At 36.1% G+C, this 72,089-nt stretch overlaps 4 protein-coding genes across 4 annotated transcripts; 3 read left to right on the top strand and 1 right to left on the bottom strand.

Annotated features, from left to right (window-relative positions):
- Positions 1-903: 903 nt before the first annotated feature.
- LOC144452543 (neuronal acetylcholine receptor subunit alpha-10-like) lies at positions 904-9,216 on the bottom strand. The gene is made up of 6 exons (XM_078143645.1): positions 9,213-9,216; positions 8,508-8,650; positions 7,590-7,634; positions 6,439-6,548; positions 2,527-3,059; positions 904-1,526 (listed from the first exon to the last, which is right to left on the bottom strand). Exons 1-6 carry the CDS (start codon positions 9,214-9,216, stop codon positions 904-906), a joined length of 1,458 nt encoding a protein of 485 aa, XP_077999771.1.
- Positions 9,217-32,111: 22,895 nt separating this feature from the next.
- LOC144452542 (uncharacterized) lies at positions 32,112-32,789 on the top strand. Its single transcript, XM_078143643.1, has one exon. It carries the CDS (start codon positions 32,112-32,114, stop codon positions 32,787-32,789), a length of 678 nt encoding a protein of 225 aa, XP_077999769.1.
- Positions 32,790-36,037: 3,248 nt separating this feature from the next.
- Positions 36,038-48,285, top strand: LOC144452541 (RAC-gamma serine/threonine-protein kinase-like). Its single transcript, XM_078143642.1, has 11 exons — positions 36,038-36,086; positions 37,059-37,184; positions 37,680-37,791; positions 38,543-38,645; positions 40,407-40,538; positions 40,776-40,841; positions 42,684-42,875; positions 43,835-43,963; positions 45,646-45,860; positions 46,333-46,420; positions 48,178-48,285. Exons 1-11 carry the CDS (start codon positions 36,038-36,040, stop codon positions 48,283-48,285), a joined length of 1,320 nt encoding a protein of 439 aa, XP_077999768.1.
- A 10,551-nt stretch (positions 48,286-58,836) lies between these two features.
- LOC144452540 (dehydrogenase/reductase SDR family member 11-like) lies at positions 58,837-69,077 on the top strand. The gene is made up of 7 exons (XM_078143641.1): positions 58,837-58,968; positions 65,947-66,162; positions 66,754-66,848; positions 67,387-67,519; positions 67,802-67,894; positions 68,189-68,254; positions 69,042-69,077. Exons 1-7 carry the CDS (start codon positions 58,837-58,839, stop codon positions 69,075-69,077), a joined length of 771 nt encoding a protein of 256 aa, XP_077999767.1.
- The last annotated feature ends 3,012 nt before the right edge of the window (positions 69,078-72,089 follow it).

The raw sequence follows: 72,089 nt of genomic DNA, 5'->3' as shown, positions 1-72,089 counted from the left end.
TGATGTTGGTGTGATCCCACCACTGCCATCGGTTCAATGGCTACCACATCTCAACACTGTAAAGTAATATGATATCATAACACATCAGTGAAATGCAGTGAATTGTTAGTTGTGGTGTGAGCAGAGGAGCGGGTTTCACAGAAAGTAAAGGAAGAACAGCCTGGTAAGATACTGGGGATAATGTGGTCGAGTGGAGATGTTGACCTTGAATGGTTCAATTCCGAAAGATGGTATATATAATACACATACACTAACACAGTAACAATAAATCATGTTAGAGAATCTAACATTGACTTATTTTATAAATCTACTATAAAGGTTTTAATCGTTCATTATTTTGACAACCCATCCTAAAAAGAGATAGTCTTCCTTCTAATGCAACTTTTCCCCTGTTGCAGTTATTTCTGATTACCCAGACTCCACTGGGACTGTTACGCGGGGGGGGGGGGGGTGAACCCCTATGGAATCTGGGTAATCGAGACTGTTGTTGTACGTATATTATTTGACACAATGTACATGACCGTAATTAATGTTACTTGACAAGTTAAATGTGTAGCGAATTCGTGTGTATGATACGATGGCCTGATAGAACAAATTATTCTTGAACGATTTGGTACGATCTGGCCATGGTTGTATAGTGATCAACAGGTGCTATAATATGAGATGAAGTTAGTTGAATTACATTTTGTGTGTACTGTTGTTTTTTGTTTTGTTTTGTTTTGTTTTGTTTTGTTTTGTTTTGTTTTGTTTTGTTTTGTTTTGTTTTTTCTTGTTTTAGTTTTTTCATGTAGTTTATTTGTATTTTTGTTTGAATAGCGTTAACATTTCTCTGCAAATATTGAAATGGGAAAACATAAAACACGAGAGGTACAACTTGTACAATGATTATAAAAAAATGTTTTATCAAATGAATTCCTGCGCCTGCAGAAACATGATTGCTGTTATGGCTGCAGTGTACAGAAGACAAATCCACATCAAAGTTCTGTCGATGACATGAGCTACATCCTGCCATTCTCGTGATAATTTGTGTCGTTGATCTTTTTCTTTCATCCTTCGGGACAGAAATTCTACACATTGTAAAATTTTCTCCAATCGGTCTTCAGGTACGCGTCTGCGGGTTGCATTTCCTCGTGCAAGGTTTGGTCCCGTGTTCCGTCTCTTCTGAAGATCTTGCATCATGGTACTATTTTCGATAACAAAACCACCATTGTCCATTATACAGCAAATAGTTTCTTGCTCTTGTGTACCATTCATCCCCACATCTGAATGATCGATAGGGCTGCTGTCAACATGTTTTCGCGTAGTTTCACGTTTGTCATCAATGATGATATTTTTATTCCGTGGGCCTGACCTGGAATGGACAGTTTTCTTATTTGAGAGGCAGACCAGTGGTGCTAAGAAATCAAATATGACTGTCCTCACTCCATCTGGAATCTGTCGTGCTTCACGATGATAGACATTGAGTACAATTACCGTCACGAACACCGAGAACGCTACCATGATTATCATACCAATAAAGTATTGACCTGGGGAAATACAAAAAAGGTTCGTGTTTAAATCCCAAGATCCGCTATATAAAGGGAATTATGGGTAATCTATGCATATGCGGGAAATTAAAACTGCCATAAGGAGCACTGATTTTGAGCTCCTGTTTTTAATACTGCACTTTCATGTTACTATCTGTTTGCTACAATCACACAGAAAACAATAGGAAACTGCACATTCTAGATTTTATCGCAATTTCTTACTACATTTTGTCTGAATGAAATAAACCATTTAAAGGTACTGCAACTAGGTAACATTGTATATACATTTTACAGTGTAACTATAAGCGACATAGCATAGACATTTTACAGTGTAACCTAAGTAATATAGCATAATGATACATTTACAGTGTAACTAAGGCGACATAGCTTATATATTTTACAGACAACTAGGGGGACATAAATGTTTACTTTGTAACTTGATGGTCGACATGGGATGTATTTTTAGCTTTATACATGTAACATAGGATATATATATATATTGATTGTCACAGCATATTCATGGGTATTGAATTAGGATCCAAACACCATGTTATCGTACATCGTTTGCATAATTGATAAAGGTTGTTCACTGTTAAAACAATAACAGTATCATCATCATCATCATCATCATCATCATCATCATCATCATCATCATCATCATCATCATCATCATCATCATTATCATCATCAACATCATCATCACCACCACCACCACCATCACCATCATCATCATTATCTACCACAAAAAAGAGCAACTGCAGAAGCAGCGATACGCCTCAAGCTTCTCATTTTAGATCTCATGGGGGGGGGGATACTTGTCTAGAGGTCCTATAGTGGCTAAGCCAAAGTAGAATTTTATCCTGACAATATAATGAATTATTGTCATATTTCATTTTTGTGTAGCAGACCAATATTAGTCTCTCATATTAGATATAAATATATATGTATATAGCACTGGCCTAGTAATGCTGGTATCAACTCAAATAAGAGTCCTACGTACCTAATATAGGAGTGTCTGACGTTGGAGGCATCGTCGTGTTAACCAGTTGCTGAAATACAATTAAGGACAACAAATTGGTCATCATTAGGGTAACCTTTTCACCAGACTCGGGTGGAAGGTAAAATCCAACGAGCGTCAGCATAGCTATGAAGGTATTCGGTATCATAATATTGATAACGTAAAACAACGGACGTCGCTTCATGACTATAGTAAATGTCATGTCTGGGTAGGGCTCCGGGCAACAGTTGTAATAGATGACATTCCGCTTAGCTGGTGCACGTAGTAAATCCCACTCTCCATTGGTCACATAACCAGAGAGATCCGCTTCTCCAAAATCGCTCTCTAAGTCTATAGCAAAACCATCATACGTCCACGACCCGAACTTCATTATACAAGTTTGTGTGTCAAATGGAAAGGTGTGTAAATTGACGGTGCAAGAACCTTTGAAGATAGCCGGAGCGTTCCAAACTATTTTTCCGGTATTTGATATCATTACGTTCGTTTTTTCGATCCTGGAAAATTCCTCATCAACACTGTAATAAATAAAACGAGATAGGTGATACACATTATATGATTCTATTTGAGAGAACATTATATATACTTGTGTTTACAACTCTTAACACCCAACTAAAGCAATTCCATCACTTGCCACACTCATTTATAGCATCCATATCAAGTGTAAAATAACACTGGTTTAATTAGAAGACTAGCATGTAGCATTTCCAACTGTAGTCAATTTATACACAAAGTTGTCAGCCAACAAACAGCAAACTAACACAGTGTAATGAGAGTGTCACAACTGTACATGTGATGATCTATTGCTCTAAGCGAGGCGTAGACACCTGATGATATTTATGTTTACTCTCTAGTCGTTTTATGACTAACATTAATTGTTTCCTGATCGATGCCATTAAGATGCACCCCATACTGAGCGGACAATTAAACAACTGTAACAGTACACTTTTACACTTGATATGGATGATATAAACGACTGTGGCATACTGGGAAAACGCTGGGTGTTATGAGTTGTAATACAGCCCATTTCATGTTACCGTTCACTAGCTCTGTTTGATACAACCACACATACACCAATAAGAAACTGCACATGCTATACTCTAAGATAGCAAGATTGAATAAATACAGTTTCTTGCTACATTTTGTCTAAATTAAATCAAATACTGCCACCATACACAGACATCAAATGAACACTGCAAACATTGTATGTGTCTCGTTGCAGTATGTTTGTCATTTTATAACAGACATAATGTAGCAAGAAATTACGATCTTGCTATTTTAGAGTAGAAATATCAGTTTCTTACTGGTTTCTACGTGATTGTATAAAACAGATCCCGTGAACGGTAACTTTTAACAATGGGTTGTATGAATGTGTCAGCAGCACGTAATTGAAATAGAAATTATCTCGAAAATATCATAGTTATGCTGATATTGGATATGATTACGTAACGTTTGTTGTAATAGCGTAAAGTAATACGATTAAAAATCGACGATTTCAATCTCAATTTCCAATCTCCTGGAGTAATTATGTGTGTGGAAGGGTGTCTGAATATGTACGTTTCGACAAAAAAGCCAAAAAGCCAAATAAACTAAAACATGTTTTTTTTCCGATAACATGTCTCTGGAAAATAGGGTAGGTAGGTCGGAATTTTATTTATTTACTTGAGAAATTGCTTCTTCGACCCCTAAGGCAAGACAGTCGTTGGTCACAATGCTTCTGTGACAGTTTGATGAAGTGTAAAACAAGCAATGAAGACAATTGTATGTGAAGTAGACGAACAAAGTATACAGATTGTCCTGTATAAATTCAACTTGAAGATTTGTTTGTTTGGAAGGGATTCAAAAAATGACTAAAGATGGTTAAGCATGAAAACTTACACGGAGATAGAAGTAAACTCTCACCATTTGAATGTGCTAACAAAATTCAAGGTCAAGGTCGGCTGCTTTAACTAGGGGTCGGTCAGGTTATTTGGCCTTAAGAACGTTAATGGATGAAAGCATATAATCTCTCTCAAGGAGACGTAACGGGCGTACCATCTTTTCAAAGGAAAATTTATAACCATATTGTCGTATATTTCAAAGCGCAACTCGAACATCAAAATTATAATTGGTAATTCTTGTTTAGCAAATAGCCTAGTTTGTGAAACTGCATAAATAATTTATGGAATTCATGGAAGGAAATTGTTTTCGTTTAATAATTAAATATCCTTGTTGATGGTGTATTGTTCTGACGAGTCTGGTGTTGCTGATGTGTGCATTCTTTAATTATTGTAGGAATGCAATAAAAAATTATTTTTCTCCTGAGATATTATATATAATTCTTCGCTTTCATGTTTGACAGTATGACGTTTATTAATTTTCATTTACTAATGGGTGTGGCAACAGTCGCTTTGTCAACTACAGCTAGTTTAGTCGATATAAATACATGTTCAAATGACATACGAATGAGTTATACTATCATTTTGAGAAAAAGGTTTATCAGTGTTTGCATAGTTTTAAATTTCACACACAGACAGGTTAAAAATAAACTCAATATAAAACATATCTAACAGAGACTGCGCAATAACATAACCTTATCGAATGCCCAAAACTGATAAATCGTGTTCAATACACATGCAGTATACAGCGTTATTACGGGTGATAAATGGGTATCGATTTTAGATTTTGAATATTCAACAAAACAAATTAACCATTTTAGTCCCTTTTATTAAAAACAAAACTGGCAGTGACAGACGCAGAAATAAGCCATTGTTACTGCCATCCTTCAAACTGTGTGAAATAACGTGATCCTCAACAGATGCGATATCTTTCTAGGTACCACTGACTATCAATTTGGGTTTAAAGAAATTAATTCTACTGATATTGATGTATTTTTATTGAAAGAGTTATTGATTTTTACAACGGTCATAATAATCCTGTATTTTGCAGATTCCACAAACGTTTGATATAGTAAATCACTGGATTCTATTTTGTAAATTGGTTGATAAAGATTTGCGTATCATTTGTATCAGCACCAACTGTTTTGTGTCAGATGGGGCTCTGTTTTATCTGAGCGATTTTCTTCCTGGTAATGGCGTTAGGTAGCTATTCTATCACCCCCGTCTTTTTGCTGTGTATATCGATAATCTAATTAAGTAATCTGCTAATTGAGATGAAGATTGGTTGTCAGCTTCGAGGTAAAATGCACCAATCATCTTTTGTAAGGAAATGACATCACGTTGATATGTCCGTCATTAAGTGTCTCAATATTCTTCTAAAAAGCACGTCGTGAATATGCTCGGCATCATGATATTATTTTCAATCCACAGAAGAATAAACGGCTTTCTATTCTAATTATTCTACCTACATTTGATGTTTCAAATTTTCTTCATGTCTTTTGCAATGAAGTGTTCATATATCTAGGAGTTATTTTGAATTGAGCGGGTAACGATAATAACAATATTAAGTGTCAAATGAGATCTATTCTATGCTAAAGTAATTCACTTACTAGTATCTGTAATTTTTGGAGCTGTACTTATATATTATATATATTACCCAAATGTTGCCATGAAAGTAAATATTCCCTTGCCAACTAACAGAAGTAAACCTCCGTACGGAATAGTTTAGTCCTACCATCTTGTTCCGCAATATATACACAAACATTTACGTGTGCATATCGACTTTGTCAATCCCAGTCGTCTGATGATCGCTGATGAAGCGTGAAACTCCCAGGACATCCTTATTCTTTTGAATTAAGTCTGTACATGCACATATATATGCCAACAACTGATAACCCGTGTTCAATACACAGTGTACAATGATATTTATGGATTTAGATTTTGGATTACTAAGTTATGTCCAATTTGCTTACATTTATTGAAATGTCACCATATACAAATAATACGTATTGCTACTTACTTGTTGTAAAGAATGATGTCAGGTCGCCATACGATGTCAGAAGGCAGTCGTATCAGTGTGACGTCACCATAATCAGACGCATTCCATGTAAGAAATTCGTCCACCCAACGCTGTATATAAAACAGACAAATCATTATATTAATATTCATACCGCTCCATGTAAAGGACAAGTTGTGAAATCACGGTGTGAAAAATAGTGTCTGGCAAAGCTATTCAAAAAGTTGTTCCACATCCTATAAGATCTTTATGGCTACACTGGTAACATGTGGTAACATACCACAAAAGCAAGAACCTGGGATCGAAACCGTGGACTCCCGGAGTAGGCCTTCCCAAGCTTTAATTCTAATGAAACATTTTGCATAACTCATTTTACCTGAGCACTTAACAATAAATCATACACCATGTTTATGCAATAAAGTGGAATAATGGTAACATTGTATATATGCCTTACAGTACAAGCATATGAAGTGTTTGTCACTCTATCAGTCTATGATCTAACTACCCGTTAATGTTTGATAACGAGCGATATTTTTAGATTAATTTATTTACATGGAATGCTGTACATATTATAAAGGGCATCATTGAATTACCATCAATTCAAAATATTTAGAATGCATTCGTATAATCTAATTTAACCTTTCACATATGGTTTATAGGATATGAGGAAAGAACCTTGTTGTTTAGACAAGTATAAATTAAGGTTTGTTCACCAGCGTTGTCGAAAATATCCTCAGGCCGTAGTCATCATCATCGTCGTCGTCATTCATCTTTGTCATCATCATCATCATCATCATCATCATCATCATCATCACCACCACCACCACCACCACCACCACCACCATCACCAGCAGCAGCACCATCAACAACAAAAACAACAACAGCACCAGCAGCAACATCACCACCACCGCCAACGCTATCAACACCACCACCACCACCACCACTACTACCACCACCACCACCATCACCACCATCACCACCATCACTACCATCGTTTTGAATATCATCAATTTAAGTATTAAACTCGTATAAAACAACATAATATCAAATCATTTCGAATGATATTTTATGATGAAAGTTTGCAGTTTTCAGGTAAGATTGAGTCCTGCAATCCATGCAAGATATAAAATCATACAAAAATAAGTCTTATTTACCTGTCGAAGCCAAACGTTCATGGTAAACTTTTGATTAACTTCATCCTGAAAAAAATCCAACATCATTCAAAGTTACAATCAACAAATATGATATTAGGAGTAAACAATAACATATCTACTATTCCAAGATATTTATGTTTATTTGTGATCGCGAATAATACAAATTAACCTACCATTCTGCCAAAACTGATACACCAAGGACAAGATATATTTAGGTATTTAGGGACATACTTTGAAAAACAATGATGGGTGAACGGAAAGACACATACACAGATGGACATATATATCCATATTGACATGGACCTAGTTAGCCAGATATCTAGATAGCGGAATACCTGCCAGCCAATATACATACATACATACATACATACATACATACATACATACATACATACATACATACATACACGTATATTATATGTGGGTAAATAATACGTTGGTACTATTAATAAATACTAAGTTGCAACAAATGGGTAAACAATACAAAATATTCAAATGGTAATAACATATTACTGCTCCATGCAATATGGGTGTTTGCATATGAGAATTGGACGACAACTGCTACGACAACAGATGCAAACTCCTGCTTTGGGGTTGTAATATTTACATTATCTTTATATGTTGGAAAACGTATCAGCTTTATTGATTTTTGTAATGAAGATTTTTATGCGATTGGATAGCGAAAATTGGAAAGCATCTCGTAAAATATGTAACTTAGACGAGGGATTATATATTTCTTGTTAATAGCTCAAGGGCAACAGAAACTTGACATGCCTGGCATGTATTCTAATGTTCTTATCTGAAACAATGACAAAACTAATTACATGTGAATATTGAGACATGTTATACAAACTACCAAAGAATATTAAAAGAACGATAGTGTATATGATATAGTTCTAATTATATCATTAAACTTACCATCTCTATTATCTGTGAAATTAAAATACCAAATGTTACCATAGTAACGTCTGAGTCGTTCAGGACAGGTCGCAAATATTTGCTATAATTTTCCATCAAATCCTTTACAAGTCGTACTCTTGGGTGTAATCCTCTGTGGTCGCCTAAAACAATTAATTTATTACAATATTAAAAGAAAAGCTGACATGTCAGTATTGAAGGCATGATTAGAATATTCAATAGATACATTCAACATTCAATATAAGTTCACTTTTTTCTCTGTTATGTTTGTGTACAACTTATACATACACGTTCATATATATATCGTATATCGCTTTGCTGTCAGCGAGAGTAAAACCGTACGTCTACAATTGAACCAGCTTACATAGCTGTTTTCATTATATATACATATAATTCATATAATATAAATATGTATATACATATTATTTGTCTCAGTTAATTAATTAATTAACATGAAAAGATAGACGCATTTATGATTGTGACACGTCGGTCTGTTTTTGTATGTATGTATGTATGTATGTATGTATGTATGTATGTATGTATGTATGTATGTATGTATGTATGTATGTATGTGTATGTATGTATGTATGTATGTATGTATGTATGTATGTATGTATGTATGTATGTATGCATGCATGCATGCATGCATGTATGTATGTATGTATGTATGTATGTATGTATGTATGTATGTATGTATGTATGTACCCATACCGACCACCGATCTATGTGCATTCTGAACTTTGCAGATGTTTTTAATATCTACTGAACATTTTGTCTTGTAATATACGAGTTTTAGGTCTTTTTTAATAGATCAATTCATTATTAAACATGAACCACAAATTTAAGCTTTGTTCTTCTTGTATGTACACTATTACTACACATTACGTATATTTAGTAATGTCATATGGCGCAATATGATAAAAGGAACACGTAACAGCTGTCGTGTTACTTATTATTTGGTGTCCCACACAGATTTGTGGTGTAGTACTGGGTGTTTATATATTTAAAAAAACAACCATAAATTCAAGAATAAAATATTCTTATATGAAGGTGCGAGAGGCTGTGAGACGCCTTGAAGTATAACTATCATTAATTAGACATCGTTCGTCTTGAAAACGTTCAACTTAAAGAGATGAGAACAATTATCTTTGGAATATAAAAGGGGAATCGAATTCTCAGATACCTGAAGAACATTCTTAATGAATTACAAATTACAGTCTTAACAGGTTACACCATCTTTAATTGACCTTGCATTACTCACACCCGTGTATCAACAAAATGTCACGAACAGATAACAACAGAGCGTATCATTTTCTAACGAGATATGGTTATAATAATATTTTATATTATGAAGTAATAAATTATATGTTCACTCACTTGTTACTTGTGCCTCGATATCTTGCACGCAGGCAAAAAGCAGCAAAATACACAATAGGCGTGTAGCGACCATACTTATTCTGTAACTCTTCACCACTGTGACAATGGACGATGTAGTGGAATGACCCGCAAAAATTATAATGAACTGTGCTATTTATAATAATATGCATGCCATACAAATATGTATATGTATTATGTTGATGCTTAATTTCGCCTTGTTATTGCTCATCAGGAACAAAAACACAAAGTTATCTATTTATCATATGAGATTTATTTAATAGTAGTATTAATGTTCGGATTATTTTTGTTTTAATTTGTATGTTATGTAAAATAATTGCTTATAGGCAGCACAATATATTTCAGTTAAGTTTGCTTAGAATAAAATACTTGAGGACATACGTGAATTTGTGCAGATACACGATAAATTGTGACCGGGGAATAATAAAAAGACAAAATAAATGAAATCGTTGTAGGCAAACTCGACTGTAGGTAATATTATAAGCCGTCGTTATTTCACACCAGGTCAATGGTTCAGCGTGCCATGACTCGTTGCTTAATAAATTAATCATGCATACCTAATTTGTTTGCGAAATTCATGACGAATTTGAATTAATGTACATTCAGAAACATTATGAAGGTCACCTGTTGCACAATTGAGTCTAAATCTATTAACATTCAAATAGAAATCGTATATCATTATTAAACACTTATTGCCTGGCTATGAGGGCACTTGGGGCAGAACGCCAAAGGAAATAATTTCTACAAAAAACACGAGAACAGGAAATACGTGTTTTAAAACACATCACATTCTTAGGCACATATTCATTCAATAGTCAAAACAAATTCCCGATAACACTTCCGTGCTATGTGAATATTTACCTAGGGAAAATAAAACGCACATCGTGCCTCTATGTGCAAATTGAGGTCACTAAGAGCCAATAGTCCCTACCACGTGATATGATCTAAGCCAATGACTGAAGGCTATATGAATACAATGTGCAATATAATGCATTACATTCTTTGTCAGTGCTAATTTCCCGCCCCTTAACTGCAATACACACATCGACGAACCTTTTCTAGGCCTAGACTACGTATAAAAGTATAAACCATGCATGATAATTATGACATCCCAAACAAACCATACCTAAAATAAGTAAACGTTCCAAATGAAGAAGCACTTCCGTTGAAAATGCACTGAAATGACGCAAGCTAAGTGAGGCGCTGTCCAACAGCTGATCTTTTTTTATGTCTGCAAAATTTTTAATACTAATTTCACGAGACGGTAATCAGACCATCACTCCCCAGCATCTCCTCAATGATTGACAAATGTAATTGTACAATCCACGGTAATTATTTCTATTCATCTTTGTGGCTGTCATGCGTCATTGCATACATTGTATGAGAAAGTTTTCATTAAATTATTCGTATTGCTTCATCTATATATCAATTATGATGACAAACGTAGTGTAATTCCCAAACGGACAAGCTATCTCGGCGGCAATACAGTAAATCAACATTACGTTAGATTTTCAGAAATTTTACAAGTATGATTTACGTTGAGTCAAAGTAATGCAGAAATTAAAAATCGCTGGCAAAAGTTAAAGATGCAAAGCACGGTATTTGGTAAATAACATCTACTTTATGTCACGTCTACTTTGCATGCAATACGACTACCAGTAGAACTGAAGTTATATACAAATTATTCACGACAGACAACAATGTCATTGTTCGTAGTTTGACCTCCATACATAAAGAAATTTGTCCTTAAAAAGGAAAATGGTATTGGTTGTAGTTATAAGTAAACTGTGCGACAAAATTATTGTCCATCAATAAAACTTTGGGATTAGGCCAAAAAAAGATAAAAATTGTTCCTGGTCAGCACGCGCATCACTTAAATACCCCCGCGTCGGTCTCTTTGTGTGTGTTTGTGCAGCCCATGCAGTCTGCAGATCCGGGGAAACGCAAAAATAACCCTCCCAACTAGTGAAGACAACTGCAGAGACAACATTGACAACAAGCAAATGATATCTGCCCCACATACACACTTGCTCTAAAGAACTAAATAAAAAGAACTGTTACAGTAGCTGTCATAAATAGTAGATTGAGTGACTAGTTTGTTGAGAATAAAATAAAATCGCGTCTTCGCACCATTTTAGACAAACTACCCTGACCAGAAACAATTTTATTTGTGGCCTGATATACCCTGGTCGTTCTACGTCACAGCAAACTCTGTCTGCGCTCGCGATATGAGTCAAAACGTATCAAGCTGTTCCCCCCGATTGTTAATAAATTATGCTTGACGAGGTACAGCTCCATTCTTTAATATTAAGTTTTCATTCTCATGATACTCGTGACCTAAGGCTTTGTCACTACTCGTCTCGCGACACGTGGTGACAATGCCCCTTGGGTAGCTCGTATTTTCCTTGGATAAACGAAGAAAAATAATACTGGAGAATAAGATCTAAGTATGTTTCATGCGCTTTGAATTAAGATATCAAAGCAGGACAATGTGCTTGTTTTACGGTAAGAAAATGGACAAAAATATTAATTTTGAATAAATAAAGGGGGGTGAGTCGTTTACACATCAACATATCAGATATATTGATTGAAAATTTTATATATTCTTAGAGAGTCTCCGATGCTATGACAACCGTTTAAGTCATTCTTTTAAGTCATAGCTACCTTTAAGGAGCATACACACGGCCTTTGAAAAAATAGTTACTGTAAGGTTGAACTAGATTTTTTTAAAGTAATACAATACTTTGTTAGAGTTCGATATAAAATGACAAGAACTAGTGCCTAAAACTTAAAAACCCTTATTTCAGAGTCTACGTTTCGGCCCTACACCAAGGACCTTCCTCAGGAATCTAAAAAAACGACTAAAATAACAATGGATAATAAATGAAATTTAATACAACTCTGTGTAAAATAGCACACCGTCACACGTACACAAACAAAAAACTAAGTTAAAAACACGTTCGAAACGTTGGAATGGGTTGACAAAAAGCACATGGTGGAAGAGATTACATATCAGTGAACATTTTTATCCACGCCTAACACGGCGTCGTCAGGGTTCGACAATACTTTCTGTCGATAGTGTATGTAAATCCAAACTCAACGACGTGAAAGTAATACACATTGCGGGGTTACGGTTCTGTAAAAAAGTAACTCCGCAAAAGAGAAGATAAAATGTAAAAGCCAATAATCTGGTGTCAAAACTTACAGGTAGATAGACGTTCTGTTCTTCTGGCCGAGCTGAACAATAGTAGAACACGTAACAACGTGGACAATTGGTAGGGAGGAGGTCCACTATACTATACTTGGCCTCTTTTCTGGCCTCTTCTACTGCAGCACTAATTGGTTTTCATGGTTAAAAATTGAACAATCCAGTGTAGTTTGTCAGTTGAACAGGGTATAGGGGAGGGTGTCACAGGTCAGAAAGGCTGGAACTGTCATATATTACTAATAAATTACAGCTGCTACGGTGTATTATCTTGAGTCGGGATTTGCATGCGGTATGGAAGCTTATTGGTAAATCTCTCATTGGTAACTCTAGATGTGATGCTTTCATCTCCTATGCATTACTCATGTGACCACATTTTTCAATATAGCGATAGGAATTATATTATGTTATAGCCATGGCAACTCTACACTATTTAATAACTATGTAATCTACTGTGTCTCGCATGCACATAGGTTTGTTGTATTAGGGCAAGAGATAGAATGTTAGTCAGATGCATAACTGTTAACATTGTCGTTTTTATGCAGTATGTATTATACTCGTTTATTTTGGTGCCTTTGCGGACTTGGGATTCTCATGTTAATGCTGAAAATGATCATGATAACTCACTTGAAGACATATAAAAAGCCACGACCGAGATTTCGAGATCATTTGAATGAAATATCAGCCACAGAACAAATTACAGTTTACATGAACGATGGTCCTATTACTACCCCAGTCATGAAAGATGCGAATCGTACAGATGCGGAGGAATTGAAAACGATCATCGGACAAAGGGTAAGTTATATCAATTTGTACATAAATCTGACCCCCCCCCCCATGGATGTGAGCAGAATGGTTTGCCAACCTTCATATACTTATAAATAATACTACACAATAATAATAACAATGTTGGTTTTTTATATAGTGCTTTCCCACTCTGTGCTCAAAGCACTTTACAATTATTACCCCTGGCACAGATCTATAGTGGCACAACGGCCCTTTATACTTCCTAATCTCCCTGGGGAGCATACGATCCATTTTATAAACGCGTAGGATTAAAGCATTCCCATTGCAACCTCTATCCTACCAGGTCCCCAATTATACAGCCGGGTGGACTTAGGCACAGTCGTGGTTCAAATCTTGCCTAAGGACTTTAGCCACTCAGAAACAAACGGCAACGACGGGGGCTCGAACCTGCAACCTGCAGATTCCAAGCCAGCCACGCTAACCATCATGATTCCACAATGTACTCGCCAATCTGATATGTATGGGTGGGTGATTCTTTGAGTGCAAATCTGTCGAAAATTTAGTAGCTAATTGGTACAATTCTTCTCTACAGGTCTCAAATAGGTCAATGCTAAATGAACTGAGTGTTGATGAACGAAGCATTCCCAAAGTAGGCAAAATAAATCCAACAGTATCTTCTACTAATGCATCACCTGTAAGTTTAAAGGTACAAACGGAGACTGTCGGGCAAAGATACCTGTTACCGTTAATGCCATATGCTGATGGCCCAAGTGGACAGTACATTCACATACGAAATGCACTCGTAGCAGCTATACACCAGAAGAGGGCTATAGTTATATCGAATCTCCACAGACACCACACACAAGTAACAGGACCAAGAGGAAGAAATGCAAACGAAACATTTGACCTTGATCATCTGCGTGAAATTGTTCAGCTTGCCTCTTTAGACGACTTCAAGCGGGACTGTGGAACCGTATTTACATCGAAAAACCTATCCCGTGGCACTTCTCGTACCCGAAAGCCTGGGTCGTTAGAAGAATATACAAACATTCGTACTCAAGCCAAACATTTTTTGAATGTCGAAATGCCGGAATTTATAGAAGTACAAAAAGTTCTGAATAATTCTGTGCCAATCTTTGAGGATAACTCTCCAGTACAATGTTTGGGATATGTAACTCCAAGATTTCAACTCATTGAAAATGGAACGATAGAGCAACTGATCAGCGAGAATTTTCTGAGGGCGCCCTATATTCGCAAGATGGCGGAAGATATCATAAGTGACATATGTGACGGTTCTTTGGCTTTGTTGCATTGGAGAAATAAAACTGGAGAATTGTGAGTTGTGAAAACACATCTTTTAAATCATCAGCAGAAAGAAAAGAAATAGTTTGTGAAATATAATATATATATTTCTAACTTACTATTATTGTACTCAAATATGTTATATGCTTTTTAACGGGAACAAAACGAAAGTTATTTTCACCAGCCATGCATCGCGCGTCCTCTCTCAAGTAGAGTTTAATATAAACATTGGCAAACCTGGCTATGGAAAAACCTCAGTACAGTGGAGCGAGGCATTATGGGAAATAAACAAAGTTAGGAGCTTCACACCTTTTGAAGCAATTGCATTACATGTCATTATAATAATAACATGATGAGCATCATCCAAAATACTTATGAACATGAAACAGATATGTGTTCCCTTGGAATACGTCGTTTTCATACTTATGAATCTTAACTAATTACATATGTAAATTATTGTATGTATGTTCACATATAGACTGTATCGTTCTTTATAGTTGTAGGAGTGATGAAGTGATTTTGTCAGATGGCACAGGATGTTCGGAGACAGTCAAAGAAGGCTTGTTTTTGCTGTCTAAAGAAGTAGACACAATTATTGACATCGTTGAAAAGACAGTGAAAGATCATAACCTGAGATGTCTGTACGTTGCCGCAGCTCCATATCAACAGGTGAGTTCATGTATTACCTTTCACATTGAAATCCATCAATATATTTGAGAATATTGTCTTCATGTCAAATGGGAACTAAGGCGTGGCTAATGTATCTTACCTACGATCTTCGTCATGAGGAAATCCAGAAAGTTATTAGCAAACTAATTAACTCACGGTTTATTATCATCAATTGATGTACCATTAATTATGCAAATAAAACATTAAAGATAATAGGTACGCCAACAACCCTTTAACGATATGTGTTCCTATGGTTGATGTATGTACCAATTTGAAATTAAATGGAATTTGAAATGTGCATTCTTAAGATATGCCCTATTACTGATCATGAAAATTACTCACTAGTGTTAACGACTATACTAACACGCTTAGTAGGACACGTGTGCTCTGTTAACATTAATGTTTTTACAAAATTACACGAAATTTAATGGATAAAATGATACACTATTAAGATATGGCTTAATTACACATGTCTACATACATACATACATACATACATACATACATACATACATACATACATACACACATACACATACATACATACATACATACATACATACATACATACATACATGTACATACATACATACATACATACATATATACATAACTAAAGCATCACCTTCCCTTATGGTAGGCAAAAATTTTAATCAACCTCGCCTTTGTTTTGTGTGTGAATATGTGTTTCTCATTTTGTCCCCTAACACATAATATTCAAACGATGCTCTCCCCAGGAAATGGTGTATCGTATGAAAGGAAGAATGAAAAACTTGTACACAATAGATACCGTTATTGATCTATCGAAAGACCTATACAAGTATAGAGATGATAACTGGGTGTTATCTCTCGTGGAACAGCAAATGGCAGAAAGTAGGTGAAGAGTACATTAATTTGACATCAAGATATGTTTTTCTTGTAAGGGAGCCTTTAGTATATTAAACTACAAGTGAAGTTTTCGGTTACAGTAGTAACATCCCACCACATTGAAAGTTTTTAACGGCAACAATATCCCATTATAACAACCACAGTGCATTTGTGCTTGTATTAAATCGATTGGCTGAGCTGAAGGCAAGAATTCTCAAAGGCTAGATGAGCACACAACTGACAACCTCAGGACTGAGGTCAACATCTCCACCCCCACCTCATTATCTGCAATATCTTGCCACGCTGTATCCCCTTTATTTATTGTGAGACCAGCTCCGAATATTAAATAACAGTTAATTCACTGCATTTTACTAACTTTACAATGGTGGCAGTGGTGGAATGTGGTATGAGTAGGATTTGAAACTGATGACAGTGGTTGGATCATGCCAAAATCACGAAATAATGTAAAATTAGATAAAAAAATGAGTCCAATGTAAAATGTGACCCTTTTTAAATCTCCATTTTCTAAAATGTGACCCTCCACTGAGGACCAATTTTTTAAAAAAAGTGCCTAGTGACTACCCTAAGTCCCCGGGCTCTCCCCCTTGTAATTACTGAGCCAGAACATGTGCATGGCTTCAGGTTACCCATAGACCCTCCACCAAGGGAGGAGGGTCTATGGGTTACCTGACTGTAATTGTATATATATTCATAGAGAAAAGTAGCTACCGTTATTTAATGTTCAAGATACCTTGCGAATTTAAGTTGTTCGATCAATATTTCGATGCTAAATGTGATGACACGTTAGTTTCATTCACTATTACTCGTCACCACGGAATTGGCATCGATCCAAACTTAGGCTGAACTGACTTATGAGATTTTTAAGGCATCTTCCGACAATACGCTTAACAAAAGATGCCCTACAAGTCTCATACGTCACTTCCGCCTAAGTTCGGATCGATTCCAACTCTCTACAGTATAAGTGAAAGTGAATGATACAAATGAATTTCATCTCATTTAAAAGTGAACACCAAAGGTATCCTTTCCCTTTGCAGAATGATATGATTTTTTTCAAGTTCGACACATATTCCGACCAAAGCAACACATGCTTCACCACTAATATTTAAATATCTTAATATTCATTCATTTACCTTTGTAGAAGTACCTCTTCTGATTTCCTGCAGTAGATCCCAATGGTCTCGTTTCGTTGAATTTCGGAGGACAAACGCAAATAAGACAACAATACCGCTAAGAAATCTGCCAGGAATTCCCCCAGTTCTCCTCCTGGACCAGTACTTCTATCTGTTGAAATAGAAATGGGGACTGCCATGATGATGTTGCACTCACATACTAGGAGCTTCCTTGTCTGCGATTACCCAGCATTGTCAACTGATACTTTAACAATTTTTTCGGTGTACATTTGATATGGGACTTGTGAGCATTTGTTAACCTCATTATACAATGGTTTAGGTTAGTTCGACAAAATATGTGTTTATTCTAGAACACATTTCTAAGAAGCATGCGACGACGATAATAATAATTAGCTGAGGGTTAGTTATAAACCAAGAGCAAACACAAAAATTTGAACAATCAGTTATGTATTAGATGGTTATATGATGAAACTGCTATGCTAGATTTTGGGATTAAGGAAACCAGGTAGGTGATATATGCTGAAGGTGAAATTTACACATTATATGAATATGAATATGAAATGAACATCAATATCAATATCAAAACGAATACGAATACGAATACGAATACGAATACGAATATGAATACGAATACGAATACGAATACGAATACGAATACGAACACGAACATGAACATGAACATGGAGATGGGCAGTATTACTTCCCGCGAAGGGCGACCGCAGTAACATTCCAAAATGTTACAACATTGCAGGCGATCATGCTTAAATTCAAGGACTTCATTGTTTTCATCCACCTATACATACATGGAATTCCAGACGAAAAAAATCACTAAAATACAATCATGGTAACATGGGCGATGGGGAGCTCGTCTCAATGGTGTAGTTGTAATAATGTGTAAATGATGGAATTATTGAAATGAAATGAAATGAAATAAAATAAAATAAAATAAACAAATATTTAATCTAAGTTTTCTTGGTTCGAGCAAGACACCTTCCGAATGCCAGACAGCAACAGACGATGGATTAGAGCCTTTTACTAATATCGGAACCTTCTCGTAGGAGAGCATGAATTTTCTATTTAATCATGTTGTGACGACAAGATAGAGGTAGGAGGTGACATGATGTAGTCTTGCTGCAACACGTCGGCACTTTGCCCTAGTGTTATAGGAGTACCATGTGCGTCGGCAGACGGAACAAAGTGACTTATGTCACCCTCGCATGTTGGTCACTCGAGCGCAGTTATGGTCATTAGTCTGCAAGTTAGACGACACATAATGCAGACCGTAAACGTTCGGTCACAGTAACTACCGCCACCAACGTGAATATCTTGCGCTTATAGCAGATTAAACTGTCCACATCTGCGAACCGGATGAAAATTTATCAAATATCCAGTAAATAGTTTCCTGTTAATCGCCATATTGTCACTACTGGTTCATAAAGCATGTTTGCTGTTCGTTCCTTTCGGTACCTGTGTGGAGTTGGATTCGCCTGTCTTGTTTTCACAGCAATTTATCTACAAGGATTTGTGAAGCACCCTCCCAAAATGAGTACTTTTCGAGAGTATTTGAAGGAAAATATGAACGAGGAAAGACAAGTGATTTACACAAGTGGTCATCCTGGCATCACCCCATTAATGGAAGATGAGAATAATTCACATGATGAAGGCTTTGAAGAGTATAAGAGCAATGGCATACAGGTACTTTTTCTGTCTTTTCAGCACTGTCAAATGAAAAGGGGACAGTCGTCTAGACTAAACGTTGTTCTACTATACAACGAAAATCATGAAACCTGAAACGAAACGTCATCATCTGAAGAATCTTACCAACATTGCTACATTTTATCGTCTGACCAGATATCATGGTCGAAAAAAAAATCTACATTTTATCGTCTGGCATGACAAGAATTGAAGTAGAATTGTTACATTTTAGTCAATGTATCGAAAATATCAGAATGAACACGCCAACATTAGGATTACAGTCACGTGTTGTCCTTATACATTTAACTGATAATGGTAGCACACTGTCGGCGCAGAAAAAATATCAATGTTATGTTGTAATTCTGGTTACAAGTAAGATGTGTGTTGCCCCTGTCACTCAAAGAAACAATGCTAATATGATTTTTGTTGTACCTAACGATTAAATGTAGCAATTTTAGTAAACATTTTGTCCAGTCAGGCAACGTTTTTTTCACAGTTTTCATGATGTTCGATGCTTTTACTTAAAAAGGGCGCAAGCTGAGTTTATTTATACGTTTAAGAGGCATATATTTGTTATTTATAATTCCTAAATCATATTCAATCAGCTTTTGCTATTGGCAGAACTGAATCCTGGCATTTAGAAATAATACATAAAAGGATTAAACTGTCCACATCTTGCCACACTGCCCCCCCCCCTCTCTCTCTCATGTGAGCCCACTCCTCTCCTCATACCACAAATCTACAACCTAACAATTAATATACTACATGGTTGTCAGTAGTGATACGTTCTGATATTACATTACAATGCGTTAGCGGTGGGAAGTGGCAGCAGTGGCAGTACACGAATTGTAAACAATGCAAACTTAGATAATGCAATAAGTAAAAGTTAAATGTAACCCTCCCGAGAACCGATTTGTAAAATTTGACCCACACCCTAATTCCCCTGGCCCTCCCAAACATGTATTTACTGAAGGTATAAGCTTAGGGTGATTTTTAGTCTGACAGATAAGACGTCGACGTGTCCTCCCGCCCTACCAAGGCCTTAGGCCGATGAGGGCGCAACGGCAGTCTTTATGATGTCATACTCATTTCAAGGTGTAAATCAACCGAATGCCATACTAATTATTTAAAATAGTGGTGCCTTAAGTTTGACTGTGGAACTTGAAAGTCATTTTTTTACCTCTTCCGTATTAGTATTTATTAGACCAATAATCAAAGCTGTTTTGCACACACAATTTGCATAACGAGGATAAATTGTTTGCATTTGTTATTATATTCTCTGAAGCCTTGCTCCGTTCTCAACATTTAGACAGACATATTTATACCCAAACTGAGCAGTAATAATACACACAAAACATTCCTAAACGTTTTACTCAGTTGTGTCTTTGATAATACTGTACAATGGATACCATGATTACGAATTACATTGACTTTGTTTTTACATTACATAAACCAAATTAGTCAAAGGGGAATATACGTGTTAAAATATCTGCTTTTTAACATGGCGTTTTATCAATATTTAAAATAAGGGACATCATTTTATGTATTTTATCTATCAAAGCATTTGCATCAGCTTGCTAAAATCTACACTCTTACTCACTAAGAGTTTTTAAGCTGGCACGGCTGTGTGCGCCATCGTTTGGTCATATAATGTATATTCGTAACACATTTAAGGACCCGAGGGTAATATCATTTTATTATCATTTAACAATTTAGAATTAAACACACTCGACATTCCAATTTAGTTTGTTTTGCAATTTTCCCGTGCAGTTGCAATGGGTTCTTTCCCCCCAGTTTACCCATCCCACCCAATCCCCATGCACCCAAATATGCATTATATTAGGGATGTTGATAGGAAGATTTATCGATGTTAAGCTTGTTAATCTTCGCATACATAGAAATATTTTGTTCAGTTGATGTGTCAGACACAGACACGGACACATACACACACACACACGGAGAGAGACATACACGGACAGACACACACACACATACATACATACATACATACATACATACATACATACATACACACATACATACATACATACATACATACATACATACATACATACATACATACATACATACATACATACATACAAACAAACAAACACAAACAAACACAAACACAAACACAAACACATGGTACTCGCCGCAAAAAAATTTGCAACTGTACTTAATAAATGACTGCCCTGAGGCTTAGTTTAGTTCAAATCATTAACAAAATAGTTTTGACCATCAGCATTACCGTACCCCCCCCCTTCGTACCCCAATATTTTTTTCAGCCCCCCCCCCTCATTTTCTCTTCAGCTTCCCCCCGCCATAAATTCTGTTCGTAGCCCTAAAGACATTGATATTGATAATAGTGTAAATATTTGAATATGTCTTCCCATGCAAAAAATGTTTCTGTAAAGCCAAACAATGGATTTTTTTCTATTTTGATTATCAAGGATTCAAAACATTCTCAGATTAAACAATCGCATGGTAAGGCAAGCATCCTCGAAGATAGTGAAGAAGATGTTATCATTTTGGAAGAAACGTCGACAGAACGTATCAAAAAACAAGAGAAAGTAGTCGGCAAAAGATATTTGTTACCGTTAATGCCATACCATATTGGGCCTGGTGGACTGTACATTTACTTACGGAATGCAGTAGCTGCCGCCATGTACCAGAACCGAATTCTTGTAATACCAGGTATATCACGATACCACGTACAGACAACTGGGCCAACACAAAGGACTGCAGACGAAACATTTGACCTTGATCGTCTGCGTACCATTGTCCAAGTTACAACTGTAGACGACTTCAAGCGGGACTGTGGAAATGTCCTTACACTGGAAAACCTTTCCCTCGGCCCTTCTCATTGGTCGTTAGAACAGAGAATAGAGGCGTATGAAAACGTTCGATCACAGGCTAGGGGGTATTTGAATGTCACAATGCCTGAATTTGAAAAAGTCCCCCCATTTATAGAAGACCCCCTAACTGTGTTTGAAGAAAACTATTCAGTCAAGTGTTTAGGATATGTTACCCCTAGATTCCACGTCCTCAAGAATGAAACAATTGACCAAAGTGTGTCCAAGTATTTTCTGAGGGCGCCGTTTATTCGTAAGATAGCTGAAGACACTGTGAACAAAATTTGCCAGGGTTCTTTCGCTTTGATGCACTGGAGAAATAAATCTGGGGAATTGTAAGTTAAGTCATTTCTTTGTGTGTTCAGCTCAACTTTTTTTAGAACATGAATGGCCTCAATCGTGGTATAGATGTTTGATATTCAATATTCAAGTCATTAATAAAGTCATTCGATATATGAAAAAAGCTCTGAGGGGCAAAAAAGGTTAGAATTTCATCCCTCGTAGTTCAACGACAGAACAGTACTAATCGCATACTGTAACAGTTCATCATTTCAAAATTCAGAGAATAGGCCTACATACTGGAAGAGTCAACAAGGCATGCATCTTTAGGCTATGAGTAAATTTACAACCCGCTTAAATCAATAAATGACAACTTTTACATGTACAATAACAATGCCATTCTTTAATCTTAAAGTTGCAGGGAAGATGAAGTAATTCAGTCGTATATAAACGCCTGCATAAACAAGACCAAAGAAGGACTATCTTTATTGGCAAAAGAAGTCGACACAGTTATCAAAGTTGTCGAAAAGACGGTGAAAGAACATAATTTGAGTTGTTTGTATGTCGCAACAGCTCCCTATCAACAGGTACAGTCTCCAGTTTTGATGTTAGTAAAGTAAATCCCGCCATTATCTCAGTATATTGATATCTAATTATTATTCATTTTTAGTGAAATCCCTAAGAGGCTAGGGAGCTTCTGCAAATTCTGAAAGGTGCCATCCATTTAATTTCGGGCTGGAGCGCATTTTACAAACATGATAAGGGGAGGGTCATGTTATGTTAACCTAGTCTAAGATTAAGTTATTAGGGAAACTCATGAACGAAGATGAACTCAGACTTTGTACTGTGTGACTCGCGTTGAAATATATACAAGGTCTTAGCTTTGTTAATAAATCACATAATTCTGCCAAACGATAAGTTAGTGTTTATTGGGGCAGTTATGTAATGTCCAAATATGGTATATTTGTCAGCTCAGGATGCTACTTATACACGGTTTACATCATTCTAAGAGTTAGGGGTTTGGGGGTTTACTCATTTGCATAAACAACTTTTGGGTCATGATTTCTCATTGAGCTAGACTGGATGAATGTATATATATATATATATATATATATATATATATATATATATATATATATATATATATATATATATATATATATATATAATTTGATACCATATATATATATAATTTGATACCACAAGTAGATCTACAGTAAAATAATTTCAACATGTAATAACGCTCAAACGTTTCAATATCACAGAAAATGGTGGATCGTATGAAGCAAACAGTTAACAACATTTTTACCCTAGATGATGCCATTGATCTGTCCAAACAACTACATCAGCACAAAGATGACAATTATATCGTATCCCTTGTTGAACAGGAAATTGCTGAACGTAAGTTCTTTTAATTCAGAGCCCAGGTTTTGTAAATAATTTATAATTCAATATTCGTTATTTGGGATAACAAGTAAAACAAAAATGCATTGTTAATAGTCTTATAATTTAGATTTGCAAGAAGGCCTGGTAAAGTTTGAAGTAAAATCCTTCATTACAATGGAAAGTGAGCTATATATTTGACAAGTGCATCACTGACTCAGCTACAGTCGAAACATGTAACTTGTTGCTAGTATGCATAGTTTAGCAGAAATGGTCGTATAAAGATTACTTATTAAAATTTGATTTTTTTCATTACATATAACGCAGGAGTTTATTACTTGACAAATGTATACTAAATGAGTCGTGTAATGTGTGTGATAAATTTGTCAGTGAAATTTGATTGCATTAATACGTCAAATGTTTCTCACCATCAAAATATTATCTCGTTGCAATTAATAGAGGTATTATCTCAAAAATTGCTGTCTGGTTGATAGATGGATGTTTTTTACTTCACAGAAGTACCGCTAATGATATCCTGCAGTGGATCCCAATGGTCTCATTATGTTGACTGGAAAAGACAAATAACGAAAAAGAAAACCTTGCCATTACGATATCTTCCAGGAATTCCCACATCTCTCCTCCAATTTAAATATCTGATATGATAATGGGACACGACGAATTACGAACTATTACGTCATTTCCAATCAGTGAGGAGAATTTACATTGTTGTTGTTTTCTGGTTTGTAGAATGTTTAATCACACAGTATGCTGACTATCCCACAATCCTCTCTGATTCGTAAGCCAAGACGTAAGCTCTTTCAATGTAGGCAAATCTAACTAATGTATAGGGGTTTGTTAAAACACGTTTTTTACATTTTCATCATCTGATGTGAGAAAAATCGTATCAACATTGTTACCTTTTATCGGCTATTATCTCACCAGCATTGCTACATTTGCTATCTATTTTGACTAAAATTGTACAATCATTGCTAGATTTTCTTACAATGAGCTACCATTATCTGTGCATGTCATCACAAAATCATTTACATTGTAACAATGTCAATTGGGTAACTATTCTTTCATTTTTGTTGCGATAGACAATAATGTGTTGATAGTTAAGATTGTTGATGAGCCTGAAGATAAGATTGAGTCAGTGTTTTCATGAAGAATCTGACTCAACTGGTTTCCATTGATACGTTGTCAAATGTAACCGTCAGAGGGATGGAAATCGTCAGCTTGTGTAATTAATCTGGAAGAGAACACGTCATTTTCTAATCAATCAATCAGTTAATCATCTGTTGTATAGTAAGCTTATAATCTAATCATGTATGTCTGAACTTTCACGTAGGGTGAGGCTCTGTAAAATTTTACTGTTACTTTGTTTTGTTTTTAAAATTCCATCCTATTCTCAGTTAAGATAAATATTGACACAGTCTGGGGTCACCATACAAATTTTTGAAGCAGAGGTCAACAAAGATATCAAAAGTTAGTCATTTTAGAATCCAATATGGCCACCAAATACTATGTTAACTCTGTGGGTAAATAAAATGAAATTACATTGAAAACAAGACGGTTACACGCCCACTCACTTCCACACACAAAAAAAGGATTCTGGTATTATTTCACAAGGACAAAAAAAACATGCTTTCATATAACGAAGCTTGGAGAGAATTGCAGAACTTTGATCTTTTGGAGAAATCTGACCCTGAGGCGCATTCTACATTACTGTAAGAATGGACCACTGATGATTAATCGACATTTTATTTTAATTATTATCAGATTAATATTTTCTGCATGTTAATATATTTGTCTTTATGGTTTAGATTCATATATGGTAACATCTGATTTAATCGTTGACCATATAAATTTTATTTATCAATGTAAAATAAATGTGAAAATTGACATTCAGATTTTAAATGTTAACTCTTCCCTTGACTCGTTGTATCGTGTATGATTATGATTTGACAATGCAACTCTAGACTAACACAGTAACTGAGACACAACACACAAAGCAGCAGGAATCTTTACCCAATCACGTTGAAAAGTAACAAAACATTGCTATTCTTTTACAATGCACTAGAAACAAGCTTCTACTGAAAACATTCATATGGACTGGATGATTTAATTGTTCAAATTGTTTACTTTGTTTAGTTTCAAACTACCGATAATCAACATGATCAACTTGTCTACTTTAACATCCCCAGTGTGTGGCACCCCTCAGTAATTGTTTCATTTGCAGATGAACTGAGTGTACGTGTGTAAAAATACCATGTCTCATGAATAAAACACTAAGGAATCTTCATTTCTCATGTATTCGGTCCAACACAATCCATACAATCCACTACCTATTGTGCACACGGCATTGTTCCCAAGTCATTTGAAATGGTCCAACACAATTCATACCATCCACTACCTATTGTGCACACGGCATTGTTCCCAAGCCATTTGAAATGGTCCAACACAATTCATACCATCCACTACCTATTGTGCACACGGCATTGTTCCCAAGCCATTTGAAATGGTCCAACACAATTCATACCATCCACTACCTATTGTGCACACGGCATTGTTCCCAAGCCATTTGAAATGGTCCAACACAATTCATACCATCCACTACCTATTGTGCACACGGCATCGTTCCCAAGCCATTTGAAATGGTCCAACACAATTCATACCATCTACTACCTATTGTGCACACGGCATCGTTCCCAAGCCATTTGAAATGGTCCAACACAATTCATACCATCTACTACCTATTGTGCACACGGCATCGTTCCCAAGCCATTTGAAATGGTCCAACACAATTCATACCATCTACTACCTATTGTGCACACGGCATCGTTCTCACGCCATTTGAAATGGTCCAACACAATTCATATAATCTACTACCTGTTGTGCATATGGCGTTGTTCCCAAGCCATTTGAAATGGTCCAACACAATTCACACAATCCACTACCTATTGCGCACATGACATTGTTCCCAAGCCATTACTAAGAAATGGACAATATATTAAGGTTATAGACCACGTTCAATGTCCCTTGCTGATATTGGTTTGCAGTTAATAAAGTAATGATTATACACATCCATAACTATACATTTTCTGAAAGCTCTTGATCCACTCTTTACAATGAAATTAGTAAAATTTGGTTTTATGTACTTCAGATCACGTGACCTCTACATACGTGATAATTTGCATGTTTGGTTCAACAAAAATTAGCTCCTTCAAATTTCGACCAACAATAGAAAACGACGCACAGTGCTTATCACCACGTCAGTGGCTACAAAACCGTGTCTCAGATTTTTCCTATCTGTTTTTGTAACGAAGATATATAAATAATAATAAATAGTGTCCAAATAAACCATGTATGTCTCATCTAAATCCGTCTTACTTTCGAACAAAAGACGCAATCAAAAATCTGAGACACGGTTTTGGAGCCACTGACGTGGTGAATAAGATCCTACTGTGTTTGTTATTGTCGGGTACTCTTTGAGGTTGCTAATTTCCACAAAGTAACGCAATTCTTTACAAAATGTAAACTTGAGAAAATGACAAAAACATGTGTTTGAGTTGAAACAAACAAAAAACGTTTAACACATTCCTTACAGAAAAGTTGTAAGTGTCACATCCTTTATCACCTTCGAAAATTTGTTTTTTTCCATGTTATGACCATTCTATTGGCCAAAAAATATGAAATCTGTCAGTTCAAAGGTAGCCAACGCCCACTATTCGACATGCGATTTTGGCTATTCGGGTTAAAAATTAACTTCCTCATTTGCATATGTTTGCGAACAAATTGAGGGCGGAGCCTACTTCCTTTTATGGAAAGCAGAGTGTCAAGCTACGTTTTAGCCGTCTCAGGTTTTATGTAAAATAAACGTAGTGGTTTCCGGTGACATGGTGAGAGAGTAAATGTTCCCTGGGTTCCCGTTCAACATGAAACGACGGAAAATATACCAAATGCTTTGAAAGTGGTGTTTTAACTAATAAAGAATCTAGTTAGCTTCATAAAACATCTTTAGTATGATGGTATTTTCGTGGAGTAACAATGTATAGTCCGGTCGCGATTGTAGATGTACTATGTTTTGCTTTGAAGCATCTTACTCAGAGTCGATTGTTTTTATTTTGATACATAACATGTATCTGTGTCGAAATCAACGTCAAAAGACGCACCACTATTGTTGTAATTTGATATGTTGCCATTGTTGAATTTGTTGTGTCTACCAGCGCCGGTTCATCTGGATACAGCATACACAGTACATTCAACCATGGGTGGAGGGTCTATGATTCAACACATCGCTTCAACGTCAATGCAAAACGAAAACTGTTAGACATGTCTAGCAATATAGCTCTCTCATGTCTCTAGCTCTTCGGCATGTTAATTTTTTTTACAAAAGCAAAAATAGTCGGAGATGACACGGCACCACGCGAGGGCTTCAGTGAGCACGGGCCGTGTTTAGAAAGAAGACGAAACCACCTCGTGTCAATTTGTGGTTGGTAATGAACTCAATCAAAAGAAAATGAAATAAGCGAGTACATAGTTTTCAAGAGGGATAGTTATCCGACAGCTTCGCTCTACTACGCGTATACGACGACTTCGCATTTGGAAGGTCGAAGACTGTAGCGTGATGACACGTACTACATGCTACGAAGGGAAGGGGGGGGGGGCGGACTTAGCGTTCGATACTGACGTACCGCGTATACCGATGGAAAATCTGTACATTGAATATCGTAGATTTTTGAGGACATGTACCCAAAAATTCAATAACTGGGAATGATAATGTACCACGTTGTTCGTTTCTGTGACATTTTATTTAGTGTCACCTAAGTGAAGTAGTGTCGATGAACAACACGGGACGGTATATGTTTACATGGAAACGATCTGTTGACCTGTACTAGATAACTAGTCTTGCTGCTAGACGTTCGGGCTTTCTTTCGTATAAGTTACTATAACATATAAGCGAACGAAGTTTGCAGTGAGGGCTTGCCCGAACATCCTCGATAGCGATGTTAGGTCGTGTGTCGTAATTGTAACGGAAGAACATCCGAGGTCTAACAGATAGATTACTAGATAACGGGAGAGATACGAGTGGTGAGTTATTTTTTTTATTACAAAATAGCTATGCATGTGGTTCACGAATAGATAACTTCCAAATCGTGGGTTTTGACTTCACTCGCTGAAACATAATCACCACTACTGTACCACAAGGGCGAGTATGTTTTGTAAACCTAGGCTATGAATCATTACTTCGCCTAGATAGCGAAAATGGATTCCCCAGATGATCGATGCGTTGCTGATAAATCAGCTGATAAATACTTTTTTCCCTTTTTGTTTAAAATTGTGATGATGTGGTACTATTTACACCTTTCCACCATTCTTTGTTGTAGGATGCCTTTGGGTTTTGGAAGACTTCGCAAAGACCATCTGTGCTAAACTGTAACAAAGCTGACTTTCACTTGCATTTTGACACCTATTGTAATACATTCTTTTATGCACAGTAAAATTTCATTAAAATTGAGAAATGTTTTCACCATTTAAATAGTTTTGAGTAGACAATCGGTTATAAGCAATATCTTGAAAAGACTGAGTAAGAGAGAGAGAGAGAGAGAGAGAGAGAGAGAGAGAGAGAGAGAGAGAGAGAGAGAGAGAGAGAGAGAGAGAGAGAGAGAGAGAGAGAGACAGCAACTCTAATTCATTCTCTTTATTCATTTTTTTAGCTCGCTCATTACATTATTGGGCAACTCTTTTTTGACACTGGAAGGACGTCCTCTTGTTATTCATACTTGTGGTACACTGTACCCCAGACCCCATGACCATAGCAATTCTTTTACTGGTCTGAGACTGTACTGGTTTATGTAAATGAGTAGCCAAGTACTTGACACATTTCGTCAAATGTATGCTAATGAGCTGCCTAGTACTTGACACTTTCCGTTATATTATAATAAAGTGTGCAAATGGTTGTAAAGCCATGTGCATTTGTTTTGGTTTTTTATTCCTTCCCATATCTCAAGATTGAGAAGTGCTACATTTATTTGGGTTGCATACAATGATAGCTCAAATGGTTGGTAGTCATTTCCCCCCAAAAAGTTAATTTTGTAATTTTTTCTAGCTTTATCGTGGTCTATAACCTTAAAGATTACAGATACCACAGACAAGTCTTCTTACTTGTCTGTGCAAATACACAAACCTATATCATGATTCATACATCATTGAACCATGATTCTGCGGTAGTGAAATGTTCACGAATATATTACATATGCTACTATCTTTTAAAAATACCGGGATGGCATTTGGTCCGAACAGCTGTGCCTGTCTGATCCTGTCCACTTAACAGGATTTTCATCAAACAATGAACATTTGACAATGATGTATGAGTGAGCGCCATGCTCTACGATGAGATACAGCAACTGAGATAGTGGGTATCTGAATTGTATACTACTGTTTTCCTTTCCCTAGCAATTAATATGAGCCTGAATGCTCCCTAAAATTTAAAGATACACTGGTGCATTTTTAAATATTATGTTTTGATACAATTACTCATATCATACAACCTGAATAGTATTGAATCACCAGTTGGTAAACGTTTTGTGTAGTAGTACAATTAATCAAATCACATTGATTTTTAGGTCACATCCTAAAATCAGCGCCCCCTACGCTACGCGATCACAATTTCAATATATACTGTACTATTCTCGATAAAATCGACCCCTAATTAACATATAAAATGTCTAATCAGTGATATTTTAACAATATTAGTGAATATGTTGTTGGTTGTCTGATCTTTAAAATAATAATCTAATTACAGCTAGTGCAGCTTTAAGGGGGGGGGGGTCTTTGTTTGATTAAATATTATGGCTTGTTTACGACTTTTATAGTTTCTTCTTTTCATATCTGAGATTCATTTTCACTCGTTTTGACCGTAATTTGTGTAAACAAATACATGTAAACAAATACATGCCAATCCCGTGGTCAAAGTAGCAAAAACTGAATCCAATTGTTTATCACTGAAACATGTACTTTGTGTTCATTTGTGGGCCTAAGATTTACTGGTTGTAGGCAAAGATCTGTACTATGATTTTCAATTCTGGATGGTTTGGCCAGAATCGGTCTTTCTCTTTCCGAATCGGGAGCTGCAGTCAAAGAACAGAAGTTCTTTATAATATCAATGTTCCAAGATCATTGCAGTTACGATATATATGATATAGCATACATGGTGTGTTCTCCAGCCCCGTTGGTTGCATACTAGCATGACTTCAATCTGTGAATTCTGTGTTTTAGTTACAACTTAAAGTTACATCCACGAATCACAGCTTTTTTCTCATGTTCTCCCTTGTGAACAAACGGGGAGAAAGCCGACGAAGAATGCAATTATAACATTTCAGACAATGGAACGAGATTACGAAAGAATAATTAAAAGAATTTACGTGGGTGCTGACAGAGTTCCTGCCAGACAGGGATAGACCGTGGTGTGTGAGGGCGCCCCGTCACGGCGTACCTTACAGACTACAATCAACACAACGAAACTGTTTTCATTTGTATCTCGATCGTATCACGCGAGACTGTGCAAATGTAATGTGACGTCACTACCGCACTTGGCTCAACGAAGGTTCGAACAAGGCGAGGAAGAGTGTGTTCCTGATTTTATAAAGTAAGTTTGGTCTGTTGAACTTGTTTTGTAGGTGGTTAGAGAGTGCGAATAGTGGAAATTTTCCAAGTTTCTTTCGTGGTATTTGCTGACTACTGTATGGCTCCTAGAACGAGGGTAGCCTTTCTATTCCACCAGTGGGGAAAGTTGGGCTTGTGGCAGCAAACAAGCGAACCCCTTATTTCCACCAGAGGAGAAAATCCAGAATTCTAACACTCTGGGCTGACCGATTAAAGTAAAATCCATGAAATTTAGTAGGGCCATATGACATAAAAAAATATATAGAAAGATGAAGTAGAAAGGGACGGTGTCGGAGGAATAACCCCCCCCCCCCTCTCCACTTGGATCTTCTTCATCAGAACGGGGGGAAAAAGATGGCAAATGAAGTTCAACACATCAAAATGTTTCATTATGCACGTAACACACAAGAAAAAGTTCACTCCATACCAGTATCACATGAACAATAACATCCTTCAGAAAGTAGAACATCATCCATACCTAGGAATACAACTATCAAGCAACCTTTCATGGGCCCAGCACATTCACCAAACCACAAACAAAGCAAACAGCATACTTGGTTTACTCAAAAGGAACCTTTGGAACTGCTCCAGGAACACAAAGGAAATAGCCTACAAAACACTAGTTCGACCCAGACTTGAGTACTGTAGTACAATCTGGGATCCATACCAGAAAACTCATCAGGAACAACTTGAAAAAGTACAAAGGAGAGCAGCCAGATTCGTTACCAATGACTACAGACGCACAACAAGCATCACAGCCATACTAAAAACTCTAGACTGGGAATCACTACAGAATAGAAGAACTAAGTCAAGACTCGTCACAATTTTCAAAGAAACACACGGAATCACCCCTACAAATATAAAACACCTTCATCAAGAAAACCAAACCAAACACAACACCCGTCAAACACAGAAGTTAAACTACAATACCATTCGCTCCAATAAAGATTGTTATCACTATTCACTATACCCACGTACTATACCTCTATGGAACTCATTACCACCAAGTACAAAAGCAGCAAAAGATGTGGCAGTTTTTAAATCACTAGTCAATCTCAATGTGGAATAAGGGAAAAATTGAAAGTGTGATGCATGACGAACTGTACGTGTATAGCCACATCTGGCGTTTTGTACAGTAATGGACAAGACAAGACAAGACAAGGGGGGGGGGGGGGGAGTGTGGTATTTGCCATGAGTATTTGCCGACTTGCTGGCAGTCCACACAGCCCATGTGCATGGTGCAGCTGTCAGCCAGGTGGCGGATGACGCCCTCTATGTCAGAAGTGACTGTGCCATCCGGATATGCAAATTACCAGCACTCGAAGAAAAGACGTCGAAACAAGTAAGTGGTTGCGCTCCGTGTGTTATTTAGGTGTGGCAATTTTAGTGTGTAAATTGGTGTGACTAAATATATTGGTTTGGCTACAAGCCGTGCTGTTCAAAGTAAGTTTACCCTAAAGGGAAATTACTTCACTTTGGATAAAGTGTACAGTGAGCTTTCTGATACTCAACACAACACAGCCTTGAGTGATGGTTGGGCGATTTGTCATAGCCCCGCCCAATTATTTTGGGTTTTACTCATTTATATTTTCACTTAGAATATCAGGAAAAATGTGTTTGATGAGACATAGAATAAGAATTTCAAGTAGCATTTATGTTAGCTGCAATAATTGTAGCGTCTTGTTGCGGTTTTGTGGGTTTTTTCGTCTGTTTTGGTGACTTTTTAAGTTTTAGTGTTTAACCCGCACCTAACGCTACAATTCCTAGTGCAGGAATTCCAATCAGCTGATGCGATGCGGATCTGCATCGCAATCCTTATTTTCGCCAAAATATCGACCTACCTATCTGACATTTCCTAACCGCAACACTTCTTAGGAATCCCCCGCAGCACTATCGACGCCCCGATCTGCCCTTTCCCCCGTCAAAAACGGCCGCCGAACATGCGAGACTAGACAATTTTGAAAACGAAGGTCGTTGATCACGCGATACATTTGCCGAGATCTCGTAGCCGCGAAAGTTTTCAAAATTGTCTAGTTAGGTGCGGGTTAAACACTAAAACTTAAAAAGTCACCAAAACAGACGAAAAAACCCACAAAACCGCAACAAGACACTACAATTATTGCAGCTACATTTATGTGAGAAAATTGTGATGTTGTCAACATTTACTCGGCACTGTCCAAACTTAGAAAATGGAATTTTAGGGAAGAAAGTAATTAATGAGCAATACCCAAAATAATTGAGCAAGTGTTACATGTAACTTACAATAAGTATACATTTGTTGAATACAGGGGTTGAATACCACTGTGAATACTATGTCTAACTACTTAATTACATTGTAACAATTGTTTAACATGCAAGGTTATCTAAAATTAACATGTTATATAACCATATGCATGTTAATCAAGTGTTAACTGTAATTAATATGGTATGTACAACAATACATTAGTAATGTACAATTTAACTTTTGTTCCAAACCCTGTTCCGAACACAACTTGAAAATTTTACCTGAAATTTTCCACTGCACACTTCAGTCTCTGTCACTATTCAGTATTGTGAACACATGAGCCCAGAAGGGGTCATATGTGCCAGGAAGTTTATATCACCCAATGTCTCTGTTTAATGATCAATTATTGGTGTCCCAAAGGACAAGACAAAAAAGGAAAATTTGTGGAGAGTGATCCATGAAATTCCTTGCCAGGGTCAGACCAACACAGGCCAATACATTTACCGCAATGGCCATTCTGTCAATGGAAACCCTTTCTAACCACACCAATCACATGGATAAGTAATGGCTATATCATGTAGTTTCTAAACTACAATGGTCATGGGGCACATAAAACTGTTGAAACATGTGCATGTGATGGGTCATATTCAAATTTCACAGGTCACACTGCACATAAAGATTTAGAAAATAGTTGCAAGAAGAATTGACTACATCCTAAATGTTTTGTTCTACAACTTTGAAGTAAAGATGATAACTGTACGTTTGTGAACGCGTAAACACTACCTCTGTTATAGGCCCTAATTGCCAAAGTTCGTTAATCATGCAAATGAGCAAGTAATTGACAGCACTAAATTTCATTAAGAACTATCATATCTCTGTATGATCAATATCTGTGGCAAGTTTCATCAAATTTAATAAAGCCCTTCTGGATGCACAGCCTGAGTTACAAACATTCATTAATTATGCAAATTAGCCCTTAATTAACTTGACACAAGTTAATGACTTGTTGTGCTTTTATATCTTTGTATGATTCATAGATGTAGCAAGTTTCATTGAATTTCGTGCAGTCATTCTGCATGTATAGCCCCATTATTAAAATAATTGATTATGCAAATTAGCATTAATTATGCAAGTCACTTCCACCAAAAACTGATCAGCGCTAAGTTAATGCCTGACAATGCCACATAGTAATTTTGCAGAACATTTGCTGCAGTACTTTTTGAGATATCTGTGGAACAAAATTTCAACACAGACAGGGAGACCGTGGCAGACAGACAGACATCGCCACGACATCAGCTTCCATATGGGAGCTAAAATATCAAGACGACTGTTGACAGTCTAGGTTCCGCCTTACGTATGATGCCCTAGTGGATGTTCCAATCAAATATGGTGGCATTTGGAAGGTGTGGCGTTTGAAATTACAACTGGACCAGGAAAAGTTATGATTTTGGCACTTTTTTGGATCTTACCGGTGACTACTATTGTCAAAGAGATGTAAAATTAGTACATATTTGAATAATTGCTAATATTTGGTAGATTTGTATGTAATTATTTTGTTATCGGTGTGAAAGCATTTTGCTTTCGCACTCAATATAGGCAGGTTATATTGCTTTTTGAGTTTAAGTTTTTTGACCAAAAATCACATTTTTGACCCAAATCACACACCGGTGGTAAGATCATTTTGATTAGAACAAATTTCCAACTAGACACCCAAGGTAATATACCCACCAAACATCATGGCAATCGGTCCAGTAGTTTTTGACTATAAGTTGTTTACACACACACACACACACACACACACACACACACACACACACACACACACACACACACACACACACACACACACACAGACAGACATTTTGCCATGCCTATAGCACTACTGAATCTTTTATCAGTTCAGTTGTGCTAAAAAAGGAGGCCATGCATGGTAATTAGCTGTTATGCCAAATACAGAGCTAGGTTAAACGCAACATTGATCCGATTGCCTATCATCAGAAAACAACGATTGCGCATATCGCCTAGCTACTTTGTAACGTCCATTTCGTTTATTTTTGGTTAGTTTGCAGTTCCATCAAACCTCAGGTCTGAAGATGTCATCAAAGGTGCACGTTGTTAAAGAAGGCTGGATACAAAAACGCGGTTAGTGTCGACAGGAACAACTTCCACTTTTGGGTTGAAGAAAAAGTGAAAGCGTTTGTAGGGAATTTGGCCATGGCATACTGTATTGTAGTAGATGAGTAGTACATGTACTTCCAGTTTAGTAGACTGAGCTTTGAGGCAAGAGTTGTTTATGGCTGGTTTGTTACATTTGGATGCCATATTTTGTTAAAACATCTGCGATGAAAAGAGGATAATATACCCTTGACTGTGTTAAACCAAGATAGACCTCTAAGACCCACATTTCATAAATGTATCAATATGAAATCTGCCATATATATTATGTAGCTGTAGTAATAGAACATATATATTGACAGAATTTGTGTAATATTGATGAGTCATGTGAATATGTTAATAAATGAAGACAATATGATTGCTGCATGAATACTAATATCTGACCAACTTAATTATTTTTATTTATTTTATTAATTTTTGAATTCACAAAAAATAGACAAGAAGCTGTAGTTGTATTCATGTTGATCACATATTCCACATATTGATTCCACATACTGAATGGATTTGTATAGCAAATGCTGCAGTAATCGTACACATGCTTAAAGTAATACTATAGCATGAATTTATCAAAACCACAGAAATTTCAGCAATGTCAAACCTAGACATAACCAAAATTTTCATGGCACTAGCAGCATTGAGAGCTAGCATTTTATAAACACAATATTGTTAACAATCAAGTGTTAACTGACTGCAGTATACTTGTAAATCAATTGGTGGGAACGTTCTTAGGGGTGTGTAAATTAAGATTTGTTCATGACATCATGATTCCAACAGTTATGTGCAAATTGGGGCTAAAATGTGTCTTTTTGGTCAAAAATCTTTAATTCCAAAACTACTGAGCAGATTGGGCTGAGACTTAATGGGGATGCATCTGGGGGTGTTATAGATGAAGAAATATTAAGTATATAATGAGAGACAATTATGTTTTTACATTTTCAGGTGAATACATCAAAAACTGGAGACCTCGGTACTTCATCCTCAAATCAGATGGATCCTTCCTTGGGTTCAAAGACAAATCTAAACAAATTGATCTTAATGATCCCCTCAACAATTTTTCAATTGAAAGTAAGTATTTTGGGTATTTACATGTAAGTCTAAATTTGAAGTTAAATAGTGGGTGTAAAAGATGCAGATTTTTATAACTGCACACATCTTTATTTATCATCCCATTGAAAGTTATGATACACAAGATTTGTCTAAAAAATGTTGTATGAATAATGCATATTGTATATAAACATATATGTATGCTACATACAAAGAAAGCACCAAACTCATTGTTTAACACTATTTATTGAGCAAGAAATGGTATAGCAGTTGATCTGTCCAAAGAAATGTGAAAGAGACTTTTTCACACACAAGGATGGTATTTATTAGGATCATTGATTAGTTGAAACTTTTGTAAAGCTCTGTTATACATTGATGGTATATGTTGTATATATGGATGTAGATTTTTCAACTGGTAGTACACATCCGTTTTAATACAGACTTGTAGAGAGAGTTCAGACTTTTTATTGTCAAACATGTCTGTATTTACGTCATTATCTCATGCATATTTTTCAGGATGTCAAGTACTAAAAACCGAAAAACCCAAGCAAAATACATTCATCATTCGCTGTTTTCACTTGACAACACTTGTAGAAAGATCATTTTGTGTCGAAGTGGAAGGAGAGAGGTAATGCAATCACCCCAGTAATTACAAGGTCTTTAGAAGTAAATAATAAAAACATATTTATTCCATACCTGTTTAAGTGGGAGGAAAGTTGAAAACATACCAGAGGAAATGACCCCCTAGGCTGATTGAGATACATATGATGGTGTTTGCGTGATACTTGGTATGCCATCAACTTTCAAGGACAAATAGATAGTATAATATGTCCACAAAATGAAAAAGATCTGTTTCAATTCCTAACTTACGTTTAAGTAGTACAAGGATGGATGGAGATGATGCTACAAAATGGTATGCTATCCATTGTAAACAACATTGTCAGTTCATTTCTCTGGTGAAGAACACTTTTTCATGTATAAAGGAAGAAAGTACTTGGATTGATAAAATCAATTTTACCGTGTTTCATAAGCTAATAGTGGATTTAAAAATAATTCTTTGAAATCGTTATCTTTTACATTTATATTTACTTTTGAATGTGTATTTTAATTTTGAAACATACATTTATTCATTTCCATGGCGGAATCAAGATATTCTAACCTTGAAATTCACTGTAGACCCAATTCAATCCAAGTTTTGTCATATTTAGAGCAGCCTTTTTTCTTGAACATATAACCAGTCCTTTTTTTGTCTTTCTTTTAAAGCAAACCTTTTGAACTTTATCATACCTCAGCTTGAGGGTGATTTAGGAACTTAATCATGAAAGTTTTTCTTCCTATATTGTCACAACTTAATCCAAATGCACTCCTTTGATTTACAGGGAAGAATGGGTACAAGCCATTCAGTCAGTATCAAAGTCTTTACAAGAACAAGAAAATAAAGACACAGCTGCGCAATCCCCAGAACAGAATTCAAAAAAAGTTGTAAGTAAAATTACACCACAATGGTGCCACTGTCTCCTCTGAAGCTATTTGAATATGTTTGTACAGGGATCAGTCCAACTAGACACCCAGAACTGGCATTCAGGTCTTCAAAGTAATGGATTGAGTTCGGCAATGATACAAGATGACACAACCTATTTCTGGTCAGGACAGGTTGTCTATTATTAAAAAACAACAACAAAAAATGTGTCATCAATACGACATGTTTTTGTTTTTGTTTTGTTGTTGTTGTTTTGTTTTTTTGTTTTTTTTTGGGGGGGGAGGTTGTTGTTGTTGTTTTTTTCGTTTTTTTTATTCCCAACAAACCTGTCACACTCAGTCTACTATTTATGGCAGTTTCTGTTCTTTTTATTTAGTACTTTACAGCAAGTGTGTATGTGGGGCAGTTCTCATTTACTTGTTCATGATTGCCTCTGCAGTTGTCTTCACTGAAGCAAGGAGGGTTATTTTTGTGTTTTTTCCTCGGATCTGCAGACTGCATGAGCTGGACAAACACACACACACACACACACAAAGACTGACGTGTGGGTATTTAAGTGATGTGCGCGCTGACCAGAAACAAATCTTTTTCTCTCTTTTACCTAAAAAAACACCAACGGTTTGACTATTCACATATATTTGAATCCTGGTTTGAGTGTGAAATACCAATAAAGCCCAAGTATAGTTATACCTCCATTCAACACAACCCTAATATACAAATGCATTGTATGTTTTATATGAAGACCTCTTCAGAATTTGTCTTGTTTGTTCAAATTTCTAAATTTGTTGTCATTCATTCTAAAGCATGCATGCATAATAGCCTAGTGATCTTTCTTTGCAAACAACCATGCAATAAATATGCTGTATGTATTGATTTGCTATGTGTCATGTGATTCTGTAATAATGATGGAATGTTAGGTAGAATACATTGGATAACATATTTATTGTAGCAGCACACATAGGATTATGATTTTTAAGTACATGTATATTTAATAATGATAATATTAAAATATTCAGGTAATATTTTTAATGAGGAAAAAAGAGATTATTGTAAAACCTTTCTTGCTCAAACAACATGTACTTCATAACAAGAATCATTGATATTGAGGGAAATGTAACATATTTTTCAATATAACACAGTTGCCATGGTTACATAGGAAGTTATTATGTCAAACATACACACATCCAAGTGTGTTTACGCAAAAAAAAGTGTATTTGTCTCTCAATTCAAAGTGATGTTTCACTCTAAGCTTTCCTACTTTCCAAACCCCCAGACTGATTAAACAAGGACAATTTTTTGCACATAAGGTCAAACGCGAACGTGTCCCATCAAAGTATTTTTTCCTGTAAATTTTTAACAAGTTCAGTTGGTGAACAAGTCAATTGAATTCAACTATAATGGGCAGTAAAGTAGTGGATGGAGTATAATAAAACACGTCTGTTTTGTTGGGAAAAGCTATACTGGAAACATGGGAAATATTCACATCATGGTATTCATTTTAATTTGGCTATGAAGCTATTCTTGATTATGAACATTTAAAGTTATTTTTGCAGTATCAGGTCTGATGTTAATGTTTAAGGGGAAGGTTTGTTTTAGAGAGAACAATTTGAAATATTTTCTCAAAAGGCAAAGTAGTATTTATCGAGCCTTTCATTTTGAAAGTTTTGCATCAACTCTAATCTTAATCCAAATGCTTTGCTTCGATGTAGTGCAATGGTCATGAACTGCTTCATACAAATAATGTTACTATTCTCTCATTGTAGACCTTAGATGACTTTGAATTTTTGAAAGTCCTTGGCAAAGGTACATTTGGAAAAGTAATGCTTGGCAAAGAGAAATCAACAGGTGAAGTTTACGCAGTCAAGATTTTAAAGAAAGATGTTATCTTGGCAAAGGTATGTGTAACTGTTTTTGTGTCACATATTGGCATTTTCTATCTTTTTTTGCTGTTTTTGTATACATCTGTGTTAGTCTGAATTCTGTTTGTGCATCCTCATTTAGCTTATATTCTTAGTAAACCATAATGATATATTGATAACTTCTAAAACTAATATTATAGTCTATTTGCATACAAACACAAAGTCATTAATTTGAAGTGTAAAGTTTACTGTATTGTGTTAAATTTGTTGCAGGATGAGGTAGAACATTCCCTTACAGAAAACAGAGTATTCCAGACAGCCAAACATCCATTTCTTTCGGTATGTACCGTTATCTTCCATGCAAGATATTCCAAACTGATTTGAGGAAAAGTCCTCAAAACACATGTTTATTTGTACAGTGCAATAGTGTATGAAGTACATCTCTATAGCCCTATCAAGTGTAATGTGAAAGTGTGTGGATAAATGAACTCAAATGGTCACCACCTTGGTAGATCACATGAAATAGAAAGGTTGTAAAACACAGGCGGTTCAATTTAGTAAATAGCATTGAACTTTCAATCTGCCTTGGTCAATGATTCTCACCATAGTGAATTCCATAGTTACAGCAGACCACTATGTATGGATGCTTACCAGTTTGACTGTATATTTAAAGTACACCTGTTAAGATGCATAGCACTGATGAAATCAATTGGTAAGATGGTTCAAGCTAAATTAACATTTCAGTTTGGTTCTGATGGGCTATCTGGTCCCCATTTGTTTATTGAGGTTTAAAATAATTTAATTTATTTAATCTCTACTCTTCCAATCTCACTATTAGACCTGTAAGGTACACCATAGTCTAGAACCATGTGGATGGGATTTTAGATTTTGGTGATGGAAAACCAAAATTTAAAATCCCCATCTGCATAGATTCCAGGCTATAGGACACCATGAAGGCCGGGGCACCCTCACGTATTGTACAACCTCTCTCTCTGATAGCGCAGCCCGGTGAGGGACTAGAGCAACACAACATCTACCATCAATCTCACCAATGTCTTGTTGGTATGGTGAAAATAGAAAGTTTACTTTCTTAAATTCATAAGTTCTCAATATGAACAGCTCCAGAACTAAAACAAACCAAAAAGAAATTGTAGGAAATAAGCTATGACAGGAGGGAGACACCTGAACCTGTGCTGATTCAATTAAATCTGTAACTACTTGTCACTACTCTAGACTACTAGACTAGTCTGTTCTACTCTAGACTACTAGACTAGTGTGTTCTACTCTAGACTACTAGACTAGTGCGTTCTACTCTAGACTAGTGTGTTCTACTCTAGACTACTAGACTAGTGTGTTCTACTCTAGACTACTAGACTAGTGCGTTCTACTCTAGACTAGTGTGTTCTACTCTAGACTACTAGACTAGTGCGTTCTACTCTAGTCTACTGGACTAGTGCGTTCTACTCTAGACTAGTATATTCTACTCTAGACTACTAGACTAGTGTGTTCTACTCTAGACTATTAGACTAGTGTGTTCTACTCTAGACTACTAGACTAGTGCGTTCTACTCTAGACTACTAGACTAGTGTGTTCTACTCTAGACTACTAGACTAGTGCGTTCTACTCTAGACTACTAGACTAGTGCGTTCTACTCTAGACTACTAGACTAGTGTGTTCTACTCTAGACTACTAGACTAGTGTGTTCTACTCTAGACTACTAGACTAGTGTGTTCTACTCTAGACTATTAGACTAGTGTGTTCTACTCTAGACTACTAGACTAGTGCGTTCTACTCTAGACTACTAGACTAGTGCGTTCTACTCTAGACTACTAGACTAGTGCGTTCTACTCTAGACTACTAGACTAGTGCGTTCTACTCTAGACTACTAGACTAGTGCGTTCAGACTTCTACCCCTTTCTCTAGACTACTAGACTAGTGCGTTCTACTCTAGACTACTAGACTAGTGTGTTCTACTCTAGACTACTAGACTAGTGTGTTCTACTCTAGACTACTAGACTAGTGCGTTCTACTCTAGACTACTAGACTAGTGTGTTTTACTCTAGACTACTAGACTAGTGTGTTCTACTCTAGACTAATAGACTAGTGTGTTTTACTCTAGACTGCTTAGACTAATGTGTTTCCCTGTATAAACACAATGTTGTTATTACTTTCTCATTTCAGTCATTAGAATATTCCTTCCAAACAAAAGACAGACTCTGTTTTGTCATGGAATATGTGAATGGAGGTGAGCTGTTTTTTCATTTATCAAGAGAGAAGGTGTTTTCAGAAGATCGGACAAGATTTTACGGAGCTGAAATTGTGTTAGGTTTAGCCTACTTACATTCCCGCAATGTAGTTTACAGAGATTTGAAGGTGAGTGTAACTTTCTTCTCAAAATCTTAAATCAAGGGCTTGTTTGCAGCTCATAGTAATTTTAATACAGAAATTTCAAAGTATAAAAACTGGTCTCTAAAATACTGATGTAAAAAATCATTCTTTTAGCTTATACTTTTGCACAGAAAACTTATAAGTGAAGAATGCAAATTCAGCTCAGTGTAACACACCTGTATACCTTTCTGTCCGAGTACCTCCATCCCCCCACCACACACACACATACAATTTGTGTGGGGTAGTTGTGGTGAACATTTATATTTCCTTCAAAATTATGCATTATCAAATATTAAGCTACTAACTGTTGTCTGCAATTTTATTTGATGTAATATATGCTACATAAAATATGTTATTTTCCATTTTGATGCACCCTTTGTCATCCATTCTGTGGCACATATGCAAATTTCCCATTCCATGTATTCTAAGACAAGATACCCTTGCAGGAGTGCTTCAACCTAATTTATTACAAGTCAGACCAGTATATAGTAATTACGCAATAGTAGTACAGTCTACGTTATTCAAGTGTTTTCATACCATATTGTTAGGAGAGACCTCAGTGTTAATATACATATCACACTCTAGTTTGTAATCGTATTATTTATAACTGTTTATAGTTATAGCTCATGCAGAGGCCGCATAGCAGCTCAATGACTAGTACACATGCACGTCCTATATATTTAGCAAAGTTTTTGTGGTGGTTTTACCCAAGGATGCATTGCATCACAGTGACTATGCATGCATGTTCCATATATACTATGTGCATTCTCCACGCAGAGGATGCTATCTACAATATCATCGTGAGGCAGCCGGTCGCGATCACAAATGGATCTACCCTGCATGAGCTTATGGCTTTGCCTATATAGTTATAATATTAAACATATTGTCGATAACATTCACTGCTACATGCCAAACTAATCAATACTATTATTTATGTTTTACAGTTAGAAAACCTACTACTAGATAAAGATGGTCATATTAAGATAACAGATTTTGGTCTGTGTAAACAAGAAATATCGTTTACAGATACAACAGAAACATTCTGTGGTACACCAGAATACATTGCACCAGAGGTAGGTTTACTTTTAAAGTTTCAGAAGACTGCTGTTGTCTATTTCACCAGGAAAATGTCAACATTTAAACTACAGTAGAACCTTTTTACGTTTTGCATATATACCAACTTTTCAGCAGACATGTTTCATTTCTGGTATATATCAAATTCTGAGTAGATTTCCTTTTGCATCAGAAAATAGTCAACTTTTAAGCAGAATCCTATCACACTGGGGATATACCAAATTTTTCCCTTTGCTCCAAGCGCATATCACTTCTTGAGTCGAACCCTTTTGCTCCAGGGGTATATCAGCCCTCTTGTACGCGATGATTTCTGAATAGACCCCTTTTGCACCTGGGATATGTTGCATGACTTGCTTGTGAATATAGAGTTGAGATAGTTACTGTCATTTTTGACCATCTGTGCATCTATGCCAGTTTTGGATGAGTCAGCAGGTTTGTCCCTGCAAAATGTAACATGGGTGCCTAGCTATCTTGCGATATATGATTACCCACCTGATGAAATGAAAATCTTATTCCAATCACATTCATTTTATTGGCAAATGGTATTATAAAAACCAGCCACAAGACCCCTAGCAATCTGTTAGTCTTCTTGTGAAATTATTTTTAGAGAGAACATTGGGTCAGTATATAGTGGGAGGCTTGTTTTGTAATATTTACAAGTCTGTCAGACACATCCACATATGTTGATATGAGCTCAATACAGAGTACTTAGTACTTAGGTGATAATGGCACCAAAGATATGTGAATTGTAAAACTTATTTCCTCAAAATTCATACTCCATAAACAGATAATGTATATTACATTACACTGAAAGATTTATGATATTAGAGGAACTCCCACACTCTTTGACATGTGTATTGTCAAGAAAGAGTAGTGAAACTCAGAATACTGAGCATGAGATGAGAAAACTTTCAAGTTTTCTTTTGGGGAAAGAGATTCATTCATCTTCAGGGATTTGTGACAAGCAGAAAAGAGAAGTCTGTACATCAATACAAAACGACATATTAACCTCAACTTGCACTGTCTATGAACTCACCAAGTCCCAGATTCTGCCTTGAGAAGTGTCATATTGTAATTGAAACATCATCAGGTGATGACAGTTCTTTTCCATTTTGATTCCCTGTGTGATGTCATTAAATCCAGATTGAGATAAACAACCTTGACCTGAAAACATTGATCTACTGGCTTAATAAAGCTCCTGATAATTGTGGCAAAAGTTGTTAAGTAATACCACTCACTCACGCAAGGTCTTGCACTGAAGACGTTTTGAAGGTTACAGTCAAAGTAGATGAACATGAACAGTTACAAGTATATCTGCCAGGCTTTTTGCCAACCACCTCACACATTTACCTCGCTATCACCACTCAACTTTATGCTAGGTAGAAGTTTTGTTTCTCTGAATATTTTAGAATTGCCTTTTAGCATTCTGAAAATGATACATGTATTGTTCCTGGTAAAACAGTTTATTATCACACAGCGGTTACTTGCACTTTTCATAAGCTCCTTTAATATGAATAGCAAAATGCGATATGCTGTAGAGGTCAAACAGAGGCCAGTTCAGAATGTACTGCATTGGATAACTGTACAGCGCCCTCTATGGTGTGGGTGAATACTTCAGTAAGTGTGCACTATCTTCATCATTTGACAACCGCCATTTATAATACACACTGTGATTCAACAGGTTTTAGAAGACAATGATTATGGACGAGCAGTTGACTGGTGGGGTACTGGTATTGTGATGTATGAAATGATGTGTGGCAGGCTACCATTCTATAATAGAGATCATGAAGTGCTTTTTGAATTGATTCTCACAGAAGAAGTTAGATTTCCTTCAAGACTCTCAGACATTGCTAAGAGTTTCCTATCAGGACTATTGACAAAAGACCCCAAACACAGGTAAGACATACTCATGTAGTTTGAGTGTCCATGCAAGAAATTTAGAGGTGGCTTAGTCAGTCTGAAATGTAATCCAATAAATAATGTCTGAATCTTTGCAGTGTATAAGAATATGCACCAAAGATTAAAAATACAAACAATTTGTTTTAGATTTCAGTTTCCATTTATTTTTCTTGAAACTTCTTTTTTGATAGCAAGCCATTTGACTTTGGTTTTTCACTGAGAAACAAACCATACATGTTGAGGAGTGGGATGGAAGGATATCCACAAATAATTTGAATCACATGCTTACAAAATCAAATGACAGAATCCCAAAAGATTATAGCAACCAATTTGAATTTTGAAAAATAGAAATGATTGTTCTGCATTAAGAGTGTAATGGATTGTATGGCCGCAGTGAGTGTCCAGTTTTCAGTAGTACCCCTTCCCCCACCCTATGACATGATGGAACTCTGTAATCTCCTTACTGCAGGCTTGGTGGAGGACCAGCAGATGCCAATGAAATCATGGCACATCCATTCTTTACATCCATCAATTGGGATGACATTTTTCATAAGAGGGTATGTATTCATCCTATATGTGTAGAAATGTGACCAACCAAATCAGCTTTTAAGTGGTCACCATTACAAACTCAGTAGTCATTTCAGCACAACTGAATGTGACCTACCAAGTCAGCATTTAAGTGGTCACCATTACAAAACCCACTAGTCATTTCAGCACAACTGAATGTGACCAACCAAGTCAGCATTTAAGTGGTCACCATTACAAACTCAGTAGTCATTTCAGCACAACTGAATGTGACCTACCAAGTCAGCATTTAAGTGGTCACCATTGCAAACCCAGTAGTCATTTCAGCACAACTGAATGTGACCAACCAAGTCAGCTTTTAAGTGGTCACCATTACAAACTCAGTATAGTCATTTCAGCACAACTGAATGTGACCTATCAAGTCAGCATTTAAGTGGTCACCATTACAAAACCCACAAATCATTTCAGCACAACTGAATGTGATCAACCAAGTCAGCATTTAAGTGGTCACCATTACAAAACCCACTAGTCATTTCAGCACAACTGAATGTGACCTAACAAGTCAGCATGTAAGTGGTCACCATTACAAAACCCACAAGTCATTTCAGCACAACTGAATGTGACCTACCAAGTCAGCATTTAAGTGGTCACCATTACAAAACCCACTAGTCATTTCAGCACAACTGAATGTGACCAACGAAGTCAGCATTTAAGTGGTCACCATTACAAAACCCACTAGTCATTTCAGCACAACTGAATTTAAAGGTACAGTTCATATTAGGCGTAATAAAAAAAGTTGTTTGGTTCCGGTTACCGACCCCAACTAATTTTTCATGCCGACCCTAAACATTTTTTACATATTCAAGAAAAAAAATAAAATCATGAAAATCATGAAGCCTCGCAAGAAATAGTAAATACAGAAACTTTCATCAACTTATAAAGACAATATAAAACTGTTCTTTCAATCTGTAATGGTTGTACATCTGATGAGAAGAAACCAATAACACAGATCATATAGAAAGCAATGGAAAACTTAACTACCTGAACTAGACACTAGATTTTTTTTAAATAATATAAAAAATGTACCTACCCCACCTATTCTAAAATTGAATGTAATCGGAACCACACAATTTTTTTGTTTTGCTCCTTAGGATTAAGATTATATGTAAAAATAGTTGTGTGACAGAACTATAGAAAAAAGTGTTCCAGTAAAAAATAATGATGTGTATGGCTCCTCTGATATGATATGATATGATATGATATGACATGATGTGATGTGATGTGATATGATATGATATGATATGATATGATATGATATGATATGATATGATATGATATGATATGATATGATATGATATGATATGATATGATATGATATGATATGATATGATATGATATGATATGATAACATTAATGTTAGAACCTGGGACTGAACCCCTGGCCTTTAAGGTCCACTAATGTTTAAGTCTTATTCTTACTGTGAAAATTCAATAATAACGTATGTATATAGGAATGCCTTCTTGACATCCAACTTATAACTAAAAAACACAACCCAGGAAATTGTTTTTTTCAACATGGTTGCCTCATTCAATCCAGACCTCTCTGACCACAATATGTACCCAGTGGTAGGACAACAAGCGCTTGTAGCCATGATTAATGTGATTGTAGGGAAAAGAATGTCAACTTTAGCTATGTCAAATAGATCATTTTCATCATATATTGTATTATTGTCCAAGAATACAGTTTGTAATCTGTGTGCTAACATCTCAAGAATTTCTTGTTTCTTTAGACTCAACCACCATTTAAACCAGAAGTGAAATCAAACACAGATACAACAGATTTTGGCTTAGATTTTATGAGTGAAGCAGTTGCTCTTACTCCACCAGCAGATAAGTGACAGTAAGTGTTGATAGGGAACTTGCAATCCAGACTGAGCATGCTCAGATGCAAAGGACTATGGGATTATCTGTGGTTATCGTCATACCTAATCTGGAGCTACTGATAAAATTACCCTCCCACAATTGTCAGGGTAACTATGAATTGATTATTTGTGGTTACAAACAATGCATCAACATTGTTTACAATACTAATTGATTAGTATTTATTATCACATTTCCCACGATGCAACATTCATCATGGCGGGGTTGCAAGTTCCCTATTGTCAAGTAGTCTTATATGTCTGTACTCTTTTATGATGTCAGTGTTCTTTGTCTGCATCAAAGCTTATGTTCATCTATGTACTAGTGATTCCATATTTCTACTTCTCCATTGTTCAGTATCTGGCCAATCTTTAAACTGTCGGAAGGGTTCCAAAGCATGTGCAACTGCATGTATATACTTTCTCATTAGAATCATCATTAATATATAGTCCATAGATATTATCTCCCCCATTATCATCTAACTAATCAAAGTCAACCTTATGGCAAGCTATGTGTGATAACGTAAGTTTAGTACACATATCACCTTTGCTTGTTTTATGTAATTAGACATTCTAATAACTTTAATAAGTTATTAAAGATGACATTGTTTTATCTATTCGTAATGATAATAATAATTTGTAAATTTTCTACAATTCTGTTTTCTATCAGACTCCAGTAGTCATCGGTAGAAATTGAAACAAGATGGTCATTTTATTTGTTAAATCTATGCTAACTATAACTGGGTATGATATTTTCAATCAGACAGCCAACAATATATTCACTGACAGTTTTTAATATACTGATGTTGTATATATGAATTAGGGGTTTATTTTATTGATAAGTATATAGTAATAAAGTGGAATCATGATTCATTGGGGTGCTGATTTTTTAGGTGTGGACACAAAAATTAATTTGATTGGATTTATTGTAACATACTTCCGGTGTGTGCAATGACAAACAAATATGTTTACCCACAGGCAATTCAGTATTGTTCTGGGTATTATGGTATTATGAGTAAGTCATTGTATCTGACAAAACAGTTTCAAAAAATGTCTAGTTGCAACTGGTGCAGCGTTAAACCATGCATGTTACATAATGTAAAAAGATAACGAGTGTGTACTAATATGCGAATGAAAAGTCGGTATGAAACTAAAAATGATTTTTTGTCATTTCCAGATTTGAAGGAAGAGCAGCCACTTTTTGAGAAGTTTACATATGTTGATGAGAATTAAGGGACTTTTGAAGAAGGAATAGTGGTTAGAATAGTATTTTTTTAAATTAATTTTTCCCTAAAAAAACTAAAATCAGTAGATTAGGAAATTAGACCATTAATAACAGAATCACACAATTTGAATGGTAAAAAAATTGTCAATTTTTGATAATCACTGCATATTTGTCCATAGCATGGCTAAACAATTAGTGACATTAACAATAATAGAATACATGTAATCACATGGAAAATTGATGAATATATGAGGGTTTCATCAGTGACATTTTGTTTCCAGTTAGCTTCCAAGAAATGAAAACTATTATTAATCTAAAATTGATTAGAATACATACAAATTGATCTGTAGGTGGAAATCTCTGTATTGCAGAGAGTATCAACATGTGTAGTGATGTCAAAGTGTTGGATGTAGATTGCGCTATTGTACACACCAGACTTAAAACTTTACAAGTATACAGAACGTGTATTTGTATTACTGTACATGTAATACCAACTTGATTGGTTCATGTAGATTTGAAAATCTTCAGTGAATACAGAAGTGATGCAATGATTTTTGTCAGTAAAATTTGACACTAGTATTGGCTCAAAATGTCACTTCATTCCAGGACTATTGTCAAATGATAGTAAACATAATATAAACATCACAGAGGCTGAATTACAGGGGGGGTGGGTGTGGGAAGGGGAAGAACACTTCTTTGATGAGGGAGGGTAGGTTAGGCAGAGACAGTTCAGATGGTTGATAATTAGTTAGTTGGAAAAAGATGTATAAAAAGTTTATTGGTATATAAAAATTTATTGGTATAGGAGATGAGTAAATAAAATATTGTATGTAAACTTCGGTATACCTTGAGTCTGTGTTTAACTCTTGATATATTTGTGTGTGTGTGTGTGTGTGTGTCACTCTCTGTGTGCGTGTATATGAGCGGAAGGCTTCCCCCACATCAAGTACTCATGATTCTTAAAGATATATACATCTTGTCATTTTCTCAAATATGTAAGTCAATTTTAAAAGTGTACTTTTTTTAGCTCAACTGAGCTATAAGATAAGATTCAGTCATGCTACAAGTGTCATAAAGTGTCTGCCAGGCCAAAGCTCTTCGGACCGTAACCTGATTCTAGTATTTATTTTGTGTAACCCTAGTATGTAAAATCCTACACAGTTCTATGATTAATGTAAAATATTCAAGTACTGACCATTGCTCGAAAAAATATTACCATGGTGAAGTTACGTAGTGTGTTGTCTTGTTTGTGAATATCTCAAACACCAGTAAAATGAAGGATTGTTAGTAATCATTCACAACTGTGATTATATTGCTAATCTGTAGCATATGTTACGATGTTAAGAACTTTCGACATTGTTCGTATAATCTGATTGCATTGATGGAGCATAATCCTTGGAATGACGTTATCATCGTATTTCGCCCCCAGTGGTGATTCGTAGATTTCTTTCGTTTGTAATTGTACTGGTGATATGAATCACAGACCCTACACGTCTATGTATAAACAGTACCGTAGCTTGCGGGGGGCAAGGGGGGCAGCTGCCCCCTTGAGATTTTGGAAAAAAAGAAAGAAAAAAGCGATGCTATTAAAATCGTTATTTACGTGACGATTCCTAGCATGCGCGATTTCAATGGATAGTTCACTAAAGTGACTGTACACTGACTCATGGGTAATATGTGTCTTATATCGCTATTGTACGTTGCATTTGGCTTAACTTTGAATTAATATGTGTCCAGTTTTGCAGCAAAATAAAAATTCTTTGCGCGGGAAAGTACAAAAGAAGTGCGCACATGCACTGTGCATTTTCTACGAGTAACAGTAGTCTTGAAAGTCTCCTTCATTTGAGGATAGCAAGTCGCAATTATAATGTCAGCGAGTGAAACTCAAAAAAAAAGAGACGAAAAAGTCGTTCAACGCGAGGTCGCCTGCTATGCTGCATGCAGTGACTCCAAAGATGCGCTCGATCTCATTTACATCTTGTTCCTTATATATTAAAACATTTCATGCTGATAAAACGGCAGATCTCTTTTTGGAATATTTGGTGGCCCTGAAAAACTATTAAACTAGGTACGCAGTTTAAGATCCACTATTTGAAGATATTTCTTTCAATAATTGTGTTCGACGTTGTCTTTGGTTAAAATGTTGTTTGATATAATTATCTCATTGCACTGACACTAGCGTTAGTCCGCAATTCATTTTGAAGTGACAATTTGCTATGGAAAGAATGGCCCTGAATTTGTAAACAGAGTTGTACCTTCCACATCAAAATCCAATCTTCAATTTCCATTATATAATGATAATGACAAGGAGAATTCACTGAGTTCACCTTGGGTTCCGACATAAACGAGGCCATAACAGTTTTGGGAGTTGCGTAAAGAAAATAATGCTTGAGTTTCAATTGGCGGGGCTTGACATTTTTTGAGAAGAGAGGGTGAGAGGAACTACACCATTTGTTTAACTGTAAATTGTATACATTTCCTAACTGTAGTGCATGAGATAGTATCAAGATGACTGAAGTTCTATCTAAACTCGATCTGAAATATTTTGCTATCATTATATATAGTTTTATCCTTGTCAAGCATTGTGAAAAAATGAAATCGATCTACTTACCCAATGTGATGGGTCAGGTTACCCGTTGACAAGCATTTTTTATTTTATCTGACCTTACATATGATATTTAATTGCGTATGCTAATATATATATTATGTAAATTACATGTAAATTTATGTAAATTAACATTTTTCTACATTTTAAATGCATGATTGCACCAAGACAAAGTTCTGCCCCCCCCCCCCCCCTTGGCAATTTAGTCAGGCTACGGCCCTGATGAATGCATGCTGTTTACAAACTACTGCATGAACTTAAAGGGGAGCGCCATTCCAAGAAACAGATACATTTTCATAAACTATGGGTTCTAGAGAGTCATTTCATGATTTTACATCACCTACAATTACTTTTGATTTAAGAGAAACATCAAGTTGACCTTGTGCATTTATAGGGTATCTTTGTTATAGGCTATTGTATCCGGGGAGATAGCAGAAATACATTATTGAACATTGAATGTTCGACGTTCATGACTATAAAATGTTATACACCAGTATGAAACAGGTGTAGTAAGTGAAGGTGTAAATCGAAATGATTCCGTACAGGGACTACAGTAAGCGTGTAGGTAACGAATTGTTACATATGCTGTACATATAAGCCACAGGCGGGCAACCCAGGACCATGGTTTGTGCATGGAAGTATAATCCACAACTTCCATGGTTTGTGAGAATAAATGTTTTGATTGACAATGGGTCACATGACCATACCTCACACCAATACAAACACATCGTGACACATATTTACTGACATAGGTCAACAACCCTTTTTCCCACCAAGGAGGTCGCACAAACCACAGATACAGTAATTATCTGTGCGGCGCGAACTTGGAAAGAAAACATGGGATGAGCACTTGCTTATTTACTGTAAAATTAAGACGTCTGAAAATATTTTCAAAGAAAATCTCCCTATAAAGTGATCTGGGCTTCAGACGATACATGACAGAGCTGAGGTTGCAGTACTAAAGGCACACACCCCCGGGGCACACCCCCTACCCGACGTTCCCATTTCACGAGTCCATAGAAAAGGTTGTTGACCTTTGTTGTTCCCCTTTTACACATAAAAAGGACACGACCTCTGTGAAAGGACTGTGACACCAGCCACCAGAGCTATGGAATTCTCTGGTTTTGTGTCTATATTGAATAAATTATATCGACAATGCACACATACATGCTACCAATATGACCCACAAATAGGGTTACTAGGGCCATCCACTTAAACTGTGGAAATTTTTATGAGTGAAATCCACTCATGCCAATTTCTTCTCAAACTGTGTAGTCGCTATCCGGAACAAACTACCATCTTCAATTGTTACAGTAAACGCTACTAATTCGTTTAAAATGTACTTGTACTGGTAATATGAATCATAGACCCTACACCACGTCTATGTGTGAATGCATGTTGTTTACAAACTACTGCATGAACTTAAAGGGGAACGCCATTCCAAGAAACAGATACATTTTCATAAACTATGGGTTCTAGAGAGTCATTTCATGATTTTACATCACCTACAATTACTTGTGATTTAAGAGAAACATCAAGTTGACCTTGTGCATTTATAGGGTATCTTTGTTATAGGCTATTGTATCCGGGGAGATAGCAGAAATACATTATTGAACATTGAATGTTCGACGTTCATGACTATAAAATGTTATACACCAGTATGAAACAGGTGTAGTAAGTGAAGGTGTAAATCGAAATGATTCCGTACAGGGACTACAGTAAGCGTGTAGGTAACGAATTGTTACATATGCTGTACATATAAGCCACAGGCGGGCACACCCAGGACCATGGTTTGTGCATGGGAGTATAATCCACTACTTCCATGGTTTGTGAGAATAAATGTTTTGATTGACAATGGGTCACATGACCATACCTCACACCAATACAAACACATCGTGACACATATTTACTGACATAGGTCAACAACCCTTTTTCCCACCAAGGAGGTCGCACAAACCACAGATACAGTAATTATCTGTGCGCAAACTTGGAAAGAAAACATGGGATGAGCACTTGCTTATTTACTGTAAAATTAAGACGTCTGAAAATATTTTCAAAGAAAGTCTCCCTATAAAGTGATCTGGGCTTCAGACGATACATGACAGAGCTGAGGTTGCAGTACTAAAGGCACACACCCCCGGGGCACACCCCCTACCTGACGTTCCCATTTCACGAGTCCATAGAAAAGGTTGTTGACCTTTGTTGTTCCCCTTTTACACATAAAAAGGACACGACCTCTGTGAAAGGACTGTGACACCAGCCACCAGAGCTATGGAATTCTCTAGTTTTGTGTCTATATTGAATAAATTATATCTACAATGCACACATACATGCTACCAATATGACCCACAAATAGTTCTGACCATACCCACTTAGCAAAATTATCAAAGAAGTTTGACAGCTTATTCCCTATCATGAAAAGTACCCTTGGTAACCATGGTAACATCAACAGGGTCGATTTTGGCTCATCTCTATGGAATCACATAGTGCGTCCAGTATTGGAATATGCAGGTGAAATACTAATACTTAGTCGAACTGACATGGAATGTTTAGAAAAGATGCAAAGGTCTGTGGGGAAATTCATTTTAAAGGCAACTCGTTACACTGCAAATGAGGCAGTACTTGGTGACCTAGGTTGGACCACAATGATAAGTAAATTTAATGTGTTGAAATTGAAATATTTAAAAAGACTATGTAATCTTCCAGAAACACGCTGGACCAAGATTGTATTCAACAAACTCACTGCAATCAGTCAAGACTCTGAAATGAACACGATAAACCTGTGCTGGGATTGGCCTAAATCTATAAATTACGTCTTAACAAATCTCAAAACACATAGAGAAGAAATAAAAAATCTCACAGACAATAAAATCAAGCAAATAATTTTCAAGTATGATGAATCTAAATGGAAAAAAGATATGGAAAAAAAGTCTAGTCTCATTCACTACCGTAGGTTCAAAACATCTTTAGAAATGGAACCGTATCTTAAATCAGTAAATGACTTCAAAGGGCCACAATTAAAATTTAAAGCAAGATCCTATACATTAGGACTCTCATATGAAAAGAGAAAGTGGGAAAACTGTAACTTTGATTGCTCCTGTCCCTGCTGTGGGCAAGAAGATGAAACATTTGAACACTTTCTCTTTTCGTGTGAAAGCCTTTCTACCTATCGTCACATCCTAATGAAGAACACAAAAGATCTTTTACTTAACCATACAGAGACAAACCTATATCAAGATTTTATACAAGGCAAAGAACTGTTAAGCCTCTTTATAGGAGACAGTACAAAAAATTATAACATTTTATTAAGTAAAAAAATTGACAAATTTATCCAGCAATTTCTAAGTAGTGCAATGGAACATAGGAAAACATGTTTAACCTGATGGAGAATTGTAATTTTTTATCTCTTTCTTTATCTCTTATTATTTCTTTGAAGTTATTATTTGCTATTTTAACATGATATTTAAATTTTTTTGTATGTATTTGATTCTATGTAAATGCTGCTCCTAATGTTTTTAGTGAGCCCCTGATATAAAAGGGATGCAGAAAATAAATAAATAAATAAAATAGGGTTACTAGGGCCATCCACTTAAACTGTGGAATTTTTTATGAGTGAAATCCACTCATGCCAATTTCTTCTCAAACTGTGTAGTCGCTATCCGGAACAAACTACCATCTTCAATTGTTACAGTAAACGCTACTAATTCGTTTAAAATGTACTTGTACTGGTAATATGAATCATAGACCCTACACCACGTCTATGTGTGAATGCATGTTGTTTACAAACTACTGCATGAACTTAAAGGGGAACGCCATTCCAAGAAACAGATACATTTTCATAAACTATGGGTTCTAGAGAGTCATTTCATGATTTTACATCACCTACAATTACTTGTGATTTAAGAGAAACATCAAGTTGACCTTGTGCATTTATAGGGTATCTTTGTTATAGGCTATTGTATCCGGGGAGATAGCAGAAATACATTATTAGTGAACATTGAATGTTCGACGTTCATGACTATAAAATGTTATACACCAGTATGAAACAGGTGTAGTAAGTGTAGGTGTAAACCGAAATGATTCCGTACAGGGACTAGAGTAAATTAAAGCGTGTAGGTAACGAATTGTTACATATGCTGTACATATAAGCCACAGGCGGGCACACTCAGGACCATGGTTTGTGCATGGGAGTATAATCCACTACTTCCATGGTTTGTGAGAATAAATGTTTTGATTGACAATGGGTCACATGACCATACCTCACACCAATACAATCACAACGTGACACATATTTACTGAAATAGGTCAACAACCTTTTTTCAACCAAGGAGGTCGCGCAAACTTGGAAAGAAAACATGGGATGAGCACTTGCTTATTTACTGTAAAATTAAGACGTCTGAAAATATATTCAAAGAAAGTCTCCCTATAAAGTGATCTGGGCTTCAGACGATACATGACAGAGCTGAGGTTGCAGTACAGGCACACACACCCTGACGTTCCCGTTTCACGAGTCCAAAGAAAAGGTTGTTGACCTTTGTTGTTCCCCGTTTACACATGAAAAGGACACGACCTCTGTGAAAGGACTGTGACACCAGCTTTAACCACCAGAGCTATTGGATTCTCTAGTATTGTGTCTATATTGAATAAATTATATCTACAATGCACACATACATGCTACCAATATGACCCACAAATAGGGTTACTAGGGCCATCCACTTAAACTGTGGAATTTTTTATGAGTGAAATCCACTCATGCCAATTTCTTCTCAAACTGTGTAGTCGCTATCCGGAACAAACTACCATCTTCAATTGTTACAGTAAACGCTACTAATTCGATTAAAATGCAATTTAGATAGTCTTTGGGCAGATCTGTTATTTGTGGATCTTGTTATAAACTGTACCATAGTATTTGTAATGTAGCCTTTTTCTCGATGTTTTTCTTTAGTGTGGACATGGAAGTATGATCTGCTGTATACGGTGATGTTTTCTCTTATAGTAAGTAGAACATGTGTGTGTGCGTCTGTGTTTGCGATTTTCTGTATGTACAAGCTCATCCTATGAGGTTAGATCTTGAAAACTTTTCTCCCTGTATTTGACACTTGATCAGCTCATAGACTCTTAGTTTCACTTAACTTAATATAATGTGATACTAAGTTTAAGAGTGTGTTGACTGGTCTACATCAGTTTAGCTTTATCGGTGTATGTATTGGTACTCAAGAAGTTCTTTACACTAAATAGAGAATTATTTCCTCTTATGTCAAGAACTTGAATATTAACGATGGGATTTTAAAAGTTATTAGACCATTACAAACAGTCTGCGTATGATGCTTTCAGTTGCATAACCACAACCATTGTAATCCATGGCATAACAGGCTATGGTATAACTTCGTTATTGTGACTTTTATGCAAGCAAAGCCAAAAATAGCTACCCTTAATTGTCTACTAGGCTAGAGCTAGAGCACAAACAATTAACACATGTCTGTGGTGCAGAGAAAGTCCTTGTTAAGCTTCATTATTCGACTGAGAACAATGTGTGTATTTTTAGCGTATGAATGAACACAGTGGGGGGTTGGGAGAAAGAAAATTGTAAAAAATACTTGAGACCTTACACGAAGACAAAACAAATTGATGTCTATATTTGGCATTTAGAGAAAGCCAGGCCCTGAATCAATAGTACCACATGACACGCCAGTGGACAATAATGTGCTGTACTATGATAACAACTCTAGCCTCTATTATTAAACGGAGACAGATTATTTAAATAGTTCAGAACTGTTGAACGATCGATGTCCCTTCTTTACGTTAATCCAAATGTATATAACATACCATTCATTCATTCATTCATCCATCCATCTACCACCCCCTCCCCTAATCCATGCACGCATACACACACACGCACACACACACCACACATATTCACACACACCCACACCCACGCGCGCGCGCGCACACACACACACACACACACATACACGTGGTATTGAGTGTGTATATGGATTTATAAGATATATTGTATCATTTTTAAAAAACTGTTAAATTCGTTTTTGGCCTACATGTTCGCCCTTTGCTGTTTGGTAATTAAACCCGAATAGAGTTAGACATTGAAATACTGGGTTAAATAATTGTAGATATTTCTACCGATTTATAAACTGAATTAATTTCTATGTAGCATGTTTAATATGTAAATGCGTTTATGCCCTTTTTCAAATGGACTTGCACGTGTCACATATAATGAAGTCGTTACAGGAAGTTAATGTTTTACACTTGTGAGTAAGTTTGACAACGTCGAAATTCCTTCCGTGAAGATAGGGGTGTCACCCCCGGATTACGACACGGTTGGAAGAAATACATTCTAGTTTGTTCGGTAGAACTTGGTCAACTACCTATGTCGATCGGATCGGCTTTATAGAAGAGTCAGCCCCAGGTGTTAGCTTTGTTGTACGTGTATCCATGTCTATAGTGTATCTGAATTGACTCGAATCTCTAGAGCTTACTATTTTGGAGGCAAATCTGAACACTCTCTCTTTAGCCAGGTACTACAGACAAGTACCATTATCTTGCTCCCAGCTACACAAAAAACCACACGACATTTCACTGGTTGCTCGTCTGCTCCGAAGGACTTGAAGATCTAATAACAGCACAATTCAAGTTTGGAATTGAATCATCTTTGATTGCCGACCGTAACAGGTATTAAACTATCATGGAAGCTTGGAAAGGACGAGTTGCATTGATAACGGGGGCATCATCGGGAATTGGAGCCGAGTTAGCCAAACAATTGTCACAGCATGGTATCAAAGTTATTGGATGTGGCCGTACTGTTGACAAAATACAGGTACGTTCTCCGAGTCCCACCAGCATGATTTTAGAGACAGAAAACATAATTTCTACAATCTTGTAATATAACACTTTGACATATACTAAGTAATTTCTACACACATGTATATATCTCACTGACGACAAGATTTTGTTTCGAAGTCGAACCTGACGATCATCACATCTCATGCCAACGCGATTGAAACGTGTCCTAAAAGCATCGATCTTGTATGTCCTACGTTTCACCCTCATTTGTCTTCTGATAAAAATAGCTTTTCCGTCTTCTTTTTTAAAAGGTGTATTAAGAAGTCGAAGTAACGTTTTAAATAAAAGTGATCCATTCACAATCATTATCAATTTAAAAAAACACACCACAATATCATCATTCAAAAACGACATTTTTGTTCCCTGAATTGAGTAAACACTATATTGATGGCAATCACGACGTTTAGTTGACTTACCCTTGTATTAGTCAAACAAACCAACGTAGCTATGCTCACAAATACCAGTGAATGTTTTACAATGAACAAGGTGTGGTAACATGCATCGAAGCATATGTTTTGTCCACAAACACATATACAAACACACAACACCAATAAATACGTATACGTGTACACATACATACATACATACATACATACATACATACATACATACATACATACATACATACATACATACATACATACATACATACATACATACATACATACATACATACATACATACATACATACATACATACATACATACATACATACATACATACATACATACATACATACATACATACATACATACATACATACATAGGGATATTATTAATAACTATTCTATGACAACAAAGGGAAAGTGCAGCCTCTAAAACAGTCGTTGAAGAACAAATGTCTCTGTTCTTAATTTCTTAAGGGAATCGTATGGTATTAACTGACCACAGTTTCAGACTGATGCTAAAAAAGAGTAAACATAAAGTAATACCGATACTACTACTATAGGATCTACATATATACGATGATCATTCATCTGACAGTGGATATTCGTATCATTTTACAGTCATATTAACTCCATCACGAGAAATGTTCCTCTCTCCGTCAAAACAGTATACATACTACAGTTTCTGCTGCATATCAAAATTGCTAGTATTGTTGAGTTAAAATGTACCGCACCTATATTGTAAAAACCAACTGCGAAATAAAATTATACCGTCTAAGAATAAACTGCTCAATAAAAAGGATACCATTATTGTAAAAATCAACTGCTATGAAAATGATAATATGTAAGCAAGTAACTAAGATACTACTTGGATTTTTTACTTTAATTTCATTCATATTTTTGTGTCAGAGGATGTGATGATAAGTTAAATTTGCTGACTAAGCAATTTTTTAATCGTGTGTGTACAACAGTCATTCGATGATATATCACATGCTGACCAATAGAAATCGCCATATTTTTGCTCATCCTAAATCAGGTGGTCGGACTTTGCGCTGTCGTAATAAATATTGAAACATTCGATGTTAAACAGAAATTGACCGTATGTCTATGTACACGTGAGAATTAGTACACTTACAGTGTTACACCATGCACACGTGTATGTAGCCTGTTTACGGCGCTGGTATGTTTGGCCTAACAAAAACAATTGTGTGGTTCCGATTACACTCAATTTTAGAATAGGTAGATTTTTTTTTCATGTAAGTGTCTAGTTCAGGTAGTTATATTTTCCGTTGTTTTCCATATGTTCTCTGTGTTACTGGTTTCTTCACGTCAGATGTACAGCCATTACAGATTGGAAGAACAGTTTTATATTGTCTTTTTTGGTTGATGTCGTTTCTGCATCCACTATTTCTTGCGAGACTTCGCGATTTTATTATCTTTTACGAATACGTCAAAATAAGTTTAGGATCGGCGTGAAAAACTAGGTGCGTTCGGGTAACCGGAACCACACATTTCTTTTGTTAGGCTGTCATGAAATTGGGTCAAAACAAACCAAATACAAAAATACTAAACGTCACGTCAACGCACAAAGTCCGAGAAATTACGAGACAAGGTGAGATGTACAGATTGCGTGAACAACCAGTTGACCTATATATCGTTCCAGAAATTGCTGCGTCATCACTTTATAATTTCATCCAAAAAATCGTCTGTTATTTAGTCAAGTTTGCAGCCAAGTGTTATATCTTATACTCAGTCATTCCCTGAGAAATTATGAATGACTTGGTCGACTTGGACCAATTCTCGAGTGAACTTGCATGCCTGTGCAAACTTTTGAGAATGATTTGCAAAACTTGCAAATGTAAGCTTATGCCAACTCGGGCAAGGCCGTGTCAACAAAAACTCTAGGCGAAAGGTTCTATGCATCACGTGATCTATTTACCTCTGTCATTTGCATATTAATGCAGACCAGCTTAAACTCCTTGCCTCGTAAAGACCACATACACTGATACAACCATTTGTAGAATGTCGTACACCCATTTGTAAAATGTCATGTCAATATCGCCTAAAAGTCTGACACTAAATTATGTCTAAGTTATTAGACTTCGTCTGGATATTCCAACTTATTCAAAATATATACTTTTAAACAATAGTACTAACAATACCAATAGTGTTGGGTAAAACGCTTTCTAGGAATGGATTTCAAACTGGTTAGTCAAACGTATGTATATTGTTAGAGTTTGGACAATATTATCGATAATATTAACAATGTCTGATGAAAACGCTTTCCTAACGTTTTGCATTGATTACTGTTGACGCGGTGAAGAAATGTAACAGTTAGCGTTGGGTACAGTAGAAGTATATTGTGTGTGTGTGTGTGTGTGTGTGTGTGTGTGTGTGTGTGTGTGTGTGTGTGTATGCGCGCGCGCGTTTGTGTGTGTATGTGTGTATATGTGTACGTGTGTGTTTGTGTGTGTGTGTGTGTGTGTGTGTGTGTGTGTGTGTGTGTGTGTGTGTGTGTGAGTTAGTGCCAAGACAAAGAGATTGGGGTAAAAGTGATAATATTATTAGAGGTTTCCCACAAACCCTTGCAGGAAATCCCCAAAATTGCAGAACACGTGTCAAGTGCAGTAGTGAATCTTTACAAGATTTCAAAATTAAATTATCAAAGTACGATTTTATCACACAAAAGTCATAATTATGTAAATTGATAGCAGTAATCAATACAAGTGTACTAAAGGCAGAAATAAATCTGCTTTGACTTTCCTTTTAAAAACGATTGAAAATTTGAAAATAAACCCATATCAAAACTGTAAGCATTGTCACTTCACTAAATATTGCCATTGCTGCTATGAAAATGAAACCCTGTGTTGGAAAAAAATAGACATAAAACATACTAAAATATGGAGGATGGGTAAATAGATGACAATCCTATACTTGTCAGTTTAAAGTGAAATAGTATCATCTTTAAGAAAAAAATCTCTGTTTTAATACTAGGGTAGCCATATTTGGGTGTTCATAGCAACATTTTATCAGCCATTTCTAACTTGAGATCAATGATCTAACTGACGATATTTGATCAACAGTAAATAGATACACTGGTATATAGTTCAACGAGGGGACACAAGCAAAATACCACTTTGGACACGTAGAGAGATATGTTCCCGGGGGTATGACCCAATAATAGTTGCATGTTGATTGAATGACCGACTGACCGCCGCGACCGACCATAACACACTGTGGTTTCGTTGGCAAATTTTAAACTTGCCTATAGGAAAGCATTGTTAAATGAATTGATAATAGGCATGACATGACGTTGGCGAACTACTAAATTTTTTTGGCAAAATACTTTCTCCCCCCCCCGCCATAAAATCTGGTCGCAACCTATTAATTATGCTCACTTTGTGTGTAATATTTTAGCAATCACGTATAACATGACCCGAGTACACTAAATAAATAGATATATACATTGTAATTGTAGAAACGCTCAACAGACCGGTAGTACAGTCCCAAATTCAGTGCCATACGGCTTTGAAGTCTGCTACACCATACGTGTTCATATACTTTCTATTGTTGAATTACAGGATGTGGTGTGGGTGTTTTATCTGTTCAAACATCCTCTTCCTCTTTATCTTTCAATATAAAGAAAGGTTTGACGCTCTAAAATGTGTAATGTGGTACACCTAGTACCTAATCACGATAATCCTTTGTTGTACTTAACTCTCCGTTTCTCATCGTAACGATCGTTAAAAAAAATGGGAGGGGGGAAGAGGTGATTTATCGCTATAATATATTTATACCAGTATATTGAAAAATATCAGAAACAAGATAAGAACACAATTTATGTTTTCGTTTGCCTCCCCCCCCATAAATAATTTGCCTAACGAAAACGCTGCTGATCTGACGCATGCGACGCGCGCGTATCATACCGACTCTGAATGTCGACACATGACACATGTGAAAGCCGTGTGTACGCGTGTGTCGCTGCAGTGAATTGATTTATTCATAGACCCTCCACCCACAGAGGGTGGAGGGTCTATGATTTATTGTACTAGTATCTGCTATTTGGTTCTGGGGATAACCTGTACATTGAAGTACAAGTACAGTTGTGAATAGTCCTGCTTGCATACGGAGTAAGTCGTCCCTTCCTTATCCGGTATTGAGGGTCATGTCAGTAATCTAGACCCGTGCACCGTCTGCAAGCAGCTGCAGGACTAAGTTGTGAATAAATCACCTCACTTGAAATGGTTTGTATACGACATGCTTCGCGACTCGATGCGTGACGCATGAGGACAGAGCAGAGCTAGAAGCAGAGATAGACAGACGTACATATGGCATGCATGCAGCAGGTTGACGTGACCACGTACGTATACGGTATATACAAGACTGTATTCACGGGACGTATTTAGGCTTTCGGGTTTGGGGATTTCCCACCTGGATTGATGACTAATACCGGCATAATCCCAGTCAAATTTCTTATTTGAATAATCATGCATGATAATGGTAAGTCGGTCAGTGTGAGCTCGTACGCCTGTTTCTGTTTATGACATTACACATGTTACACGTAGACGTACACGTACGTACCTGTTTCCATTTGGCACTTCTACTTCTGCAGCTGCCGAGTCCGGAAGAACATGCTTGCCTTAGTAGTACAGGCGATGATATTTGTACAAATACAAATACGCGATAACCCGACTGCTTGCCAAATTACTTTCATTATTTCCCATAAACTGTTCTCTCTCACTGAGAAAATCTTCCTCTGACAATCCGCTGAGTTCACTATCACTGCAGACTGAGCAGACTGCAACTTTCGAAGCAGACGACAAACACAGTGAATGCCAAGTACGAAGTAATTTGTAAACATCAAAACTTGGACGGAGCCAACTGTTCATTATAACTAATTTTAGACTCACTAGTTTGATGTCAATCAGCTCTCTCGATTTGTGCCATCAATATACTGGTATAATAATTGATACAATCATTTTTTTGCTCAGATACGTACGGCGCTCGATGGGTTCCATCTGACATGATGTTTTTCTAATCCTGCCGTAGAGGGCGTTGAAACAGATACGGTCACCCTGACTTGGTGGTGTTGATGTGGTCATATTTCATACATGCCCCTTTGCACGTACATGTAATCCGACTATGGGATTAGGGTTAATTAATTACCGCCTTTGAAACTTTGAAATAGAAATAGATAACAACAAATCGAACTGCATCGAGTTACGTACCGTACTCCACGTATAGACTGTCCCCTCCAAAAGAAACCATGGAAACGGTTACCCAGTTACCCAGGGTCTGTTTTTATTTACATCTCAGACTACATACAAGTCAACTCATAACCTCACAGTGCAAAAGTTTCAATAAAATAATATTCAATTGACGGTACAGTTTTTAATAAAATTCAACATTTTTCATACTTCAAAAAACAATTTACGACCAAAATTGAACATGCTCAGGTAATATAACGGCTTGGATGATTCTATTGTAATTATGTTAACCTAAACTGGGTTAGCTCCCATGTAATGGTCTGATCGAGTTATCAAGCCTAGATCATATATTGTTACAAACAATTTGACCTAAATTGTTTACAACAGTGCCTGGTCCATATTGCCCATCATATGGCTCGGGCAAATTCCTATTCCATGATTTTTCCATTGGCAAGTTCAGGATAAAAGCCGTTAGCGACCCGTTAGCTAGTCTGTCCATGTCTCTGTGGATTACCTTACTTCATTCTTCCACCAAGCACTCTCTGTGTTGCGGTGGAAGTCAGAGAATCTGGATAACTATAGTTCTGAGACTCTTCCATGACTGGTACTGTTAACATTAATAATAATAGTTTAAAATTTACCAACACTGCTGTTTATTTTTAATTTCCAAAGGAAATTATGACGACAAAATTTACACCAAATTGATAATTTGGCACATTTCTCACATTTGAGAATTTTGGTATACAAATTTCAAATCATACGTTTTTGTAAAGTGCAATTTAGATTACAAACTTGTCCCCTGTTATCAACCACTAAACATGCAGTGATGATTTTTTTTCTCTATAAAGTATCAAGGAGATAAAAACTGCATATCAAAGCTCAAGAAGAAAATATGGGATTTGTTAAATTCTTAATTCAGCTCACCTGAATGTGCACACCTAGCTTGTCATGAATTGTTGCATATTCCTGCAGATGTTTCCATTCATCTTGTATTAAACATAAATCGACACGGTCATCTTATCATGTCTGAATTTTATTTTATGTATGTTAATGACATCTTTTGCATATTCCTGCAGATGTTTCCATTCATCTAGTATTAAACATAAATCGACACGGTCATCTTATCATGTCTGAATTTTATTTTATGTATGTTAATGACATCATTTGCATATTCCTGCAGATGTTTCCATTCAACTAGTATTAAACATAAATCGACACGGTCATCTTATCATGTCTGAATTTTATTTTATGTATGTTAATGACACCATTTGCATATTTGTAAGTAGTGAATCAACATCGACATATTTTGAATATCATCGTAGCTAAAATAGCATTTAAAAAAAAAATATTTTATTTAGGAATTGAAAACGGAAAACGGTGGCTTAGAAAATTCAAGTGGAACTCACATCCGGGCGATTAAATGTGACATGAGGTCAGAAAGGGAGATTTTGGCGATGTTTGAAATAATCAAAGAACATTACGGTGGTGTGGATATTTGCATAAATAATGCAGGGCTCGCTTTTCCAGAGAAACTATTGTGTGGAGACACGGAGAAGTGGCGAGAAATGTTCGAAGTAAGTCAATAATTTCAGTAAGATAACTTCATAGAATCCTTTATCCGACAGAGTACTTACACAACACAAGGAACAATTATAATAATACTCTCATCTCAGACCAACATAGAACATACATAGTGGTCTGAGCTCCCATATTTATATGATATGCTATTGGTTGGTGGTACTGCAAACTCAATCGTTTGCAATTGATTTCCCTTTAGGATGGGTGGTTGGGTTCATGTTATGAAGTCTTCAGCAATCATTACAGCTAGGCGAGGACCGCACCTGAGTTAGTCAACTACTCCCTCCCCCCTCTTTCCACAACCGTTAAAATATCCCAACAGAAACAGCTTCTAAACAAGTGTCTCTACATTCTGGTCTAAACTGGTCTAAAATGAACCGTTCTGCTCATGTCTACCTATATGTTCAAATCATCTGACCGTTTTAGTAGGTCAGATGTTCTACTGATAGCTAAGTAGTATATAACTCAAACTGAAGTAACACTTTGCTAGATAAAACCACAGTGGTCCGAGATAAACCGTGCCCCTCTCACGTGAGTTTATGTACCTAAAAATGTCAAGTTGACTGATAAATGATACTTTCGTACAGGTAAACGTGTTGGGTCTGTCGATATGTACCCGGGAAGCTATCAAATCAATGAAGGAACGAGGGATAGATGACGGCTACGTCATCAACATTGGAAGGTATGTGTGCATGTCACCACCGTGGAAACACAAGTCGAGAGTATAGTTTTCTGAAAAGACACCTGTTGACTCTTTACCAAAGCGTACTCAACCATCAATTGCTTTTGGTAGAACCCAAACCTCGCATTAGGACATGATAAATAAACGACATACATTCGATGATACATATTTGAATTTTAATTAGTATACACGTTTACTAAATGTCGGAGAAACCCATATTACGTCAACACCGTACCAGTGCTTGATGTCACTAGAGGCCTGCATCGACATTACGGTTATAGTATGGCGATGTATGTATGTCTGTCTCCCTGTGTCATTGTTTTCTCAAAAACGACTGGCTCAATTCAAACGAAATTTGGTACACATCTTATTTTGGGATATGTTTAGAACTGATTAGCTTTTGGTAAATATACCATGCATATTAATTAGGTGTTTGCATAAATAACGATTTTTTTTGTAATTAGGCAATGTATTAATGCCTGAAGTAATTGTTGCCAACTGTTGTTTTTCATGCTGCTAACTGTTTATGATTATACAGTCTTGCAGGTCATGCAATAAAAAAAGAATGGAGCAACACATATTTCTATTCAGGAACGAAAGCAATGGTGAAAGCCCTGACTGAGGGCGTCCGTCAGGAATTACTCGAGGCGGGATCGAACATACGAATATCGGTAAGTTTCGATATTTGGCAATGAAGATCTGTTTGCTATGTTGTTCAAAAGTTTCATTTCAAACTGTTAGTATGTTGTTTATACCATGTATAAAAGTATCTTATATGTATGTAGGCGAATGCCTGTCGACCTATGATGTGTGCTGTTGGAATTAAGACTCAGAGAGCGTGAAGCTATTTTCCAAAACAAGACACACCTTGGTTGCAAAAGACAGCTGTCATGTGTTGACTCTACACGCTCTCCACGCTACACTCTGACTACATTTCCCTTTTTAAATTCCAGATGATTTCGCCCGGCACAGTTATCTCTGATTTTGCTTTACGCATGTATCCTGACCACAAGGAAGCCGTACTTGCTTATCAACAAAGTAAAGAGGTACGTTATTTCATTTTTTCATTGTTTATCACATTTTTGCATAAAAACATGCGATCAAAAACAATTTCTAACTTCGGACCCCGAATTCATAACCATGAAGTTATGTGTCACGTGTAATTTTCTGACTGCCACTTTCAAGTATACCGTCATTATAATTACTGTTAATGTTTAATTGTTTTCAACATTCAGTAGTATTTTTACTAGTAACATTATATATTTTGTTTGTTTGTGCTATAATTGCCAAAATAACTGTTTTCGAAAGGATGTGTTATTTCTCCTTTTTTATACGTACAGTTATTGACGGTTGGTGACATAGCCGACACCGTGATGTACTTGCTTAAGGCTCCTGCACGCATTAAGGTATGCTACAGTTGCATTTCAACGGTTGTATCGAATGTGGTTTATTTTTCGTCACTGCTTTTACTCCGAACACACATTTGTAAATGCTACATTTTTATATGCCAGTACATCCATGATAGTAAAATATTTATCAAACAGATATGGATGACGTCATCTCTTATTAGAGTACTAGACTCCTTTACGTCACAAACTTATTCCGAATAGTACTAGTAAGTAACATAGAGCAGACCGATTGCAAAATACGATGTGTCGCTCCACCCTCAACGGTCTTGTGAATGAAGTTTGTGTTATGCCGCGTGAGGGCGCCCCGATATGGTGTACATTGGTCATAACTTGTAAACATCCCAGCGGTTGAATCCAAGCATAGTGGTCAGAGGATGACTGTACATCGGTATTATTGTAGTGTCGTCGTCAACAAACATTGATAGTGTGATCTCCACAGAGAAAGCCTGCTGGTCATACGAGGCAAGCTTATTTGTGATGCAGAATATTACTTGATATGAGAGATTCTAGATCTGTCGTTACAATAGATTCTAGACTTGTGAGTGTGATCACAGGGGGCTCAAGCTCATTTAGTTTTGTTTAAAAATTGTGACTATTTGTCAGTATTTGTTTGTTTGTGTTTCTTTCTTTGTTTTATTTATTTGTTTCTTTTTGTTTGTTAGTATTTGGCTGTTTTCCTAAACAAAACTAACTGAACCTAAGCCCCCTTGTGGTGTGACAATATGTTTCAGTTTGGTAAATATCTTTGTAATCATATTGTATTTTGATTTTATATTTATTTTAGATCCATGATGTTATCTTCGGTCCTAAAGATGATTGAGATGAAGTGGAACGGTAACAAAGCTCCTGGTGACGATACCCTGTAGTCTAGAAATCTTGATAGAATATAACCAACACACAGTCACTTGTGGGCTAATAATCTATTCAAGGAAGAAATCTCGTGTGATTGCATAAGAGGGTTGTTGATTAAAAGCATGTAATGCAATCACGCTAGTTTTCATGGTCATATGAAATTTATTTACCTTTTATTCACAAACCAGTAAAAAATATTGCGTGTAGAATAATTGAAATCCATATTGTGCCAGGCTATGCGATGTGTACTTTCATTTGTCTTTTGTGAGGAAAATGACGTATAAGACGTTAATATAGTAAATCCCATGGGACTTGTATTTTCTACACGGTATCAGTTGTTCACACCATTTATGCAGGGCTTGAAACTGTTTTCTTTGGTAGTCCTGGTAGGCTACCAATTTCAGAAATTGGTAGCCCAAGGATGGTGACCAATAGTCCTATATTCCTGAACTGAAAACAGAGTTCCTCTATTGGAAATATGTTTGTTATTAAAATATGTCTGTAAATCTTCCATCCTTAAATCATCACATAATCAGTGGTAACCTGAGTGGGCTACCATCAGCAAATCATAGTAGCCCCATGACAAGAATTGGTAGTCTGTGGATTCAGGACTACCAGCTACAAATTATGGTAGCCCTATGACAAGAATTGGTAGTTTGTGGATACAGGACTACCAGCTACAAATTATGGTAGCCCTATGGTAAGAATTGGTAGTCTGTGGATACGGGACTACTGTTAATTTCGAGCCCTGTTTATGGTAATGCCACTTCATGGCCGGCATCACGATAATCCCTCTATGAACTTTTATTACACAGTATAGAAGTAATCACTTTCTCCTAACCATTCATGAGATACCTAATATGAAAGTATGGAGGGGAGATTTGTACCAGCAGAAATAATATGTATTCTTGATTTGTGTTTAACCTGTCAATCACAAAAAATGTCATGGAAATTAAATTTGAATCTATAAATCTATTAAAATAGATTTGAAGAAACCAAGTACATTTTCCAACATATTCCAAGCAAGAAATCAACAAGAAAACAACACTAATATCACTAAAAGTGACAAGTACTATTTAAACCCATATTTTAACCTTCAAAAGTTTATGATTTGCCAACCTTCACTTTAAAAGAGATATTAGCCAGTATACATTTATGGGCAACATAATGGTAATATTTTCATACCTCGACATTTTGTCAGTCAATATATGTATTTATGAAATGTTATTCTGTGTTTGTAATTTTGGAGATAAAGAGTTGTATATTATAACCAATGAATAATTGTGGAACGGTAATAACAGTAGAAGATACTTAATTTAGTATTATGTTAATTTTTTATTTTACCTTCAATACAAATTAATTATCTATTGTATTTTGAATATGTATCTAAAACTTTCAATTCATACATGTAGGAACATAGTTTCATTACTAATAACAATTTTGTGTGTTTGTTAAATTTAGACAAAATGTTGCAAAACACTGTATTCATTGAGCATGTGAAGTTCATAGCATGTTATCGACTTCTGCATGCTTGTATGAACAAAACCAGGGAATACTAACATGAAAAGGGCTGTAATTTAGACTTGGTGTCCAAGACTAAATAGTACGGATGACTAGGGATTTTCTTCAAATCACTGATGGGAAGGACAACTTGCATGCCACCATGCAGACATCAAAATATTGGTGCCTGTGTGTCTGTGTCTAGTTGTAGTACATTTACGGTTTACTTCATCTAGACAAAATGAACCAAAAAATTGCAATCTTGCAGTGTAGCATGTGCAGTTGACTTCTACATGGTTGTATCAAACACAGCCAGTGAACACTAACATGAAACGAGCTGTACATCATTGTCACAAGTGCTTCTGGAATCCCTTTAAAAGAGATACTTCAATATCAAGAACCCTTTCCATTTTCCCCGAAGGCCAAAGAAAAAAACAATCATTTCTGGTCAGCGTGCACATCAATTAAATACCCTCGTCAATCTATTTGTCCAGCCCATGCAGTCTGCAGATCTGTGTGGAAACACAAAAATAACCCTCCCTTCTTCAGTGAAGACAACTACAGAGCCAATCATGCATAAGCACATGATATCTACCCCCACACACACTTGCTCCAAACTACTAAACTGATCGCATTATTTATAAACATATACCCTGGTTTGAAGTTTAGGTTGTACATATCTGATAAAGTAGGGATATGTGAGATCTTATTATATCTGTTATTTGATCTATGTATTGATATTGTAGATGAACATGAATAAGAATAAAGAATGCTTCTTCTTGAAAAAAAGGTGTGCTTGTTGTGTTTGTGTGTCATTTATACTCATATTTAGAGGTTTGCTAATTAATTAACAAATGAATAATTAATTGCTAATTAATTAACAAACGAATAATTAATTGCTAATTCATATTTCATCTATTATTATTTTTGAAATCAATTATAGACTGTGAACAAACACTATTTTGTACAAGAATATCAAATGAGTGAAAAAACGATTTTTCTTTAGCGGTAAAATTATTTGTGCAAAATTATACCTCGTTAGCATGATTTTACACCATCAAGTCAATTCATACATAATTCCAATGTAACAGTCTCTATATTTATTCTCATTTTTTGCCAAAACATCGGTTTTAAATAAAATTTATCTACAAAATACACAGAAGCAAATGTAATGGTCTGTTTTTTTTTAAATTTTATTAGTTAAAATCAGAGAAAAACACCTTAAATAATATTTTTTTACTGCAGAGAAGTCTCTTTGATCATGTCAAACACACGTAAAGAAAACTTTCTGAAATTTTATTTTAGAGATGTGAACATCAAAGGGTTTTATACCATCAACTATTTAGTGACAATAGTATATGTATATAAATATCAACTTTTAACTTTTCATCCAAATATCTGTAAGTCATAATTGTGTATGTTGATACTAATTAAAGAAGGGAAAACACAGATTTAGTTAGAGTAATAGTTGACAACGATT

Source organism: Glandiceps talaboti, chromosome 22, assembly GCF_964340395.1.
Source record: "Glandiceps talaboti chromosome 22, keGlaTala1.1, whole genome shotgun sequence".
Classification (NCBI taxonomy): domain Eukaryota; kingdom Metazoa; phylum Hemichordata; class Enteropneusta; family Spengelidae; genus Glandiceps; species Glandiceps talaboti.
The sequence above is the reverse complement of the archived record's forward strand: the minus strand, read 5'-3'. Positions and strand labels throughout refer to the sequence as shown.

Excerpts from the sequence above, each read along its gene's own strand:
- LOC144452543 (XM_078143645.1), bottom strand. Across the intron at positions 7,635-8,507 it reads TTTCACAGATAATAGAGATG|GATGAAGTTAATCAAAAGTT; the intron begins GTAAGTTTAATG and ends GATTTTTTTCAG. Across the intron at positions 6,549-7,589 it reads TGAACGTTTGGCTTCGACAG|CGTTGGGTGGACGAATTTCT; the intron begins GTAAATAAGACT and ends TTTTATATACAG.
- LOC144452542 (XM_078143643.1), top strand. The coding sequence starts at position 32,112 with ATGCACGTAACACACAAGAAAAAGTTCACTCCATACCAGTATCACATG.
- LOC144452541 (XM_078143642.1), top strand. The coding sequence starts at position 36,038 with ATGTCATCAAAGGTGCACGTTGTTAAAGAAGGCTGGATACAAAAACGC. Across the intron at positions 40,539-40,775 it reads AAGATGTTATCTTGGCAAAG|GATGAGGTAGAACATTCCCT; the intron begins GTATGTGTAACT and ends AATTTGTTGCAG. Across the intron at positions 46,421-48,177 it reads ATGACATTTTTCATAAGAGG|ACTCAACCACCATTTAAACC; the intron begins GTATGTATTCAT and ends TTGTTTCTTTAG.
- LOC144452540 (XM_078143641.1), top strand. The coding sequence starts at position 58,837 with ATGGAAGCTTGGAAAGGACGAGTTGCATTGATAACGGGGGCATCATCG. Across the intron at positions 58,969-65,946 it reads GTACTGTTGACAAAATACAG|GAATTGAAAACGGAAAACGG; the intron begins GTACGTTCTCCG and ends TATTTTATTTAG. Across the intron at positions 66,849-67,386 it reads TACGTCATCAACATTGGAAG|TCTTGCAGGTCATGCAATAA; the intron begins GTATGTGTGCAT and ends ATGATTATACAG.